The sequence below is a fragment of the Gopherus evgoodei genome, chromosome 1, assembly GCF_007399415.2.
Source record: "Gopherus evgoodei ecotype Sinaloan lineage chromosome 1, rGopEvg1_v1.p, whole genome shotgun sequence".
Lineage (NCBI taxonomy): Eukaryota > Metazoa > Chordata > Testudines > Testudinidae > Gopherus > Gopherus evgoodei.
The window spans coordinates 217716263-217776490 of NC_044322.1; the positions used below are offsets into that span (position 1 = coordinate 217716263).

A 60228-nucleotide genomic window follows, 5' to 3' on the forward strand; every position below is an offset into this window, starting at 1 on the left:
ACCCGAGTTCGTGCGGAGTTGGTATAGGGCACGCAATTCTGTCAGAGACCAGACACCAATACGTTGATCAACGGGCTCACACTATCCCAAAAGCTTTAGAATAAGTGTGGCCCCTTTATTAGGGGTGAGCATCAATATTTATACACAGAAGTAAACAAAGTGATTAACAAAAGATAATGGTCATGCATAATCAATCAAGATTTTACAGGAAAAGCAAGTTTAACAAGTAAATGCATAGAGATAAAGGCTAATGGCTACTTGAGAAAGGGGGTGTCATGAGTAGTTTGCAGGTCAGTGCTTTGTTCGATAAAGGGTTCAGAAAGGATTATGCAGAGACGGCCAGTCTGGGTGTGTTTTGGCTCCCCAAAGTTCACCAAAAGTTTAGACCCAACACCAGGACCCCTCAATCAAGTCCTGGGGTTCAGGAAGCTTAGTTCCCAGCTTGGGATTCCCTGAATTCCAACTACCAAGCCCAAAAACAGACACTGAACTCACTCCCTCCAGCCAGCTTCTTCCTTTTTCCAGCTTCCCAGGCAAAGGTGCTGACACCCCTCCCCACTGCCTAGCTCAGGTTACAAGCTTAGGTCCTGTCCCTCACCTAAAGTCACCTCCTGCTCTCCCATCCCCCACACAGACAGTCCCTACTCCATCACAGTCAGACTAAATGATCACAATAGTCCCTTCTGGCCTGAAAAATCTAAGAATGTGAATCTATGTTCTGAGATATTAGAACAAAAGCCAGGCACCCAAAATAACATGGGGTGCAACATGCACACATGCACATATACATACACACACGCACATACAGACTAAGATATTCACACAATTGTCCTAGTATCACTAATGAAAGTGAAAACAAACAGCAGAACTTCTAATGACACTAACATAGCCCTACTGAGCTTTGTTTACGTGGTCATGTCCATTCTGAGTGTAACAGAAGGAGGCTGTATGGAAGCAGAAACATACTGAGACAAGTAACATCCCTGGCTGAGTTTTACAATATCTGTCAATATCTGTCAACTGAATGGTCTGTCTTTCTAGGTATTCTTATGGTCTCCGCCATTGTAGTATCTGAGCATCTCCCAGACATTTATCAATTTACCATCACATCATCTCTGTGAGTCAGGTGTCATTAATTCCAGTGTAAGGGAAGAGCTAAGGCACAGAGTGCTTAGTACCTTAGCTATATAACTGCAAGCATATTCCCATAGGGACATCTGGGGCACTGGCACAGAATCTGTTGGGAGTGCAGAGGGCACAAAGAGAAAACATAGCTGAGGTTCTTTTGTGGACAAACTCCTCCTAATCTCTTCCTAGTTGGACAGAGCAAGGGGCTGGAATGAGCAGTGGTGGTGCGATCCCATGATTCCCCCACAGAAGAATAAGGACACCAAGAACTAATTGAAACTAAACTTTCTTTGCACCCACACTGGACTTTTGTCTGCAGAAGCCCAGCACAAGTGACAGGGGCCTGTATCTTGCCTAGGATGTAACTGGCATTAGTCACACACCTTACTGTACTGCCCCACTGAGACCTACATCATTGCTGAGGCATTTCAAAAAGGCAGCTATGGAGGTCATGTGCTGCAGGAGAATGGCTGACATGCCTCTTACTGACCAGCTTTTACTTTGATTCTGCTGCAGAGCCAGACAGGGCCCCTGTCACAGGAACTATGGAAAAGGTCCGAGAGACAGGCCAAGGTCAGAAGCAGTCCAGGGAGGCAGCAAGAAGTCTGAGGAAACAGACCCCAGCTGTTTGCTACAGAGTCCCTTGACTGGAACCGAGAGTAGAGGAAGGGCCAGATATCCCTAGTGGCCACCGAGGAAGGTGGCATGAAACCTGTGATACAAGGGATAAGGACTAGTGCAGACAAAGAGTGTAAGGAACACTGGGCCCAGAGTCAGGGGCCAAAGACCTGGCATGAAATCAATGGACCATTGTTTGTGGGACTCACTGCTACTGAATGTGACTTGGTCAGAGTTATGAGAAAAAGCAGACCACAGGCCAGGGGAAGGGGAAGCCAAAGAAGGAGAGCCTGCTACCCCATGCTCTGCCATGTGAGGCACACCAGCCAGCGAGTCACCCTTCTACAGTCCCCAAGTCTACTCCTAAAACCTCAGGTAGCATCTGTGACAAGAAATGCCTTTATCCATTTAAGTTAGCTACATCACTGGAATGATTAGTCTGTGAAGTGGACTCAGCACAGTTCTCCACGGCTCTGTAATCTTCCAGTTGCATTACCTTCTTGTGCTGTACATGGGCACACTGCAGCCCCATGTTTATCTTCTCTCTCACTCGAGTTGTAGGTCATGGGATCATAGCACACCAGTTCTCTGATGTCTGAATTGGCTTCTCATTCATTGCATGAGTTAGTCTATAATCTCCCCTGTAGTTTGGACCCAACTCTCTCCCTTCATGACATCTGAGATCTTCCCACTCACTTTTCCTGGATTTGGATGTCTGGGGGCTCATTCCTCACATTGGTTGGGATTAAATCCTGATTTGCTGACCTACAGGACAGAATCAGGCCCCTTGTTTACTCACACGTTTACCTAAGATGCTGCTAGCGGGGCCTGTGAAGGTCTGTCTGCTGTGACAAGAGTGTCAGTGCATTATTATTTGTTTATAAAAAAAAATGATTTTCCTGATTCCTGTGTCTGCCCCCTAAGACCAGGCAACAGATGCATTTTATCAACCTTAAACAAAGTAAGTAAATGAAAGTTAGTTCTTGCCCCTGGCAATCCTGTAGCAGTGCATGGGATTCTTCTATCCTAAGTGCAGGACTCTGCATTTGTCCTTGTTGAACCTCATCAGATTTCTTTTGGCCCAATCCTCTAATTTGTCTTAGGTCCCTCTATATCCTATCCCTACCCTCCAGCGTATCTACCACTCCTCCCAGTTTAGTGTCATCTGCAAACTTGCTGAGATGCAAATCATGCCATCTTCGAGATCATTAATGAAGATATTGAACAAAACTGGCCCCAGGACCGACCCTTGGGGAACTTCGCCAACAGGGAGACTACAGTGATAGAACAACACAGAAATGAGGATTTTACACCCCAGCTATTGATAAGTGAATTCTTTCTAGACAGGATGCTATCAAACTAAGTTTTCTTTACATTTTTTAGGCTCTTCCCTTTCTCTGGAGGTGATAGATCGGCTCACCTTCCTAACAGCCGCAAATTACCTTATTTCAGTGTGACTAGTTTGGCATATGAGGATGTGACCGTTCACTTCCCAGTTTATGGCTGCCTCTGCTGCTTAGCCAAAGACCTCAGCCTAAGAACACGGCCTTAAACTATCATAGTGAGAGAAGGCCTATAAACAGGCAGATAGTGATTTCGATTCTTTCTTTTATACCTCTACAACTAGCCAAATGATAAACATATACCTAAATTCTTAAAGTATAGAACTTTGCAGTCAGGCCTAAATAACTATATCTTAACACATGCTATTAAACAACAGAAGCAGAAATGTTGATAGAAAATAGTTTTACATATAAGGACTGAGATATCATGCTGAAAGGAGCCTTTGGATTCTCCATATCTTGGAGTATTCAAATCAAGACTGGGTGTCTTTTTGGAAGATGTGCTTCAGTCAGACACAAATTATTGGAGTAAATGCAGGAGCAACTGGATGAAATTATCTGGTTGGTGTTATGCAGGAAGTCAGACTAGTTAATCTAATGGTCCCTTCTGGCCTTGGAATTTACAAAATATTAAAACAGATTAGTATAGATTAGAGAGAGACAGAGAGAAGTTAGACAGGTAGAACAGGTTTCAGAGTAGCAGCCATGTTAGTCTGCATCCACAAAAAGAACAGGAGTACTTGTGGCACCTTAGAGACTAACAAATTTATTTGAGCACAAGCTTTCGTAGGCTACAGCCCACTACAATGGATGCATAGACTGGAACATACAGCAAGAAGCTATTTATACATACAGAGAACATGAAAAGGTGGAAGTAGCCATACCAACTGAGATGAGCTATCATCAGCAGGAGAAAAAAAAACTTTTGAAGTGATAATCAAGATGACCCATAGAAGATGTGAGGCTATTTAACATGAGGAAATAGATTCAATTAGTGTAATGGCCCAACCGTTCCCAGTCTCTGTTCAAGCCTAAGTTAATTGTATCTAATTTATTAATTCAAGTCCAGCAGTCTCTCTTTGGAATCTGTTTTTTAAGTTTTTCTGTTGTAAAACTGCCACCTTCAAGTCTGTCACTGAGTGGTTAGAGAGATTGAAGTGTTCTCCCACTGCTTTTTGATGTTATAATTCCTGATGTTATGATTCCTGATGTCAGATTTGTGTCCATTTATTCTTTTGAGTAGAGACTGTCCGATTTGTCCAATATACATGGCAGAGGGGCATTGCAGGCACATGATGGCATATAACACATTGGTAGATGTGCAGGTGAACGAGCCCCTGATGGAATGGCTGATGTAATTAGGTCCTATGATGGTGTCACTTGAATAGATATTTAGACAGAGCTGGCATTGGGCTTTGTTGCAAGGATAGGTTCCTGGGTTAGTGTTTATGTTGTATGGTGTGCGGTTGCTGGTGAGTATTTGCTTCAGGTTGGGCGGCTGTCTGTAAGCGAGGACTGGTCTGTCTCCCAAGATCTGTGAGAGTGAGGGATCATCTTTCAGGAAAGATTGTAGATCTTTGATAATGCACTGAAGAGGTAAAACAGTTGTGTTTATACAACATTTTATGTGACCAAAGTCATATAAGAAATATTACTCTCTAAAGACAGGGGCTGGCTTATGGTCTGTCTCTTTGCTGGGAGATTGCTTGATGCCTCAGAGGTTACCCAAGGCTTCCTGTTTCAGACTGGGGTTACTGGGCATCAGGGTGATGGCCTGTGCAAGCAGGAGTATGGGAAATGAGGCAATGCAAATTAAGAATCAGGTGTGGTCATATGAAAAAAATATCCCAAAGGATTAAACTCTTAGGCATGTAATAGAAAATATAGAGAGTGAGGAGAGAAGTCAAGGTTTGGATGGCATGACTGTGGGCATTCAGGTTAGATTTGCCAAAGACCATGGTCTACTCCAGATACCTGTTGTGCTGGCAGATGGTCTTCATGAGCTTTATTAAAAAAGTGATGCTATTCTAAATGGTCAAGGACAGGCCAGGAGAAAGAGGATGAGACAGAAGGAAATGTAGCTGTTAAAAAGAAGTGATGGCTTGTTCTAACTGATGCTGAAATTGGTCATCATGCCTGAAGAGGTTTCTTTACAGACAACCCAGACTGCAGTAAGACTGAATCTGAAGGTCTTTCACCATTTCATACAGGAGTATCCAGGATGTCTGCCTGGAGTTTCTCATCTTCATCCTGAGGAAAATGCAATGGATGCCATTAAATGTCTTCACATAATAGGAGATATTTCAGCAACTGGTAAACCAAAAGCTGCTGACATTGCCAAAAATCAGGAAAAAGTAGAAAACATGAGTCTTGAATCACAAGGAGAATAGTTCTACTTAGAAGAAAAAGCAGAAGTCAGCTGCTGTGGCTGGGCACTGCATACAAATATTAAACAGTCCCAGAGAGAGACCAAGATTTGATCATTTGAGGGCAGGTTGATGCCTTTATCTCAGTGACATTCACAGTCACTATAAATGATAATGCCCACAGGTGAGACATGCCTATATGCTGCCTATATGAGAATGCCTATGTGTTAAGAAAAATGATAACAGGGATGGCATATTTGCCCTTCCCTAGTTCTCCTCCACATAGCTCTCTGGAGTACTCTGATTATGTTGCCCATGTAAACTGACAGATGCTGTACTGAAGAAGGGGAGATCAGGGCAGTCTGTATCTTACAAATGAAGGCTAGAAATGTTTGGAGATGGATCTTTATTTTTGCCAGAATTTTTTTTCCTTCTGGAATGATGCAAGCACCCTAATTATTAATTTACCATTTCCATAACTCACTCATGCAATGAATTCTTAACATCTGGCTAAGAAATCACAGCCCAGCCACTCCACACACTACAGTACTTGACAGCTTTAATGGCAAACAAAACCATCACAATTTGCTAAATAGCTAATGCATAATAAAAACTCTACTAAGGTGCGTCAACTTGGGCACCCAAAAATTAAGCCTACCAAAATCGCTAGTCACTTTTAAAAACCTAGCGTATGCTTTTAATATTTAACAGTTTCCTGAATGTGCCTATAGGGGGAGCTTTTCAAAGGCACTTGAGTGCCCTAGCAATCCACCCCATGCCCACCTCCCCCTCACACACTCTAGACTCATCTTCATGATTACTATTATTCTCCTGTTTCCTTTGGCTGTGGCAAAGCCAATCAGCTGATACAAATCTCTATTCCACAGGAGAAATTACCCTGAGAAGGGAGGGAAATCATTTCCCAGACTGTGGCCTACCTTAAAAGATGAAGAAGAGGCAGTGTGCAGGTGAGGGATGGTTCTTCCCAGAGGATATGGGCCATGTCATAAACAGATAGTTAAGGGTTAATGTCTCTTTTACCTGTAAAGGGTTAACAAGCTCAGTGAACCTGGCTGACACCTGACCAAAGGACCAATCGGGGGACAAGATACTTTCAAATCTTGGTGGGGAAGTCTTTGTTTTGTGCTGTTTGTTTTGTTCTTTGTTCTCTCTTGTGACTAAGAGGGACCAGACGTGCAACCAGATCTGTTTCCATTCTTTCAAACAGTCTCTCATGTTCAGAATGGTGAGTACTGGCTAGAAAAGGTGAATTAGTTTTATGTTTGTTTTCTTAATTTGCAAACATGTATTTTGCTGGAAGGATATTTTACCTCTGTTTGCTGTAACTTGTACTTAGAACCCCATCATCTGAGGCTGCTAAATAAAATATGGGGCCTGAGCCTTGGGTCTGATGAAGCACCACTGGATGCAGTACCCATGGAACGCAGAATTGGGCAAAGGTAGCCTTACATCAACATCATAATCCTTCTATTCCCATACTTGCCAGTAGCTACAGTGCAAAGAAGCTGAAAGGAGGGTCAGGATCTGGCCCACTAAGAGCAGCAGTGAATGCAGCCAGGAAGTGAAACTTGATGAGCCAGAGAATGATGGAGAGAAATCCGCTTTCCATACACTTTGGAAATCAGACTTCCACAGCTGTAAGGAGTAATTTGATAGACTATTAGGGTTGGAAGAGATGTCAGGTCATCTAGTCCATTCCTCTGCTCAAAGCAGGACTAGCACCAAGTAAATCATCGCAGCCAGGGCTTTGTCAAGCCAGGCATCAAAACTCTCTAAGGACGGAGATCCTACCACTTCCCTAAGTAACCCATTCCAGTGCTTCACCACCCTACTAGTGAAATAGTATTTCCTAATATCCAACCTAGACCTCTCACACTGCAACTTGAGATCATTGCTCCTTGTTCTGTCATTTACCACCACTGAGAAAAACCTAGCTCCATCCTCTTTGAAACTCCCTTTAGGTAGTTGAAAGCTGCTATCAAATCCCCCCTCATTCTTCTCTTCTGCAGACTAAATAACCCCAGGTCCATCAGCTTCTCCTTATAAGTCATGTACCCCAGTCCACTAATCATTTTCACTGCCTTCTGCTGGACTCACCAATTTGTCCACATCCCTTCTGTAGTGGGATGATCAAAACTGGACACAATACTCCAGGTGTGGCCTCACCAGTGCTGAATAGAGGGGAATAATCACTCCCCTCGATCTGCTGGCAATGCTCCTACTAATGCAGCTCAATATGCCATTTGCCTTTTTGGCAACAAGGGTGCATGGCTTACTCATATACAGTTTCTTGTCCACTGTAATCTCCAGGTCCTTTTCTGCAGAACTGCTGCTAAGTCAGTAAGTCCCCAGCCTGTAGCAGTGCATGGGATTCTTCCTTCCTAAGTGTAGGACTCTGCAGGCATCTCAGCCAGTCTCCTTACTGCAAGCTAGAGCCTAGAGGAGAGCCCCTATTGAGTGGGGGGTTGGAAGGAATGCAGAACTGTCTGAAGCCTGACTGGAGGAGGAGGGAGGAGATGAGAAACCAATGTGACAGTGAGTTTTCCCCTTCCACCTGCTTTTATTAGCTCTGGATTTAAGCTATGCCACCAAATGCTTGTATTTGTTGTGTATATTAGTACTGGAGAGATCCCCTCACCCTGGGGGCAGAAAAGGACTGCCCCTGCTATGGTCAAACACACTCTCCCCTCGACTCCCTCCCCCCAGTTACTGTGAGTGAAATTAACAAGGATGCCAGAAACTGCTCCTAACCCTGGGGGCTGAACCGCTCAGGGAACAGCTGAGTTTAAACTATTCTTATGCAGGGGGCAGGCTTCTCCCTCCCTCAGCGAGTCTCCTTTTCTTACCAGTCCTCCATACTGGCCCGTACCTGCTTACTTTCACCTCAGTATCTACCTCTCCCCCCACCCCATCTTAGTGTCATCTGCAAACTTGCTGGCGGTGCAATTCATCCCATCATCCAGATCATTAATGAAGATGTTGAACACAACCAGCCCCAGGACCGACCCCCGGCGCACTTGATACTGGCTTGATACTGGCTTGATACTGGCTGCCAACTAGATATCAAGCTGTTGATCACTATCCACTGAGCCCGACGATCAAGCAAGCTTTCTATCCACCTTATAGTCCATTCATCCAATCCATACTTCTTTAACTTGCTGGCAAGTATACTGTTGGAGACTGTATCAAAAACTTTGCTAAAATCAAGACATATCACATCCACTACTTTCCCCATATCCACAAAGCCAGTTATCTCATCATAGAAGGCAATCAGGTTGATCAGGCATGACTTGCCCTTGGTGAATCCATGTTGACTGTTCCTGATCAGCTTCCTCTCCTCCAAGTGCTTCAAAATGGAATCCTCGAGGACCTGCTCCATGATTTTGCTGGGAAGTGAAGTGAAGTTGTAGTTCCCCAGGTTCTCTTTCTTCCCTTTTTTAAATATGAGCACTATATATGCCTTTTACCAATTGTCTGGGACCTCCTCCGATCACAACGAATTTTCAGACATAATGGCCAATGGCTCAATCACATCAGCCAAGTCTGTCAGCACCCTTGGATGCATTAGATCTTGCACTCGTCCAGCTTTTCTAAACAGTCCTTAACTTGTTCTTTCACCATTCAGGGCTGCTCACCTCTTTCCCAGCAGCAGTCTGGGAGCTGGCCTTGTCTGTGAAGACAGAGGCAAAAAAAGCATTGAGTACTTCAACTTTTTCCACATCATCTGTCATTAGGTTGCCTTGCCCATTTAGTAAGGGTTCCACACTTTTCCTGGCCTTCTTGTTGCTAACATATCTGTAGAAACCCTTCTCGTTACCCTTCACATACATTGCTAGCTGCAACTCCAGTCGTCCCTTGGCCTTCCTGATTACACCTCTGCATGCTCTAGCAATATTTTTATACTCCTCCCTAGTTGTCTGTCCAAATTTCCACTTCTTGTAAGCTTCCTTTTTGAGCTTAAGTTCGCCAAAGATTTCACTGTTAAGCCAAGCTGGTCACCTGCCATATTTGCTATTCTTTCTGCACTTTGGGATGGTTTGTTCCTGTGCTGTCAACAAGGTTTCTTTAAAATACAGCCATTTCTCCTAGACTCCTTTCCCCCTCATATTAGCCTCCCAGGAGATCCTGCCCATCAGTTCCCTGAGGGAATCTAAGTCTGCTTCTCTGAAAATAGGATCCATATTTTGCTATACTCCTTTCTTCTTTTTGTCAGGATTCTGAACTTGACTATCTCATGGTCACTGCTGCCTAGGTTGCCACCCACTTCTACTTCCCCTACCAATTCTTCCCTCTTTGTAAGCAGCAGGTCAAGAGGAGCAGGGCCCCTAGTTGGTTCTTCCAGAACTTGTACCAGAAGTTGTCTCCAACACACTCCAAAAACTTCCTGGATTGTCTGAGGATTTCTGTATTGCTCTCCCAGCAGATGTCAGAGTGATTGAATTCCCCCATTAGAACCAGGGCCTGGAAACTTCAGTTAGTTGTCCGAAGAAAGCCTTGTCTACCTCCTCCTTCTGATCCGGTGGTCTATAGCACACACCCACTACGACATCACTCTTGTTGCTCTCACCTCTAAACTTAACCCAAAGAATCTCAACAGGCTTTTCTCCAGTGACATACTGGGCCTCTGAGCAACCATACTGCTCTCTTATATACAATGCCACTCCTCCACCTTTCCTCCCCGAACAGTTGATACCCATCCATGACAGTGCTCCAGTCATGTGAACTGCTCCACCAAGCTTCTGTTATTCAAATCACATTATAGTTCCCTGATTGTGCCAGGATTGCCAATTTTTTCTGCTTGTTTCCCAGGCTTCGTGCATTCATCTTGTCAAGGTTTTTCCCCCCACTTTGAATTTTAGAGTACAAATGTGGGGACCTGCATGAACACTTCTAAGCTTAATTACTAGCTTAGATCTGGTAACACTGCCATCAGCCAGAAATTCCGTGTCTGGCGCACTCCCTGTCCACCCACCCAAACTTTCCCCTCTCTGGGTTGCCTTTAGAGGCTTCACCAGTTCCCTGGTGAACACAGATCCAAACTCCTTGGATTTTAAAACAAGGAGGAATTAACCATCCCCCCTCCTTTCCCCCCACCAATCCCTGGTGAGTCCAGACCCAATCCCCTTGGATCTTAAAACAAGGAAAAATCAATCAGGTTCTTAAAAAAAACCTTTTAATTAAAGAAAGAAAAGGTAAAAATCATCTCTGTAAAATCAGGATGGAAAATACTTTACAGGGTACTCAAATTCATATAGCCCAGAGGAAACCCCCGCTAGCCTTAGATTCAAAGTTACAGCAAACAGAGGTAAAAATCCTTCCAGCAAAAAGAAACATTTACAAGTTGAGAAAACAAACATAAGACTAACACGCCTTGCCTAGCTGATTACTTACAAGTTTGAAACATGAGAGACTGATTTAGAAAGATTTGGAGAGCCTGGATTGATGTCCCATCCCTCTCAGTCCCGAGAGCGAACAACAACAACACAAAAAGCAAAAACAAAGACTTCCCTCCACCAAGATTTGAAAGTATCTTGTCCCCCTATTGGTCCTTTGGTCAGATGTCAGTCAGGTTTACTGAGCTTCTTAACCCTTTACAGGTAAAAGAGACATTAACCCTTAACTATCTGTTTATGATACATGTACATGCACCTAAGATAACTAGCCAATTGCCTTACTTTGTCAGTATGAATCAGGAGGCTTCTCATTTTGTATCCTTCTCTTTATGTTTCCTCCCGGTATCCCACTGACCAACTGCTAACATTACTGATCAACTGCTACTGGTATCATTTTCTACAGATGTAACCTCCCCTTTCCTACCCAGGTTACTCGGAAGCAGATTGCACTCACCTTTGTGGCCCGGCACCTGATATTGTCAATGAAAAAGCAGATCCCAAGTATCCCAGTAGTGACATTGGATAGGTGTGGATCCTCCATCCACTCCACTGCTGCAGTCCTTTTATTTACGTAAGCAGAGTCAGAATGAGCTCTATCCTGACATCTGGTGGTGAATTATGGGGAGTGTGGGAAGGAATTTCACCCCACCTAGCATAGCCCATGGCAGCCTGGGATGGTTATTTTTACAGCTCTGGGATCCCCAATTTCTTTGTTATTGGGGCAGGAGGAATAAAGTGTTGTCACCCTGATTATGTGAATGAGGAACTATGAGACTGCATTATGACAGAGATGTCTCAACATCAGTTAAGTAGCACTTGCTAGACAAGGGACATGGGTGCCAAAACCCAGTGATTTGAGAGAGGTTGGGGACTGGTGTGTGTATGGGCTGGGCTGGGCTGGGCTGGGCTGGGCTGGGCTGGGCTGGGCTGGGCTGGGCTGGGCTGGGCTGGGCTGGGCTGCTTTTGAGGGCCTGGAACACCAATTGCACATCTTCCTCTCTCCACTGTTGAAGAGTAGAGCTAATTTTGACTCCATTAGGAGTCCATCTACAGGCTGTTGAGCTGAATTCATGTTGGGCCAATGGTGCACCAGCAGTGGGGCTCCCCTACTACAAGCTGAAATCACTAAAAGAGCTGAGCTTACTGAGCTGAGATCATTGAGTGCTGTGTTAACTAGTGGGGAGCCTGAAGATCTATTGCTAAGTAGATGGCAGAGCAGTCTGCAGCATGCCAAAGTTGGAGCAGCCCACGGAACAGTGTGCAGAGCGGTTTGCAGGGATGGCTGGAGTGGCTCATGGGTTGGCTGGAGGAGTGGCACAGCTGGTGGAGTGGAGCTGGTCATGGTGAAGGCTGCAGCAGAACTCCACAGAGAGGCAGAGCAGTTGGCCCCTGGCCCACGTAAGATGCCCCTTAATACCCTGTGTGTGCCCTGCCCCATTTCCACTCAGGCTGGTGGAGGGTAAAATGCTGCAGATAAACTTTTGAACTTGGGGGTGGCATTGACCAGAGACTTTCAGGTTGTTGGACTTGGGGGGAAAGGACATTGCCAAACGTACTTGGAGGTGAGGCTTTTTTGCTTATGATTTGTGTTATAATCCAGTTTGTGGTGTTTCTCCAACGTGATGCCACATTGTTTCCCTCCTTTATTAAAAGGATTTTGCTACACTCAGACTCCGTGCTTGTGAGTGGGGAAGTATTGTCTGCTAGAGGCACCCGGGAGTGGTGGTATATAATTGTCCCAGGTCAATGGGTGGGGGCTCGAGCTGGTTTTGCATTGCGTTATTGAAACGGAACCCCTGGAAACTGAACCCAGCCCTTGTTGCTGACAACTCAGAGGGGCAGAAGGTTTACATTTATAAGGAAATTACTCTTGGTGATGCCTTGACTTGGCTCTGTACACACATCTTGGGAGCCTCCAGCAATAAACCTGAGCTAATCTGTGCAATGACTCTGACTCAAACCTCCCAATTATAAACCCCATGCAAACAATATGCTCTTAGAATTAACACACATTTATTTAACAATTTTAAAAAATGATATAAGAGATTGAGATTAATTAAAATGCAGGAAAAGTATTCAAGTTCCTGAAGTAACCCATTGACAGTCACTGGGTAACAATCCATTTTAACAAGGTAGTTTTGGGACAGACATAAAGTAAAATATGTGGAGTTCTAGTATATCCAATGATTCATTTGTCAGAAAATATTAATGTATTTTGATTATATCTGGTCAGAAGATGATTTTTTTTCCTCATCCAAATTTTTTTGGGGGAGAGTGTTGTGAAAATTCAAATAAAATATATTTTGGCTGAAAATCAGCAATTTTTGGCAGCAAAATGAGCAGGGGCGGCTCTAGGTATTTTGCTGCCCCAAGCACGCTGCCTTTGGCAGTCTGCCTGCAGGAGGTCCCTGGTCTCATGGATTCAGATGCATGCCTGAGGAAGGTCTGCCGAAGCCGCAGGACCAGTGGACCCTCCGCTGGCATGCCACCGAAAGCAATCTGCCTGCCGCCCTCACGGCAACGGCAGACCACCCCCCGTTGCTTGCCGCCCCAGGAATGAGCTTGGCATGCTGGTGCCTGGAGCTGCCCCTGAAAATAATATATTTTGTTTTTTTGGCCAAAATATCTGATTCAGAAATATTGCCATGGTGCCTTACAGGAGCAATATTTTGGTTGCCTCATGCTTCCGTTCTCCTCTAGGCTAGGGTAAATTGATGTAGCTTCACTGACTTCCAGCTGGCCTCAAATCTACCTTTAATGGAGATAAACCATAATCTGTATCTCTTTTTTCCAGAGTTCCTTTGTTTAACAAAACAGTGATTTGCTTTTAGTCACTTACTGAACAGACCAGATGGAGAAATGCAAAGAAGTGTTTCCTATATGTAATGGAAAATGAGCAAGAGGATCCACCCTGAATTTGCATCTCGATAGAATGCAGCTGGATAGTTAATGAAAAACAAATGGAAAAATTAGTAAATGTTTGTATGGTACTTTGAATGTGTAAAAAAACACTGTGGAAATACTAAGCTTTGTAGTTAGTATTAAAAATATCACCATTTTTTTTCTTTAGTGTAAGGACATATATTGTATGTTTGGACTAACTCACAGGAAGCATTAATGCTTTAAACCAGGGATCCCACAAACTTTCTTATACTATAGACAACATCAAAATAGAGAGCTTGTTTCAGGTACACCTCCACTCCCATTTGTTGCCATGTGGGCCATCTATCCTCCTATTGACAATCAAATAGCATCCCCTTGGCAACTACAGTAACTAATTCAATTAACTAAAATCTAAGAAGGACATTGTGTTGCTTGTCCCCGTCATGGCTTGTTATTCCTGGTCCTACTCTTGGTCTAGTGTTCTTGGACGATCTCCTCTGGGAACAAAGATGACAATTCCTCACAGGGAGAGGTGCTGTGTTCTAGGGTTAAGTGGAAGCAGCCTGGCATAATTAAGAGATTAATGGTCCAGAAAGGTTCTGCAGGGCATAGCTACTGCCACACTGGCAGAGGGCAGATAGGAACTCAGAACTGAATGCAAAAAAAGGAGTTATCAAGATGCCCAGATTAGTCTTGTCTCTGAAATCATTCCAAGGATTCTGATATCAGCTGTAGCAGAAAGAGAGAGCTTGAGACATGAGGCCTGGTATAAGGGGCCTGGTATAAGGTCAGGCCCTGCTGATATAAAGCAGAGTTAGCAAGAGTCAAGCTATGAGCAGAAATCAGGCCCTGTAACAAAACATGCCAACTTGCAAGTTCACAGCACCTGGCAAGAACAGGGCTGGTATTGTGAAAACAAAAACATTCCTAAGCTAGGCACAGCGCACTCACATATACAGATCCCAGAAGAGTAGTAGTAGAACACCATGATACAAGGTTATGGTGTAAACACACTCCCCAAAGATAATATAGGACACACTGACCCCTCCTAAAAATAAGGTCAGGATGACAGGGTGATGAATTGAAATGTTTTGATCAAACCAACAGGTTTTAAAAAAGAAATAAGGAGATATACCTGTCTTATGGAACTGGAAGGAACCTTGAAAGGTCATTGAGTCCAGTCCCCTGCCTTCACAAACAGGACCACATACTGTCCCTGACAGGTTGTTTTTGTTGACTTCCCTGCCCCCAATCCCTAAATAGCCCCCTCAAGGGTTGAGCTTATAACCCTGGGTTTAGGAGGCCAATGCTCAAACCACTGAGCTATCCCTCCCCCCCAAGTTGCAAGTTAAAGGGTGGTAACTAATCAAGTCGGAGGGGCAATACGTAATGTTTGTATCAGTATATAAAAAGAAGTCTCAGATGCCCGGCTGAGGGGAGAATGGAAAGTCCTGCCATTCACTGAGCCGAGTCCATTGCAACGAGCAGATGTGTTAATGTGACTGTAACCATGAGTCAGGACATTAGGACTGTGCTTTGTTGACAATAAACCTGACCAAGTGCCTTTGCTATGAACTGAGTCTGTGGTATTATTGGGCAGTTTGACTGGAGCCTGCTGTACAAACCAGTTGGCTACAGCCAATGCAGCATACAGCATGAACACACATGCAGCCAACAACTGACTACACTGGTGACCTTGACCACTAATCTGATAACTAGGTGAGCTGTCCTCTGTAGGAATTGTGATCTGATATGGCAGAAAGCTATGGGCTAGGGAAACAAACTCCTCCCTGCAAATTCCCACAGAGTTTGATAATGTATGGGTTGCCAGCGAAGGGGAAGAAACATGGAATGGAATCTGTAAGGCCAGAGCACCAACTGTAGCTTTGGAAAATAATAAGAGTTAGAAATGTACACAACAGAGCACAAAACTGGCAGGGCAATTAACAGAAACAAAGGGTTAAAAGAATTAAGAGAAGCAACAGAGCACTGGAATGCTCCTGCTCTCCTAGCAGGGTGGCAAGCAGTCCAGAGATATTATACGTTACAGAAAGCACAAGGACAGAATAAAACATTGGAAACAACTGTAAAGGATCCACAGAAAAGAGAAGTGCTGTCTGGTTATAAATATTGATGGTCAGCAACAAGCTTTGGGTACCTATACAGTACCTGAAAAATGGGGACAGAAATGGAAAAAGGTGACCTGAGCAAAATTAAAAGCTGTAACATGGAATGATGGGAAAGGGTGCTGCAATGAGGACATTGGTAATGACCCAAACCAGCCATGTAACAACCCATGAGCAGAGGCCACTGCATTGCATCCACCATCATAAAGTAAAAACCTGATTCCGGTAAAACCTAAACCGAGACCTAGACTGGTGCCTGTCAGAACGGGAGAAGTAAGTGCACGGGAGGGAGAAGCAGCAAACAGTACTTTCTCTGGACTGGTAAATCAGATGAAGGAAAAAATGCAGTGGTTCACAGATCACATTAGGAGACAAGAGCTGTCACTTGGTCACAGGCGAGTGGATAAAAAAAGAATTTCAAAGTGAAAAGCTGATAGTGAGGGGTTTAATACCTAAAATTGATGCATTAACACATGGAGTTCACCCAAAAAAGTTAACTGTAGCAGGCACTCCTGCAGTCTATTTGTCATGCAGACAAAAGACATTGGAGGGACAAATTCGGGTTTTACAAGAGTACGTAATGACCCCCACTCTCCTTCCAGAGCCAGGATAAAAACCGGGGCTGCAGGTTCCCAAAAGCTTTAACTCATAGAGCCCCATTTCTCACTCAGAGGTAAAATCAAATCATAGGATTGGAAGGGACCTCGAGAGGTCATTTAGTTCAGTCTCCTGCACTCTTGGCAGGATTCAGTATTATATAGACCATTCCTGACAGGTGTTTGTCTAACCTGCTCTTAAAAATCTCCAGTGATGGAGATTCCACAACCATCAGAGGCAATTTGTTCCAGTGCTTAACCACCCTGCCAGTCAGGAAGTTTTTCCTGATGTCCAACCTAAATTTCCCTTGCTGCAACTTAAGCCCATTGCTTCTTGTCCTATCCTCAGAAGTTAAGAAAAACAATTCATCTTCCTCCCCCTTGTAACAACCTTTTATGTACTTGAAAAAAATCATCATGTCCCCTTTCAGTCTTCTCTTTTTCAAACTCAATTTTTTCAATCTTCTCTCATAGGTCATGTTTTCAAGACCTTTAGTCATTTTTGTTGCTCTTCTCTGGACTTTCTCCAATTTGTGCACATCTTTCGTGGAATGTGGCACCTGGAACTGGACACAATACTCCAGCTGAGGCCTAACCAGTGTGCAGTAGAGTGGAAAAAATACTTCTTGTGTCTTGCTTACAACACTCCTGCTAATATATCCCAGAACGATGTTTGCTTTTTTTTGCAACAATGTTACACTGTTGACACATATTTAGCTTGTGGTCAACTATGACATCCAGATCCTTTTCCACAGTACTCTATCCTAGGCAGTCATTTCCCATTTTGTATGTGTGCTACTGATTGTTCCTCTCTAAGTACAGTAGGCTGCATTTGTCCTTATTGAATTTCATCCTTTTTATTTCAGACCATTTTTCCAGTTTGTCCAGATCATTTTGAATTTTAATCCTATCCTCCAAAGCACTTGCAACTCCTCCCAATTTGGTATCATCCACAAACTTTATAAGTGTACTGTCCATGCTATTATCTAAATCATTGAAGAAGATATTGAATTGAACTAGATTGAGAACTGATCCCTGTGGGACCTCACTTGTTATGCCCTTCCAGCATGACTGCGAACCACTGATGACTACTCTCTGGGAATGGTTTTCCAACCAGTTTTGCACTCTTATAGTAGCTCCATATAGGTTGTATTTCCCTGGTTTGTTTACTAAAATCAAGATATATCACATCTACCGCTTTCCCCCTAGCCACAAGGCTTGTTTCCCTGTCAAAGAAAGCTATCAGGTTGGTTTGACATGATTTGTTCTTGACAAATCCATGCTGACAGTTACTTATCACCATATTATCTTCCAGATGTTTATAAAATGATTGCTTAATTATTTGCTCCATTATCTTTCCGGATACAGAAGTTAAGCTGACTGGTTTGTAATTCCCCAGGTTGTCCTTATTTCCCTTTTTATAGATAGGCACTATATTTGCCCTTTTCTAGTCTTCTGGAATCTCTCCCATCTTCCACGACTTTCCAACGATAATCGCTAATGGCACAGATGTCTCCTCAGTCAGCTCCTTGAGTATTCTAGGATGCATTTCATCAGGCCCTGGTAACTTAAAGACATCTAATTTGTCTGAGTAATTTTTAACTTGTTGTCTTCCTATTCTAGCCTCTGATCCTACCTCATTTTCACTGGCATTCACTATGTTAGACATCCAATCACCACCAACCTTCTTGGTGAAAACCGAAACAAATAAGTCCTTAAGCACCTTTGCCATTTCCACATTTTCTATTATTGTTTTTCCCCCCTCATTGAGTAATGGGCCTACCTTGTCCTTAGTCTTACTCTTGCTTTGAATGTATTTGTAGAATGTTTTCTGGTTACCCTTTATGTCTCTAGCTAGTTTGATCTCATTTTGTGCCTTGGCCTTTCTAATTTTGTCCTTACATATTTCTGTTATTTGTTTTTATTCATCCTTTGTAATTTGACCTAATTTCCACTTTTTGTAGGATTCTTTTTTGATATTTAGGTCAATGATTTTTAGGTAATTTAGGTTAAGTCAGGGTGGTCTCTTGCCATATTTCCAATCTTTCCTACGCAGTGGGGTGGTTTGCTCTTGTGCACTTAATAATGTCTCTTTGAAAAACTGCAAACTGTCTTCAATTGTTTTTCACCTTAGGCTTGCTTCCCTTGGGATCTTACCTACCAACTCCTCCAGTTTACTAAGACTGCCTTAGAATCATAGAATCATAGAATATCAGGGTTGGAAGGACCTCAGGAGGTCATCTAGTCCAACTCCCTGTTTAACGCAGTACCAATCCCCAACTGCCTTCTTGAAATCCATTGTCTTTATTTTGCTGTTCTCCCTCCTACCATTCCTTAGAATCATGAACTCTACCATTGCATGATCACTTTCACCCAAGATGCCTTCCATTTTCAAATTCTCAACCAGTTCCTCCCTACTTGTCAAAATCAAATCTAAAACAGCCTCTCCCCTAGTAGCTTTCTCCACTTTCTGAAATAAAAACTTGTTTCTGATACATTCTAAGAATTTGTTGGATAAGCTGTGCCCTGCTCTGTTATTTTCCCAACAGATGTCCAAGTAGCTGAAGTCCCCTATCACCACCAAGTTCTGTGCTTTAGATGATTTTGTTAGTTGTTTAAAAAAAGCTGCATCCACTGCTTCTTCCTGGTTAGGTGGCCTGTAGTAGACCCCTACCATGACACCACCCTTGTTTTTTACCCCTTTAATCCTTACCCAGAGACTTTCAACCAGTCTGCCTCCTATTTCCATCTCAACCTCAGTCCACATGTATACATTTTTAATATATAGGGCAACACCTCCTACCTTTTTCCTCTGCCTGTCCTTGTTGAGCAAGCTGTACCCTTCTATACCAATATTCCAGTCATGCATAGTATCCCACCGAGTCTCTGTGATGCCAACTATGTCATAGTTGTGTTTATTTGCTACCATTTTGAGTTCTTTCTGCTTATTCCCCATACTTCTCGCATTAGTATATAGACATCTAAGATATTGATTTGATTCCCCTCTGCAGTTCCATCTTGTTCCTCCTTTATCCCCGCTGTAACAGCCCATGCTCCCTGCAAAACTGACCTTTCTCCCAGGTCTCCATGTTTTTTACTTACCTGTGGGCTTTGGTCACCTGCCCTCTTCAAACTTAGTTTAAAGCCCTCCTCACTAGGTTAGCCAGTCTGTATCCAAATATGCTCTTCCTTGATAGGTGGACCCCATCTCTGCTTAGCAGTCCTTCTTCCAGGAACAGCATCCCATGGTCAAGGAAGCTGAAGTCCTTCTGGCGACACCATCTTCACAGGCATTCATTTCCTTTTCTCAAATATTTTTATGTCCCTATTACATTATCCTTTATATCCTCTCTCAATTTGCTAAAATTGCTGCTGCTGCCTGCATTTTAAGATACACCTCTACCTCGATATAACACTGTCCTTGGGAGCCAAAAATCTTACTATGTTATAGGTGAAACTGCATTATATCAAACTTGATTTGATCTGCGAGAGTGTGCAGCCCCACCACCCCGGAGCACTGCTTTACCGCGTTATGTCGGGTGTCGTTATAATGGGGTAGAGGTGTACCTTGTGTGACAGACCCAAACCAGTGGGGTACAGGAGTCTGGTAGAGGGCAAATATACTGGTCACTGGGTGAGTAGTTTTCTGTTCCCTGAGTGACGAGAGCAGGGGCTGCACTAGAGTAATCAAGAACTTGCTAGAACCAATTAAGGCAGACAGGCTGATTAGATCACCTTCAGCCAATCAAGGCAGGCTAATCAGGGCACCTGGGTTTAGAAAGGAACTCACCTCAGTCAGGTGGGGAGGAGCTAGAGGAGAGGAAGTTTGTGTGAGGTGCTGGGAGCAAGAGGCACAAGAGCTGAGAGTGAGAGGCTGTACTGCTGGAGGACTATGACATACAAGTGTTATCAGACACCAGGAGGAAGGTCCTGTGGTGAGGCTAAAGAAGGTGTTTTGAAGAGGCCATGGGGAAGTGGCCAAGGAGTTGTAGCTGTGATGCAGCTGTTACAAGAGGCACTACAGACAGCTGCAATCCACAGGGTCCTGGGCTGGAACCCGGAGTAGAGGGCAGGCCCAGCTTCCCCCCAAACCTCCCAACTCCTGCTCAGACACAGGAGGAGCTGATCCAGACTGTGGGGAAGATCACTGAGATGAGCAAATCTGCCAAATAAGTGCAGGACCCACCAAAGTAGAGAAGGAACTTTGTAACTTTGTCACAACTGGTGTCAAAAGTGGGATCTGGTGTGCAAAAGAAGGAGGGTGATTTAAAAAAAAGGGTAGAGGGTTTTTTTTTACCACAATGGATGACTTAGTACAGGCATTGATACAAGCTACAGCAGCCCAGCAGAAGGCTACCCGTGTCCAGGCAGCTGCCCAACAGGAGGCAGTGTGGCTGCAGCAAGAGACTAATCGCCTGCTGATGGACCAGGCTTCTCAAGACCGAGCTATGTTGTGAGAACTGGTGAACCAGGTAAAGACCCTTACAGAGCTGAACAGCAGCCATGATAGGACGCAGATCATATGGGCCAGCCACTGGCTGCGGAAAATGACACGAGAGGATGATGTAGAGGCATACCTTCTGGCCTTTGAGAGGACAGCCCTACGGGAGGCCTGGCCTCGAGATCAGTGGTCTAGCATCCTTGCCTCATTCCTGTGTGGGGAGGCCCAGAAGGCTTACTATGATCTGCCTGAAGAGGCTGCAGCAGACTACCCCCAGCTGAAAGCAGAGATCCTGGCTAGATCTCGGGTAACAACTTCAGTGCGGGCCCAGCAGTATCACGAGTGGAGGTACCAGGAAAATAAAACCCTGCTGTCCCAATTGTATGACCTCATCCATCTTGCACGAAAGTGGTTGCGTATGGAGTCCCGGAGTCCAGAAGAGATATTAGAGGTTTTGGTCATTGACGGATACATGAGGGGACTACCGCCAGACCTTCATGCCTGGGTAAGCCAGAACTAACTCTCCACCTATGCTGAGGTTGTTGCACCGGTAGAAAGGCGAAGGACAGCGAGGGAGCTGACCCGACCAGTTAAGGAAGAGGCTCCCCGGGTTAAACTAGCAGCACTAAGCCCTAAAGCTCGGGTGACAGGGTCACTAGGAGAGACCAGGTGGAAAAAGAGGGGGGCTGAAGGCTCACCAGAAGCCACAAAGAGCCAGAGCACTGAAAGAGAAGAGGATTATGATGTTAGATTGCCTAAATCAAGAGACCGGGGAATGCCTAGGGCTCCATACAGATGTTATGCCTATGGGGAGTGGGGACATATAGCTGCACAGTGTCCCAATGCTGAGGAGCCGATGCAGTGTAACCTGGGGAACTGAGCAGACCCATGCTCCCTAATCCACCTTGTGGGGCTCTCACTAACCCCACATATGTACATCAGACCAGTGAAACTAAATGGGGTAGAGACCACGGCACTGGTTGATTCGGGGACCGCTATCACGCTTGTCTCGGGCAAGCTTGTGAAGTGTAGTCAGCTGCTGCGAGCTAAGCATATAGGGATAACATGCGTCCACGGGACAGTTGGTTATTACCCTACCATCCCAGTAAAACTCGAAATTCAGGGGAACACTACTGAGGTAGCAGCAGGTGTAGTCCCTAAACTCCCATACCCGGTACTCATAGGGAGGGACTTCCCAGGGTTTGGAAACTTACTCCCAGTAGGAGAATTGTAGGAAAAGGGGAACCCTGAAGTTAGTGGGGCCTCCATAGTAGACTGTCAACCCCCCAGTTTTCTCTGAAATATCTCCAGATTTATTTTTCATTCCCAGACAGGGTAGAAAGTCAAAAAGGGAAAGGAGGGCAGCTAAGGCCTTGGAAACCTGAATACTGACTCAAAGTCGGAGGGTCACTCTCGTAGGTAGGCGAACCCGAACAGCTGAAAAGGAGACCACCCAAGAGGAGAAGAACCCGAGTCTGACCCCCACTCTAATGCTTCTGAACCAGTAGAGGCAACAAAGACTAGATGTCGGTCAGATTAGCCCAGGGAGAGGAAATTCTGGGCGGGACCAGGCCGAAGACCCAAGGCACAACAACATTAAGAAGGAGGTGACTGAAATAGATGGGGTCTCCATGGAAGGGAAAACCCAGGGATCAAGACCCTACTTCATAATGAAGAAGAATCTCTTATACCAGGTTGCACCAGTACAGAGGCAGAAGATACAGCAGATCCTAGTACCTCAAAAACACCAGAACACTGTATTAAGTCTTGCTCATAGTCATCTTTTTGGGGGGCATTTGGGGGTAGAGAAGACCCTGGCACGAGTCCTATGACGGTTCTTCTGGTCTGGAGTTCATGAAGAAGTGTAGAGGTGCTGTGCGTCATGCCCAGAGTGTCAGCAGCACAGTCCCCGTCCCCACCTGAGGGTACCTTTAGTACCCCTTCCCATCATAGAGGTCCCCTTTGAGTGAATAGCCATGGACCTAGTGGGACTCCTGGAGAAGATGGCTCAGGGCCACCAATATATACTTGTTGTTTTGGACTATGCCACTCGCTACCCAGAAGCTGTCCCCCTGCGGAGCACAGCCTCTAAAACGATAGCCAAAGAGTGGTGGGGATCTTTGCCCGAGTGGGGCTACCAAAGGAGATATTAACAGACCAAGTAATCCCATTTATGTCAAAACTAATGAAGGACCTCTGTACGCTGCTCCATATACATACCCTGAGAATTTCAGTCTGCCATCTGCAGACTGATGGACTGGTAGAAAGATTTCACCGAACCCTCAAGGCTATGACACGGAAGGTGATAAGTCGGGACGGGAAGGATTCGGACACCCTACTACCCTACCTTATGTTTGCTATCAAAAAGGTACCTCAGGCCTCAACTGGGTTTTCCCCCTTCGAGTTATTATACGGACATCACCCCCGTGGCATACTAGACATCGCCAAAGACATCTGGGAAGAGGAACCCAATGAGGGGAGAAATATAACAGAACATGTAATACAGATGCGAGACCGGATAGCCCATGTCACCCCTATTGTACGGGAACATTTGGAATAGGCCCAGGAGGCCCAGAGAACCAATTACAATCACCAGACAAAAGTCCAACAGTTCCAACTAGGGGACTGGGTGATGGTGTTGGTACCCACGGCAAAAAGCAAGCTTCTGGTCCAATGGCAGGGGCCCTATGAGGTGGCTGAACCCATGGGAGGAGTAACCTACAAGGAGCGGCAGCCAGGACACCAAAAACAAGAACAGATTTATCACATAAACCTTCTGAAACCCTGGCATGCACAAGAGGCATGCGCAACTCTCCAAAAAGACCTAACCCAGGAAAAAAAGCCTTCCAAACAGATGAGAGTGTCTCCCGATTTAACACCAGACCGGAAGAATGGGGTATCTGAGATGATCTTCCGGGACCAAGATGTGTTCTCGACAAAACCGGGTTGAACAACCAAGACGTATCACCACATCATGTTGAACCCTGGGGCCAGAATAACAATGAGGCCCTATCGGCTGCCAGCGGCCAAAAGGTAGGAAATAAAAGCAGAAGTAAAAAGAATGCTGGAGTTGGGGATCATGGAAGAATCCTGCAGTCAGTGGTCCAGCTCAATCGTACTGGTGCCCAAACCTGATGGCACCACAAGGTTTAGCAATGACTTCCGGCGACTAAAAGAAGTATCCCAGTTTGATGCGTACCCCATACCTCACATAGATGGGCTAGTGGACTGGCTGGGTAATGCCCGGTACTTGACTACTCTAGACTTGACAAAGGGGTACTGGCAATTTCCCCTTGCGGAAGACGCAAAGGAAAAGACTGTGTTCTCTACACCAGAGGGCCTTTTTCAATACACTATTCTCCCTTTTGGACTACATGGGGCCCCAGCTACCTTCCAGTGCCTCATGGACAAGCTATTACGCCCGCATAACAGTTATGCTGCTGCTTACTTGGACGATGTGGCCATTCATACCCCAGACTGGGAAACTCACCTAGAGAAGGTGGAGGCAGTCCTTGATACCTTCAGGTGAGCTGGCCTTACAGCAAACCCTGCCAAGTGTGCTGTAGGGTTTACAGAGGCCAAATATCTTGGCTAAATTGTGGGAAAAGGTCTGGTAAAACCCCAAGTGAACAAGTTGGAGTCCATCTAAAATTGGCCCTGACCAGATCGCAAGAAACAAGTAAAGGCATTCCTAGTCTAGTGGGGTATTACAGATGATTTATCCCCCACTTTGCTACAAGGGCAAGCCCCCTGACTGACCTAGTAAAAGCCCATGGACCTGATCTGGTAAGGTGGTCTGACGCAGCAGAGGAAGCATTCACAGACCTAAGGACTGCCCTCTGCAGTAAACCTGTCCTAATAGCCCCTGATTTCACCAAGGAAATTTATCCTGCAGACAGATGCATCGGAAGTAGGGTTGGGGGCCGTTTCTATCACAGATGGTCGAGGAAGAGAAACACCCAATTCTCTACCTCAGTAGGAAACTCCTTCCGAGGGAACAAAAATATGCAGTGGCGGAGAAAGAGTTCCTTGCCGTAAATTGGGCAATGGAAGCATTGCGCTACTACTTGCTCGGGCACAGATTTGTCCTCGTGACCCACCATGCCCCTCTTCAATGGATGCAGAGGAATAGGGAAAAGAACACACGGGTGACCAGGTGGTTCTTATCCCTCCAACCTTTACAGTTTCATGTGCAACACAGAGCGGGGAGACATCATGGAAATGCCGATGGCTTCTCACGTGTGCACTGTCTGGCATCCTAAGCTGAGGGGGGAGGGATATTTGACAGATCAAACCAGTGGGTAAGGAGTCTGGTAGAGGGCAAATATACTGGTCCTGGGTGAGTAGTTTTCTGTTCCCTGAGTGACCAGAGTAGGGGTTGCACTAGAGTATATCAAGAACTTGCTAGAACCAATTAAGGCCAGACAGAGTGATTAGATAACCTGCAGCCAATCAAAGCAGGCTAATCAGGGCACCTGGGTTTAAAAGGAGCTCACTCCAGTCAGGTGGGGAGGAGCTAGAGGAGAGGAAGTGCATGTGAGGACTGGGAGCAAGAGGCACAAGGATCTGAGAGTGAAAGGCTGTGCTGTGGAGGACTACGACATACAAGTGTTATCAGACACCAGGAGGAAAGTCCTGTGGTGAGGCTAAAGATGGTGTTTGGAGGACGCCATGGGGAAGTAGCCCAAGGAGTGTAGTCTGTGATGCAGTTATTACAAGAGGCACTATAGACAGCTGCAATCTACAGGGCCCTGGGCTGGAACCAGAGTAGAGGGTGGGCCCAGGTTCCCCCCCAACCTCCCACCTCCTGATCAGACACAGGAGGAGTTGATCCAGACGTGGGGAAGATCACTGAGGTGAGCAAATCTGCCAATAAGCGCAGGACCCACCAAGGTAGAGGAGAAACTTTGTCACACTTGATAGAGTTAATTAATCTCTCTCGTTGGACTCATGTATCCCTCCGTTCGTAGGTTGCTCTCCTTCTGCTCCCCTTACCACTACCACCACCATCTCTCCATACTTCTGCTCTCTTTGTTTTAAAAGTTTAAAAGTTATAGTTTTTATAGAAACCACTATTACTGGAAAGAAGAAGCAACTGAAAGCAAAACAGAGAAAACAAGATTAATAAATTTACTTTAAATAGTCCAGAAAATTACTATTTTAACCTCTTCAGAAATGCAAGAACTGGAATTCCTCCTAACTTTCTTGAGGAGGTGATTGCTAGCAATAGAAATGAAGACTCTGCTTCTAATCTAATCGCGGACCTAATATTTGAAATCTGAGGCTGTCCTTATTCCATATAGCAGAGTTTAAATAAAGTAATAATAAAGTAATGGAAAATGCCTTAAGCTACTAAATGATACAACAAGTTAATATGAATTTTTTATTAATTCTTATTAAAAGTTTTAAATAAAAAGGTAATACGTGTTTATTTAATGTTTAAACTCTTTTATTTACCTACTTTGTAAAATGTATTACCTTAATAATTTGAGCATTTAAAGCCTTATCTTAATAGTTATGATATAATTCTGGCACCATTTGTCTTTAATTGTAAGCTTGCCCTATGTGTCATGTATGTTGTATGTTGTGTCTCATGTGACTTTTTTTATTTTGTTGCAAAAACAGTTAATTTTGTGCTCTTTAAAATATAAGTGGTCCCACATTATTTTAATGTTACGGTTATAATATTATTAATGAACAATTGCTTTTTTTAAAAAAAATTGCAAATCTTCAAAAAGGTCTCAGTTATAAATGTATGTACATATATGTTTGCATAAACAATGCAATTGCACACCAAAATAAATAAATAAATAAATAAATTAAATAAAATCTCTTTTATTAATCACAGTTTTGTTTTGTTTGTTTTGTTTTGCTTTTTTTATTAAAGAAAGAAAAAAATAAGGGGAAACCTCAACAGTAGTGCAAAAGTAATATTAGCAAAATGTCAGTTTCACGTTTGGGTTTTTATATACTTATTTGCACTTTATTAAGTTTAAAATATAAGAACATAAGAATGGCTCTACTGGGTCAGACCAAAGGTCCATGTAACCCAGTATCCTGTCTTCCAACTGTGGCCAGTGCCAGGTGCCCCAGAGGGAATGAACAGAACAGGTAATCATCAAGTGATCCATCACCTGTCACTCATTCCCAGCTTCTGGCAAACAGGGGCTAGGGACACCATCCCTGCCTATCCTGCCTAATAGCCATTGATGGAATTATTCTCCATGAATTTATCTAGCTCTTTTTTGAACCCTGCTATGGTCTTGGCCTTCACAACATCCTCTGGCGAGGATTTCCACAGATTATGTGAAGAAATACTTCCTTTTATTTGTTTTAAACCTGATGCCTATCAATTTCACTTGGTGACCCCTAGTTCCTCTGTTGTGAGAACTAGGAAACAACACTTCCTTATCTACTTTCTCGATACCAGCCATGATTTTATAGACCTCAATCATATCTCTCCTTAGCCATCTCTTCTCCAAGCTGAAAAGCCCCAGTCTTATCAATCTCTCCTCATATGGAAGCTGTTTCATACCCCTAATAATTTTTGTTGCCCTTTTCTGAACCTTTTCCAATTCCAATATATCTCTTTTGAGATGGGGCAACACATCTTCACACCGTATTCAAGATGTGGGAGTACTATGGATTTATATAGAGGCAACATGATGTTTTCTGTCCTATTATCTATCCCTTTCTTAATTATTCCCAACATTCTGTTAGCTTTTTTGACTGCCACCGCACATTGAGTAGATGTTTTCAGAGAACTGTCCACAATGACTCCAAGATCTCGTTCTTGAGTGGTAACAGCTAATTTGGATTCCATCATTGTATATGTATAGTTGGGATTATGTTTTCCAATGTGCATTACTTTGCATTTATCAACACTGAATTTCATCTGCCATTTTGTTGCCCACTCACCCAGTTTTGAGAGACCATTTTGCAGCTCTTCACTGTCGGCCTGAATCGTAACTATCTTTTGTAATTTTGTATCATCTGCGAATTTTGCCACCTCATTGTTTACCCCCTTTTCCAGATCATTTATGAATAGGTTAAATAGGACTGAGCCCAGTACAGATCCCTGGGGAACACCACTATTTACCTCTCTGCATTCTGAAACTGACCATTTATTCCTACCCTACAACTTACTTTGTATAAGAGTCTTTGGTGATGGATCTTGTCAAAGGCATTCTGAAAATCTAAGTACACTATATCCACTGGATCCCCTTGGTCCACATGCTTGTTGACCCCCTTAAATAATTCTAGTAGATTGATGAGGCATGATTTTCCTTTATGAAAACCGTGTTGACTCTTCAACAAATTATGTTCATCTACACGTCTGACAATATTGTACTTTACTATAGTTTCAACCAGTTTGCCCAGTACTGAAGTCAGGTACGCCGGCTTGTAACTGCCAGGATCACCTCTGGAGCCCTTTTTAAAAATTGGCGTCACCTTAGCTATCCACCAGTTACTTGGTACAGAAACTGATTTAAATGATAGATTCCAGATTACAGTTAGTAGTTCTGCAATTTCACATTTGAGTTCCTTCAGAACTCTTGGGTGAATACCATTTGGTCCTGCTGACTTATTGCTGTTTAATTTATCAATTTGTTCCAAAACCTCCTCTAATGATACCTCAATCTGGGACAGTTCCTCAGATTTGTCATCTAAAAAGAATGGCTCGGGTTTGGGAATCTCGCTCACATCCTCAGCCGTGAAGACTGATGCAAAGAATTCATTTAGTTTCTCTGCAATGGCCTTACAGTCCTTGAGTTCGTCTTTAGCACCTCAACCAGTGGCTCCCCCGTTGTTTACAGGCTCCTGCTTCTGATGTACTTAAAAAAAATGGCTATTACTTTTGAATCTTTGGCAAGCTGTTCTCCAAAAAAAAAAAAAAAAATTGGCCTTCCTAATTGTATTTTTACACTTCATTTGCCAGTGTTTATGCTCCTTACTATTTTCCTCAATAGTATTTAACTTCCACTTTTTAAAGGATGCTTTTTTGCCTCTCACTGCTTTTCTTACTTTGTTGTTTAGACACGGTGGTTCTTTTTTGATTCTCTTACTATGTTTTTTAATTTGGAGTTTACATTTAAGTTGAGCCTCTACAATGGTGTCTTTAAAAAGTTTCCACGCAGTCTGCAGAGATTTCACTTTTGGCATTGTACTCTTTAATTTCTGTTTCACTAACCTCCTCAGTTTCGTGTAGTTCCCCTTTCTGAAATTAAATGCTACAGTGTTGGGCCACCATGATGTTTTCCCTTCCTCGGGGCTATTAAATTTAATTATATTATGGTCACTACTACCAAGTGGTCCAGCTATATTCAACTCATGGACCAGATCATGTGCTTCACTTAGGACTTGCCCTTCGTGAATCTATGCTGACTGTTCCTGATCACTTTCCTGATGACTATCCTGGTCAGGTGGTCGGTAATAGATCTCTACCGCTATATTCTTATTATTAGAGCATGGAATTTCTATCCATAAAGATTCTATGGTACAGTTTGATTCATTAACAATTTTTACTTCATTTGATTCTATGCTTTCTTTCACATATAGTGCCACTCCCCCACCAGCTCGACCTGTTCTGTCCTTCCGATATATTTTGTATCCTGGTATTACTGTATTCCATTGATTATCCTCATTCCACCAAGTTTCTGTGATGCCTATTATATCAATATCCTCATTTAAAATAAAGCATTCTACTTCACTCATCTTATTAGCTAGACTTCTAGCATTGGTATATAAGCACTTTAAAAACTTGTCTCCTTTTAGCTGTCTGCCATTACACGATACAATTGAATGGGACTCTCTTTTATTTGACTGTTTCTGATCAGACCCTGCCTTTATTTGATCATTTTCCATCCTCTCGTCCTCCCTTGGACATAGAGATTTTCTATTAATAGATCCTCCTCTAAGGGATGTCAAACCATGTGCTTCCTCTGGCACCTGTTGGCTTTCCTCTAGCCTTTAGTTTAAAAATTGCTCTACTACCTTTTTAATGTTAAGTGCCAGCAATCTGGTTCCATTTTGGTTTAGGTGGAGCCCATTCTTCCTGTATAGGCTGCCCCTTTCCCAAAAGTTTCCCCATTCCTAATAAATCTAAACCCTCCTTCCTACACCATCGTCTCATCCATGCCTTAAGACTCTGCAATTCTGCCCAGTTGCAAGTGTTTAATGATTTCCCCCCAACATAAATTTTAAAATTTAGATGGGGTGTTCAAGCCTGAATACGAGATACTGTTCTATGAGCCACTAATTTACATTTTTTCCTCACAAACAAAACACGCACTTTCAGTCTATATGATGTTTACTTGAGATTAAAGAAAAGAGCAAAGGAAAGAAACCCACAAAGAGCACATAAAGAGCCTATTCTGACACAGGGACGGTCTAGTGGTGTAAGGATTGGTGAGGGAGTCAGGGGATCAGGATTTGGTTCTTTTCTCTTTCAAAGACTTGCTCTGTGACCTGGTGTAAGGTACTGAGTCTCTCAGGCCTCAGTTTCCCCATTATTAAAATAATACTCTTCCATTTCAGAGGAGTGGATGTGAGGAAAAATTCACTTATATTTGTGAGGAGCTTGGATGCTATGGGGATGAGTGCTGTAGGAAAGACTACAAGTAAATAGTTACTGCTGATTTTAACTAGTGTAAGTTAATGGAAACACATGGGTGTGAGAGGCAAAGTCAGGCTCAAAATCTCCATGTTAGGCCTGGTCTACACTACTAGTTTATATAGAATTTAGCAGCGTCAAATCACATTAACCCTGCACCCGTCCACACAACAAAGCCCTTTATATCGATATAAAGAGCTCTTAATACAGATATCTATACTCCTCCCTGACGAAGGGAGTAGCACTGAAATCAATATTGCCATTTTGGATTAGGGTTAGCGTGGCAGCAATTCAACGGTATTGTCCTCCAGGCACTATCCCACAGTGCACCATTGTGTCTGCTCTGGACAGCAATCTGAATGCGGATGCACTGGCCAGGTAGACAGGAAAAGCCCCGTGAACTTTTGAATTTCATTTCCTGTTTGCCCAGCGTGGAGAGCTGATCAGCACAGGTGACCACGCAGAGCTCATCAGGACAGGTAAGCATGCAGTCTGAGAATCGAAAAAGAGCTCCAGCATGGACCACACGGGAGGTACTGGATCTGACCACTATACAGGGAGAGGATTCCATGCTAGCAGAACTCCGTTCCAAAAGATGAAATGAAAAACATTTGAAAAAATCTCCAAGGCCATGATGGAGAGATGCCACACCAGGGACTCAGTACAGTGCTGTGTGAAAGTTAAGGAGCTCAGACAAGCCTACCAGAAAACCAAAGAAGCAAACGGAAGGTCCCGGGCAAGGCCGCAGACATGCTACTTCTACGCTGAGCTACCCCTGACCGTGGATTCCAAGGAGGGGGTAATCTCAGATATGCCTGAGGATTCTGAGGATGAGGAAGATAAGGAGGAAGAGGAGGATGAGCTTGTGGAGATCACACAGCACTCCATTCTCCCCAACAGCCAGGATCTTCTTCTCAGCCTGGCGGAAATACCCTCCCAGCCCTCCCAAGGGGGTATCCCAGACAATGAAGCCATGGAAGGGACGTCTGGTGAGTGTACCTTTGTAAATATAAAACATAGTTTAAAAGCAAGCATTTTTTAACAATTAATTTGCCCTGAGGACTTGGGATGCATTTGTGGCCAGTACAGCTACTGGAAAAGTCTGTTAACGTGTCTGGGGTTGGAGCGGAAATCCTCCAGGGACATCTCCATGAAGCTCTCCTGCAGGTACCCCAAAAGCCTTTGCAGAAGGTTTCTTGGCAGCGCAGCCTTATTCCGTCCTCCATGGTAGGACACTTGACCACGCCATGCTAGTAGCAAGCAATCTGGTATCATTGCATGACAAAACCTGGGAGCGTATGGGCTCAGTGTTTGCTGGCATTCAAGCAACATCTGTTCTTTATCTCGCTGTGTTAGCCTCAGGAGAGTGATATCGTTCATGGTAACCGGGTTGAAATATGGGAATTTAATTAAGGGGACAGAGGTGGCCATTCCTACTGGGCTGTTTGCCTGTGGCTGAAAAGAAATCATTCCCTGCAGTTAGCCAAGTGGGGGGAAGAGAGGGGTGATTGGTGCCGAGCTTTTTCATGTTTGGCTAGCAGGAATCTTCCCTGATATCAGCCACGGGTTTGGGGGGAGGGTAGTAAATGCGCTCATCCTAGAGAATAGGATGGGGGGAGTTTTGGTTTTCTGCTGCTGCACGTTAACAGGAAAGCCATAGCACTCAATGGGCTTTGCTTGGTATGTGGGAAAGGAGGGTGCTGGATATATGAAGGCTGCAGAAGCGAAAGACAATGGCTTACCATGGCCGCATGTAAGCCAAATTCTGTTGCCCGGACCTGCATCTGTGATCTCTAGCACCAAAGCCGCAGGCACTCAATATTAATATGCAAAATGTGACCTTGTACTGAAATCACATGTGCTATGTAATGTGAATAGTAGTGTTCACCGTGAAAGAGTATAAGCATTGTTCTGTAAAATGTATTTTTTAAAATATTTCTCTCCCTTTTTTTTCCTTCCCTCCCTCCCACAGCTGCAAATTTTTCGAGCCTCCCTCCTCCGTCCCAAAGGCTATCTCAGATAAGGTGGTGAAAAAAAAGGATGTGAGACGAAATGTTCACTGAAATCATGGAATCGACCCGCAATGAAAGAGCTCATCTGATTGAGGGGAAGGATGCAGTTTCAAAGTACAGGAAAGATACCAGTGAATGTGAGGACAGGAGGGACCAATGTGAGGACAGAAGGGATGCACGTGAAGAGAGGAGGGATGCTCGAGATGAGAGATGGCTGCAGGAAGATCAGAGGTGTTGGCAGGAAGATCAGCGGTGGCAGGATGCAACGCTGGGGCTGCTGTGGGATCAAACTGACATGCTCCGCGCTTGGTGGAGCTTCAGGAACAGCAGGAGGATCACAGAGTGCCACTACAGGCCCTGTATAACCCCCCGCCCCCCTCACCATGTTCCATAGCCTCCTCACCTAGACGTGTAAGAACGTGTGGGAGGAGGCTCCGTACACCTCCACTTCCACCCACCAGTGGACAGCCCAAGCAAAGGTTGTCTATTATTTGAATTTTTAATTTAGGTGCCTTTTCCTTCCCTCTATCTCCTCCCAAACCCCAACCTGGGCTACCTGTGTCAGTTATCTCCCTCTTTTTATAATCAGTTAATAAAGATACATGATTTTTTAAACCATAGTGACTTTATTTCTTAGAAGCAAGCTGTGATCGAAGGGGGAGGGTGGGCGGCTTACCAGGAATGAGTCAATCAAAGGGGCGGTTTCATCAAGGAGAAACAACACAACAGTTCAAAGTCACATCGTACCTTGGCCAGTCATGAAACTGGTTTTCAAAGCTTCTTGATGTGCACTGCTTCCCGGTCTGTTTCTCTTAATCACCTAGTGTCTGGCTGCGCCTAATCAGTGGCCAGATGATTTGCCTCAGCCTCCCAATCCGCCATAAAGTTCTCCCCCTTACTCTCACAGAGATTGGGGAGCACACAGCAAGCAGAAATAACAATGGGGATATTGGTTTGGCTGAGGTCTAAGCGAGTCAGTATTATGTGCCAGTGTCCTTTTAAAGGTCCAAATGCACATTCTACCACCATCTGCACTTGCTCAGCCTATAGCTGAACAACTCCTGACTACTATCCAGGCTGCCTGTGTATGGCTTCATGAGCCATGGTATCAAGGGATAAGATGAGTCCCCCAGGATAACTAAAGGCATTTCAACATCCCCAACTGTTATTTTCTGGTCTGGGAAGTAATTCCCTTGCTGCATTCATTTAAACAGATTAGTGTTTCTGAAGGCACGAGAGTCATGAACCCTTCCTGGCCATCCCATGTTGCTGTTGGTGAAATGTCCCTTGTGATCCACCAGTGCTTGCAGCACCATTGAAAAGTACCCCTTGCAGTTTATGTACTGGGTGTTCTGGTGCCCCGGTTCCAAGATAGGAATATGGGTTCCATCTATCGCCCCACCACAGTTAGGGAATCCCATTTCAGCAAAGCCATCCAATATGACCTGCACATTTCCCAGAGTCACTACTGTGCTTGTTTCCTGGCCCAAAATTGGCGTTCAATGGCTAGAACCTGCCCCATTAGCAGCATGATCTCCAAAGCGCTGGGGCCCGCGGTTTGAGAGAATTCTGTGTCCATGTCCGCATCACTCTCATTGCCACGCTGCTGTAGCCGCCTCCTCCTCACCTGGTTTTTCAGGTCCTGGTTCAACATAACTGCACAAGAATATGTGAGATGTTTACAACGTCCATGACTGCTGTCTTGAGCTGAGCAGGCTCCATGCTTTCTGTGGTATGACATTTGCACAGTTCACCCAGGAAAAAGGCGTCGAAACGGTGTCTGCTATTGCTTCACAGTGGGAGAGGTGAGGCGTACCCAGAACCACCGAAACAATGTTTTTGCCCCATCAGGCACTGGGATCTCAACCCAGAATTCCAATGGCCGGGGGGAGACTGTAGGAACTATGGGATAGCTACCCACAGTGCAACGCTCCGGAAATCAACGCTGGACTCGGTACATGGACGCACACCGCCAAATTAATGTGCTTAGTGTGGCTGTATGCACTTGACTTTATACAATCTGTTTCCAAATATCGGTTTCTGCAAAATCAGAATAATCCCGTAGTGTAGACATACCCATAGAGAAAGCAAAGTGCCTCTCTCATATTCTATGAATTCTCATCTGATTTGCCCTCACAGCCATGCCCCAGGGACCATGTAGACTTGGGCTTGTCTGTCCACAAAATTTGTACTGCTTTAACTGTACTTGCCAAGATAAAGTGGTACAACACCACTATGTTGTTTCAGTTATAGTGATATAAAAGTGCTTTATAACAGTATCGGTATTCCACATGGCACCTGGTATAACTGTGTTACAGCGAGGGGTTTCATCAGTAGTAATATTGCAGTAAAGAATAATGTCTTCTAACTCAAAATAGTATACTGATACAAAAACTGTGTGTTGACTAGGCTTACATTTAAGGCACACAACAGAGAATCATCTCTATATTATATCTCTCTCAGTACTGCTACAAATTACTATTTAGTCACAGATTGATTATAAGGGAGCAGAATTGTCTGTTATGTTCTCAGGGCTGTGGTTCTGCCTATTCAGTAGGGAAGAATATACTTCTCACTGTGGACCTTGGTCCAAAGCCCACTGAAATCAGTGAAAAGGCTCACATAGCTCCTCCTTGAAATAGCCTCTCAATATCTGCTATTCAAAGAAGCTCATAAACTGTAACCTCTCTTCCACTACTAATACAAAATAATATAAGTAAAGATAAAAAGGTATAAGGTATTATATATAATTCTTCATTTCCTTCTAGACATGTGCATTACCCTTCCACATCCTCTCTTTTTGTACTCCTCAAGTGATGTTATCTTTTACTCTATTGCCTACAAGAACTTATCACCAGGCATCAGGCTTGTTACTTCACTGCTTTGTGGTAATAGCAACATTTTCACACCTACTTTGTACAGCTGTAAATGAGTATATATGGGTGAAGGAAGTGGAGCATCAGCCCTAGAGTGTTTGCCACCATGAGTAGATTAATAGATTTGAAGTCTTGAATGCATCAAAGGAGATATTAACAAACCAAAGAATCCCATTTATGTCAAAGCTAATGAAGGACCTCTGTACGCTTCTCCATATACATACCCTGAGAACTTCAGTCTACCATCTGCAGAGTGATGGGTTGGCAGAAAGGTTTAACCAAACCCTCAAGGCTATGATACGGAAGGTGGTAAGTAGGGAAAGGGAAGGATTAGGACACCCTAGTACCATATCTTATGTTCGCTCTCAGAGAGGTATCTCAGGCCTCAACTGGGTTTTCCCCCTTCGAGTTATTATACAGGCATCACTCCTGTGGCATACTAGATATGGCCAAAGAGATCTGAGAAGAAGAACCCAATGAGGGGAGAAATATAACAGAACATATAATACAGATGTCACCCCTATTGTACGGGAACATTTGGAAAAGGCCCAGGAGGCCCAGAGAATCTATCGCAATTGCCAGGCAAAAGTCCGACAGTTCCAACCAGGGGATTAGGTGATGGTGTTGGAACCCATGGCAGAAAGCAAGTTTCTGTCCCAATGGCAGGGACACTATGAGGTGGTTGAACCCATGGGGGAAGTAACCTACAAAGTGCGGCAGCCAGGACTCCGAAAACAAGAACAGATTTATCACATAAACCTTCTGAAACCCTAGCATGCACAAGAAGCATGTGCAACTCTCCAAAAAGACCTAACCCAGGAAAACAAGCCTTCCAAACAGGTGAGAGTGTCTCCCGATTTAACACCAGACCGGAAGAATGAGGTGTCTAAGATGATCTTCCGGAACCAAGATGTGTTCTCGACAAAACCGGGTCGAACAACCAAGACGTATCACCACATCGTCTTGAACCCTGGGCCAGAATAACAATGAGGCCCTGTCGGGTGCCAGCGGCCAAAAGGTAGGAAATAAAAGCAAAAGTAAAGAAAATGCTGGAGTTGGGGATCATCGAAGAATCCTGCAGTCAGTGGTCCAGCCCAATCGTGCTGGTGCCCAAACCTGATGGCACCAAAAGGTTTTGCAACAACTTCTGGGGACTAAATGAAGAATCCCAGTTTTACACATACCCCATACCTCGCATAGATGAGCTAGGGGACCGTCTGGGTAATGCCCGGTATTTGATAAAGGGATAATGGCAGATTCCTCTTGCGGAAGCCGCAAAGAAAAAACCGTGTTCTCTACATCAGAGGGTCTTTTTCAATATACTGTCCTCCCTTTTGGACTACATGGGGCCCCAGTTACTTTCCAGCACCTCATGGACAAGCATTACTCCCGCATAACAGTTATGCTGCTGCCTTCTTGGACTATGTGGTCATTCATACCCCAGACTGGGAAACTCACCTAAAGAAGTTGAAGGCAGTCCTTGATACCTTCAGGTGAGCTGGCCTTACAGCAAACCCTGCCAAGTGCACTGTAGGGTTTACAGAGGCCAAATATCTTGGCTACATTGTAGGAAAAGGTCTGGTAAAACCCCAAGTGAACAAGTTGGAGTCCATCCAAAATTGGCCTTGACCACGTCGCAAGAAACAAGTCCGGGCATTCCTAGATGTAGTGGGATATTACCGAGGATTTATCCCCCACTTTGCCACAAGGGCAAGCCCCCTGACTGACCTAGTGAAAGCCCATGGACCTGATCTGGTGAGATGGTCTGATGCAGCAGAGGAAGCATTCACAGACCTACGGGCTGACCTCTGCAGTAACCCCGTACTGATAGCCCCTGATTTCACCAAGGAATTTATCCTGCAGACAGATGCATCGGAAGTAGGGTTTAGGGCCGTTCTATCACACATGGTCGGGGAGGAGGGACATCCAATTCTCTATCTCAATAGGAAACTCCCGTGGTAGAGAGAGAGTGCCTCATTGTAAAATGGGCCATGGAAGCATTGCATTACTACCAGGACCGGTGCTAGTATTTTTAGCGCCCTAGGTGCACGGCCTTTTCACTGCCCCGCGTGCTGGTCTCGCGGCTCCAGTGGACCTGCCGCAGTCAGGCCTGCAGAGTGTCCCCTGGTCTGCGGCTCCGGTGGAACTGCTGCAGTCGTGCCTGCGGGAGGTCCACCGGAGCCGCGGGAGCAGTGGACAGTCCGCAGAAATGCCTGCGGCAGCTCCACTGGAGCCCCGGGACCTGGGGACCCTCCGCAGGCATGACTGCTGCAGGTCAATCGGAGCTGCCTGCTGCCTCCCCCGGCAAAATGGCACCCCCCAATAATCCTGGTGACCTAGGCAATTGCCTAGGCCTCCTCAATGGAAGCGCCGGCCCTGGTTACTACTTGCTCAGGCGCAGATTTGTCCTCATGACCGACCATGCCCCTTTTCAATGGATGCAGCGGAACAAGGAGAAGAACACAAGGGTGACCAGCTGGTTCTTATCTCTCCAACCTTTCCAGTTCCGTGTGCAACACAGAGCAGGGAGCCGTCACAGCAATGCCCATGACTTGTCACGTGTACACTGTCTGGCTTCCCAAGCTGTCCAACCCCTTGGTGGAGCAGGGGAGAGGGATATGTGACAGACCCAGACCAGTAGGTACAAGAGTCTGGTAGAAGGCAAATATACTGGTCACTAGATGAGTAGTTTTCTGTTCCCTGAGTGACCAGAGCAGGGGCTGTACTAGAGTAATCAGAAACCTGCTAGAACCAATTAAGACAGACAGGCTGATTAGATCACCTGCAGCCAAACAAGGCAAGTTAATCAGGGCACCTGGGTTTAAAAAGGAACTCACTCCAGTCAGGTGAGGAGGAGCCAGAGGACAGGAAGTGCATGTGAGGAGCTGGGAGTAAGAGGCGCAAGAAGCTGAGAGTGAGAGGGTGTGCTGCTGGAGGACTAAGGAGTACAAGAGTTATCAGACACCAGGAGGAAGGTCCTGTGGTGAGGATAAAGAAGGTGTTTGGAGGAGGCCATGGGGAAGTAGCCCAAGGACTTGTAGCTGTGATGCAGCTATTACAAGAGGCACTATAGACAGTTGCAATCCATAGGGCCCTGGGCTGGAACTCGGAGTAGAGGGCAGGCCTGGGTTCCTCCACACCTCCCAATTCCTGATCAGACACAGGAGAAGTTGATCCAGACTGTGGGGAAGATCACTGAGGTGAGCAAATCTGCCAAATAAGCACAGGACCCACCACAGTTAGGGAATCCCATTGCAGCAATGCCATCCAGTATGACCTGCACATTTCCCAGAGTCACTACCCTTGATAGCAGCAGCTCAGCGATTGCATTGGCTACTTGGATGAAAGCAGCCCCCACAATAGATTTGCTCACTCCAAATTGATTCCCGACTGATCGGTAACTGTCTGGCATTGCAAGCTTCCAGAGGGCTATCACCACTCGCTTCTCAACTGTGAGGGCTGCTCTCATCTTGGTATTCTTGTGCTTCAGGGCAGGGGCAAGCAAGTCACAAAGTTCCATGAAAGTTTCTTTACGCATGCGAAAGTTTCGCAGCAACTGGGAATCATCCCAGACCTGCAACACTCTGCTGTCCCACCAGCCTGTGCTTGTTTCCCAGGCCCAAAATCGGCGTTCAATGGCATGAACCTGCCCCATTACCACCATGATTTCCAAATTGCCAGGGCCCATGCTTTGAGAGAAGTTTGTGTCCATGTCCTCATCACTATTGTGATCACACTGTAATAGCCTCCTAGCCTGCTTTTGCAGGTTCTGGTTCTGCACATACTGCAGGATAATGTGTGAGGTGTTTACAATACTCACAACAGCAGCAGTGAGCTGAGTGGGCTCCATGCTTGCTGTGGTATGGCTTCTGTGGGAAAGCAGAACAGCAGAGTTGCAGTGGAAGCGGGGGATGATGATGGATGCCACGAAAATAGATATTTATATCGAATGACAAGAGGACCTGCACAGTGGATTCAGGGCACCAGCAGAGCAGGGGAGGAGAGTTGCAGTGGAAGTGGTGGAGGACAATGGATGCCACGAGAATAGATATTTATACTGAATGATGAGAGGACCTGCAAGGTGGATTCATGGGAGCAGGAGAGCAGAGTTGCAGCAGAAGTGGTGGAGGTTGATGGTTAGCACTGTGCACATTTGCCGATGAAGAACACACGTTCCCGGGAGACCATGACAGACAACATGAAGAAATTCGCTATCGAGACACAAGGAGGAGGGCAGAGTTGCAGTGGAAGCGGTGGATGACAACGGGATGCCACGAGAATAGATATTTATAAAGAACATTAAGAGGACCTGAGAGGTGGATTCATGGTACCAGGAGAGCAGGAGAGCAGAGTTGCAGCTGAAGCGGTGGTTGGAAGACAATTGTTGGCAGTCCTACTGCACCGTCTGCTGAAAGAAGTATGGTGTCTGCACGGAAAAAAGCCACAAAACGATTGTCTGCTGTTGCTTTCACGGTGGAAGGGGTGACTGACAACATTTATCCAAAGCCACTAGTGACAATGTTTTTGCCTCATCAGGCATTGGGAGCTCAACCCAGAATTCCAATTCCAGTGGAAACTGCAGGAACTGTGGGATAGCTATCCACAGTGCAACGATCCAAAAGTCGATGCTAGCCCCGGAACTGTGGATGCATTCCGCCAACTTAATGCACTTAGTAGGGACACACACAATCGACTGTATAAAATCGCTTCCTAAACATCAACTCCTATAAATTTGATCTAATTTAGTAGTGTAGACATACCCTTTGAGTACTGCATGAAGTTCTGGTTGTCCCATCTCAAAAAATATATATTAGAATTGGAAAAAGTACAGAGAAAGGAAACAAAAATGATTAAGGGTATGGAACAGCTTCCATATGAGATGATAAGAAGACTGGGACCTTTCAGCTTGGAAAAGAGATGACTAATGGGGGATATAATAGAGATATATAAAATCATGAATGATGTGGGGAAAGTGAATAAGGAAGTGTTATTTACCCCTTCACATAACAGAAGAATCATCACTCAATGAAAGTAATAGGCAGTGAGTAAGTAAGTAAGAAAAACATAAGGAAGTACTTCTTCACACAATGCACAGTCAATCTGTGGAACTAATTGTCAGGGGATGTTGTGAAGCCAAAAAGTATGACAGAGTTAAAAAAAATGAGATAAGTTCATGGAGGACATGTCCATCTATGGCTTTTAGTCAAAATTGTCAGGGATTCAACCCCATGCTCTGGGTGTTTGTAAACTGCTGACTGCCAGAACCTGGGATTGGATGACAGGGGATTTATCACTTGATAAACTGCCCTTTTCTGTTCACTCTCTCCCACTAGCCACAGTTAGAAGACAAGATACAATGCTAGATGGACCATTGATACGTCCCAGCCTGGCCATTTTTATGTTCTTATTTTCCTAAGGGGAGCGAGATCTCAGATCTCTCTTCCAGTCAGAGGGCAGAACTGAAAGGAGGAGCAATAAGTAGCTCTATCAGAATTTGATCAATATACTAGGCTGGAAGCTGAGGTGTATTGAATAGTCCACCAGCAGCAAATCCCCAGTCAGTTGCTTTGATTCCAAACCAGGTCAAATCATGCAGTTTTGATTGTGTTTTCCTTTGACTTTTGTGTTTTCAAACCCCCGAGTTCAAGGTTGCAAACACACACAAAGCAAAACAAAACCAAAGCACACCAAGGGCTGGCACAAAAACCATTCAAAGTGAAATAAAAGAGATCCAAAACATCTAGCTGTGTGTTTGTGTGTAGAAAAGGAAAGGATTGAAAGTTCTGGATAAAAAAAAATAAAATACTCTCTCAGGTTGATAGGACCTGTCCCTCAACTCCTCCAAAATAAAAGGTTCTAATCAGTGAAAGAAGAGAGGGTTCAGGGTCCAGTGCTGGGATAAAAAAAGGTACACACATTGTAGGGATATGAATCCAGGGAGAACTTTGTGAACTTATAAAAAGTAAGATTTTCAAACTGCTTTTCAAGCCCTTCTGTCTGAGAAGTAAATAGGAAGTAATTCAAGCATTCCCCAATTTGCATGGCCAGAGAACGTAGCTGGACTTTTGATCATCAAATAATGCAAGAAATAAACAAAATAAATGAGAAATGATCTATTGTAGTGTTCTTCTTCTGAGATAAATAGGCAGGAATTTTGGGGACAGCAGCCAGCTGACACCAGAATCTATATGCAGGCATATTCCTACATGTCCAGAGCTTTTAGGAGCCCACAAGGATGTCAGGTGAAGACTGTGCTTCCCGGAGGGCAGACAAGCCAACTCAAATTTCTCTCTTCTATCTGATTATTTTAGCCATTGAATCGATCATAGGAATTGGGGGAAATGGAGTCATTTTGTGGCTATCAATCTCAGCAACTGGGTCATGATCAGGAAACTGTCCTACTGTGATATGATCTTGATCTTCCTGAGCTTATCCAGACTCTGCCTGCAGACCTGGTTCATGCTGATGGTGGTTTGCAGCATGTTCTATCCAGCCTTTTATAATGAGGATAAGGTATACAACATTTTCAATACTCTCATCATGTTTCTGAACTACTCCAGCCTCTGGTTTGCTGCTTGGCTCAGTGTCTTCTACTGTGCCAAGATTGCCAGCTTCACCCAGACCCTGTTCATTTGACTGAAGTGAAAAATGCCCTTTCTGGTTCCATGGATGCGGTAGAATCATCTCTTTTCTCCTTACTGAGCAGTTTTCCTTTCTTGTGGAACATCTACAATGTGCACTGCAACAACTCCATGGCAAACAGCGCAAAGGAGACAGTTGCGAAGGAGATCAATTTGTTTCCCCAGATTCTTCTCGACAACATTGGGATATGTCTGCCTGTACTAGTGTTTGTTGCTTCCACTGTCCTGTTAATCACCTTTCTGTGGAGACACACCAGGAAAATGGAAAACAAGGCAACTGGCTTCACAGAACCCAACACGGAGACCCACATGGGTGCCATTAAATCCATCTTCTCCTTCCTTATTCTATATCTTTTCAATTTTGTTGCTTTGATTCTCACATTAACTAACATCTTCTCAACTAACAGCAGCTGGGATGTCATCTGTACAGTTGTGATGGCTGCCTATTCCATGGGACACTATGATCTTGATCTTGGGCAATCCCAAACTGAAACAGGTATCAGCCAGGATTCTGCACAGTGCCAAGTGTCACTTGAGAAGCAGGTCCATGTAAAAGAGCATAGGCCAAATTGTGCTTTCTGGAGTAAATCTAGAGTAATTCCACTGAAGTTAAAGGAGTTATTATGAATTTACATACATGTAAATGACTGCAGAATCTGGCTCTGTATCTGGAATCATATAGATAAGCTTGGAAAATAGAGCTTTGTTTTGTTTAAACAAGATCTCTTTCCTGGAAAATTCCAGGGGTCCTCTCCTATTTTTAAAGATAAATATCCCACAGTCCTTTTCTACAAGTGCCAGCTCAGAAGAATGCACAGCCTTTCTTAAGAGGTGTGGAAAATATACCTACTGCACACTGAAGTATCTCTGAAAACTCAGAATTGTTTCCTTGTGTGAGTTGATAGGAAGTCACGCCCAGCACTCAAACAGCAGCATAACCAGTTATCTAAAAGCTACAGGGGTTAGCTTTTTGGCTACCAACATAGGCCACATCAGACATGCCTCAGTATAGGCATGCTCAAATGCTTAGTGTAGGTGCTGGTCTGGGGGTTGTGGCTCCTAGCTGCAGGATCAGTGTTTAGGCAAATTTGCTACTTCTGAAAGTATTTGCATCAGTCCTACCAGAGAGTTTCTCTGCCCGGGCAAGTCACCAAACATTGAGCATTTAAAACTACTTGCCACCTAATTCACTCAATTATATTTTGTCAATATTTTTGTTGTTATTGAGTTATGTAACACTTCAGTCACTCCACAGATCAGAAGGAAAAGATCATAGCTGTCCCTTGGCTGGTTCTCTCTCTCAGCAATGACTGAGAGTCTGTTTGAGTCTCAGGCTGCTGAATGCTATCAGTCAGCTCCTGTCTCCATGTCTGAGAAAAGGTAGAGAGGCTCAGTGAATCACCTCAAAAGATGTAATAAAATCTAAGGCATGATCTAATACCCACTGTAATCAAGAGCCATCTTTCCTTTGATTTTAGTGAGAATGGGATCAGGCCCCTACTCTGGCTGTCAGATAAGTAATTAAAATTTTTATTTCTTTTTTGATGTTATCACTCTTAATCTTGTGGAAGCAGTTTTTTTACTCTAGCTTAATAAATATATATTTAACTGGCATCTGAGTGTGGGCATGTGAACTTCTTGGATCTTAAAAATGTCACAGATGGAGGACTGAAAAGCTTTGGTTTCACCCTTTCTTGTCCTGAAGATTTGATAGATTACTCAGTTAAAATGTCCATACATTCATCTCTGTCACAATGACTGCCACAGTATGGGTACGTCTTCACTACCAGCCGTATTGGCGGGTAGCAATCGATTTCTCGGGGATCGATATATCGCGTCTCATCTAGATGCGATATATCGATCCCTGAACATGCTCCTGTCGACTCTGGAACTCCACTAATGCGAATGGTGGTAGCGGAGTCGACATGGGGTGCCGCGGAAGTCGATCCCATGCCGTGAGGATGGTAGGTAACTCGATCTATGATACTTTGACTTCAGCTACACTATTCACGTAGCTGAAGTTGAGTATCTTAGATCGATCCCCCAGTAGTGTAGACCAGCCCTTAGACTCTGCAAATCATGTGACTGACACACTCTCTCTCCCCTGAGGTTTATTTGTGAGCGGATATGAGCTATTTCCCACTCACGTTTGTCTGTTCCCTTTAGAAGTTTGCTAGGTCAGGAGCATCAGAGACTCATCCTTCCTTTCAGAGCCTTTCCAAAAGGTCCAACCACTCCCACCCCAAATTTTCCTGCTCAACGGGATGTAGTACTCTCAATTTTGTATTTGAAGTACAGTATGTGGGGTGAAGTAAAATACCGAGCCTTGGGACACATATTTAGTTCTAACACTAGAGGGCAGTACTAAAGGGAAAGGCAGTATTAGAGTGTGCTGTTGTAAACCATGTTCTGTGCCTGTGTGTGAGGGGAACCCAGGAAAGGTAAGGATTCTCAGGGAACTCTTTGAAAACATTCAGAGAAAAAATTCCAGGGTCTGGGCTAACACTTACCTTTTTGAAAGAAACAGGCTCAGATTTTCTGAAAATTATTTGAGATTGGAATTCTCTCGTTTGCCTGCACAGTTACAGCACCGCTGGTTTCTGACTCACTGTTTCAAAAAGTGAAGGAGAAGAGTTGCTATGTAAACACAAAGGTGTTAATGTATCTTAATACGGTATATGAAAAGCTCTAGGGAATATCCCAGGATCCATTTGTAAAGGACACACAGGAAATCACCTCTGTTGTGTAGCCTGTGACTGTGGAAAGTTGATGTATTATGCGTCCAAGAAAGGCCAGGACACAAAGTAGCTGAGCTAAGGAGCCACGTTTTAGCAGCTGGAATTAGATATCTTATCTTTTAATAATAATACCAATATACTTCACTTGTTTAGACATTTACATCTGTCTATCTTAAAGTGCTTTATAATGATGGGAAGGAAGCATTGTCATCACCAGAGTAACTAAGGCACAGAAAGAATTAACAGACTTTTGGGGAATGACATAGGAATTAAACCCATGCGTCTTGACTCCTAACCATAAGAGTAATTCAGCTGACCACAGCTGTCCCTTATTTCGGGGCAGGGGCCATATGCTATTACCTATGATTCCTCTTGATTTTCTCTGTCTTGGAATCATATTTCAATGTGTTTTCTGTCTAGTGAAATAGTGATTTGTTTACAGGCAAGAGCTCTCAGGTAAGGGATGCAAAGCTGTGTCTGTGTAATTGATAGCTTGTAACAGAATCCTTTCCTGATATCCGTCCTCATAAACACAGATGGATTTTTCAGGACTGAGATGTGGAAGGACAACCCAAGGACTCCTGTTTCAGAGCTCATGGGATTGTAAATTAGCCATGGAAGAAAACGACTATGCTTCACTTGCATTGGGGACACATCCTCGCCTCCACTGAGTGTGTAAACAACTTTATGTGCACACATTCCTGCTTCCACACTTTCTCAGCTCTAAAACCTGTGCACAGAGTTGATATCTTCTAACACCTGTATATTCAAGTGGTACTGCTGGAGAAGGGCACTGCATGCGGGTGGGTGCATGTGCAGGCCTGGGTTTCAAATCAGACCCATTAGATCAGTTAAACTAAGATTCTGAAAAAATAGGATTTTTAAGGTAGACTCCTAAATCTATAGATGTGCCTGCGTTTCAGAAAGCCCCAAACTCCCACTGATCGCCAATGAAAAAGGGCTTAATTTTATTTATCATATACATTTTCTTGCTTTGTATAGTCACTTAGGTATATCAGCGATGGAGCTTACCTCACTCAACTTCAGCTACACTTCACAGCAGGGCAGTGAGCAGTCAAGTGGGGAAGGGCACCTTCCAAACCAAATGTTTATAGGAAACTGGCTTCAAGTAACTATTCATTCTCCAGCCAGGAAAAGACAATGATGGACCATTAGAGTTAGTGGAAAGACATTGAGACATCTCAAAACTGAAAAGAACATCTGGGCTGTCGAGTCAAGAAGGAGTTTACCTACTCTGACTAACCATGAGTCACCATGAACTTAGAGAGGCAACCTTTTAAAAGCAGACTTGGAATTGAGGTGTTATTTTTAATCTAGTACTTGGGGGGACAGTCTCGAGGCAGTAAGCCATTCATGAATGCTGGTTCCCTGCTACATCTAGGAGATATGCAATGAAACATTTTAAGGCAATAGGTAACTCTTATTAGAAAAGGAATTTGATCTAATATGAAAGTGCAAAGTCTTAGGTTGCATCTGTAAGCAGAGTCAGGATGAGCTCTACCCTGACATCTGGTGGTGAATTATGGGGAGTGTGGAAAGGAATTTCAGGTATTTGCATTGTCACACCCACTCCACCTAGCATAGCCCACGGCAGCCTGGGATGGTTATTTTGACAGCTCTGGGATCCCCAATTTCTTTGTTATTGGGGCAGGAGAAATAAAGTGTTGTCATCCTGATTATGTGAATGAGGAACTATGAGACTGCCTCATGACAGAGATGTCTCAACATCAGTTAAGTAGAACTTGCTAGACAAGGGACATGGGTGCCAAAGCCCATTGAAATAAGAGAAGTTGGGGATTGGTGTGTGTATCTGATGGTATGCTCTGAGTGCCCTTGCAGGCCTAGCATACCAATTACACATCTTCCTCTCTCCACTGTTGAAGAGTAGAGCTAATTTTGATTCCATTAGGAGTCCATCTAGAGGCTGCTGAGCTGAATTCATGTTGGGCCAGTGGTGCACCAGCACTGGGGCTCCCCTACTACAAGCTGAAATCACTAAGAGCCAAAATCACTAAAAAACCTGAGCTTACTGAGCTGAGGTCACTGAGTGCTGTGTTAACTAGTGGGGGAGCCTGAAGCGCTGTTGCTAAGCAGCTAGCAGAGCGGAGCAGTTTGCAGCATATTGAAGCGGCCCATGGAACAGTGAGTGAAGTGGAGCGGTTTGCGGGCATGGCTGGAGTGGCTCATGGGTCGGCTGGAGGAGTGGCACAGCTGGTTTAATGGAGCTGGTCGTGGTGAAGGCTGCAGCAGAACTCCATGGAGAGGCGGAGCGGTTGGCCCTGGCCCATGTAAGGTGCCCTTTAACACCCTGTGTGTTCTCCCCCCCATTTCCACCCAGGCTGGGGAGATAAAACTCAGCAGATAAACTTTTGAACTCTGGGGTGCACTGACCAGAGGCATTTGGGTTATTGGATTTTGGGGTGATTGGACTTGAGACCCTAAGTGGGAAAGGACATTGCCAAACGTACTTGGAGGTGGGTTTTTTGCTTATGGTTTATGTTATAATCCTGTTTGTGGTGTTTCTCCAACGTGATGCCACATTGTTTCCCTCCTTTATTGAAAGGATTTTGCTACACTCAGACTCAGTGCTTGCAAGTGGGGTAGTATTGCCTCCTAGAGGCGCCCAGGGGGGTGGTATGTAATTTTCCCAGGTCACTGGGTGGGGGCTCGAGCTGGTTTTGCTGTGTTATTAAAACGGAACCCCTGGATACTGAACCTGGCCCTTGTTGCTGCCAACTCAGAGGGGCAGAAGGGTTACACATCTTTAGGTTTATTTTCTGTATAACTTGTATATATTTGCTTTCAATATGGGGGTTATCAATTAAAGTTTCTGTTTATTTTCATCTAAAGTAGATCTCTGGTGTACAAACTGCATGGAGTGTGTATGCCAAATAAACTGGTTTCTGGGGGAGTGGTTTCACATCTTTGGGGGTGGGTGATGAACCTGAGGGGAATGCTTCAAGTGTCTGGTAGTGAATAATAAAATCATAGTGTGACGTTATTGACATGAACTGTGACTGTATAGATCATTGTTGCAACCAGGGTCCTATGGATGCATCAGGTCTTGTACAGAGGAGGTCAAGTGTGGCATCTATGGAAAGGTTGTAGTTTGCTGGTTATGATTATGCTGTTCATATGTGTGTATCATTTTTGTATTTGAATATTGGCTATGTACTTGTATCTCAATCTGTTTGATTCTAAGTAGCCTCAGAGCCTGTCTACTCTACAAAATTAGGTCAATTTTATAGAAGTTGATCTTTAGCAAACAATTTGATACGGTCAGTTGTGCATGTCCCCGCTAAGCAAGTTAGATCAGCAGAGTGTGTCCTCAATACTGTGGCTAGAATCGACTCACGGAGTGGTGCACTGTTTGTATTTGTATTTGTAGAGGCTGGCAGGGGCAGTGTGCTGGGAGAGAAGCTGAGCCCTGATTAGGGAGCGGGGCTTCTCTGCTTAGGGGTCCTATAAAGGTAGCCAGCCAGTCAGGCAGCGGCATAGACAGCTGCAGCGGCACAAGAGCCAGCAAACAGAGCTGTAAACAGGGGAGTTTGAGGGAAAGACTAAGGGAGCCAGGCAGAGGAACAGACAGGCTAATGAAGGGAGTGTGTGGTGGTCTGGCAGTGTTCTGGTGCCTGTTGGGGGTTTGTGTTGCTGTGTGTTGTGGTGTTTTAGTTTGGTTTGTGTTTCCTGGACTAACAGGACTTAGGTGAGAAGACTATGACAGATACAGAGGCAGCAGTGACCCAAGCTGTGGAAGACACAATGAAGATGACTGGATGTGGAAGCTGCAGTATGTACATGATCCTGGAGGAGGTACCTGAAAAGAGTTTCGTCTGCATGAAGTGCCGCCTGATAGAGCTGATGGAAGAAAAGATCCAAGGATTGGAGATTCAGGTGGAGACTCTGGTTGAGTTTAGAAGGGGGTTGGAGTGGATGATGGAGCAAAGACATGAGGAGTCTGAAGGGAAAAGCTCAGACTTGCAGATGGAAGCAGGACCAAAGAACTCTGAGAGAAGACTGTAGGTAAGGAAAGTGGACAGTGGAAGCATGTGAGTAAGAGAACCAGGTAGAGGAAAAGACGGGCTAGTGAAGGAGAAATAGAGCTCAGGGACAGGTTTGCAGAGTTGGAAAATGAAGAAGGGGCACACAGGTGGTCGCTGAAGGTGAGAGGGCAAGGAAGAAGAGAAGAGCAGCTAGTCCTATAGGAAGAGGGGAAGAGTCAATGGAGATAACACCAAATATGAGCCCCAGGAGGATACAGGTGGGTTGTGGAGGATTGCAAGGGACAATAGAAATCAAGAGGACTTGGAGTCAGAGGGAACAGGGGATAGACCGGAGAATCGTGCCGTCACCAGCAAAAGGCGGGTCTACGTGACGGGGGATTCCTTCCTGAGAAGAATAGACAGGCCTGTAACTAGATCTGATCCAGAGAACAGAAAGGTGTGCTGTCTGCTGGGTGCTAAGATACGGGATGTGGACCTGAGGCTGAAAAGGATCCTAACAGAAGCGGGAAAGAATCCACTGATTGTCCTTTATGTGGAAACAAATGATACAGCTAGATTCTCGCTGGAAAGTGTCAAGGGATACTATGCCAGGCTGGGGAGGAGGCTTAAGGAAATCAAGGCTCAGGTGATCTTCAGTGGGATTCTGCCTGTTCCAAGAGACGGGCAACAAAGGTGTAACAAGATTATGATGATCAACAGATGGCTCAGGCAGTGGTGCTATAAGGAGGGCTTTGGTATGTATGGCCACTGGGAAGCATTCATGGACAGAGGACTGTTCTCTCGGGATGGACTTCACCTGAGTAGGAAGAGAAATAGACTTCTAGGATGGAGGCTGACACAACTGATTAAGAGAGCTTTAAACTAGGAATTTGGGGGGAGATGGTTGGGAGATGTCCAGGTAATCTCCACACCGGAATTTAACATTGAGAGGGAAGAAAATGAAGTAAGAAAGGATAGAGCTGTGGGTATGAGAATGGACATAAGGAGGAAGGGTAGTATAGATACCAGTCTAATAGGTGATACTGGCAGTAGAATGTCCGTGCCTAATCAGGTAAAGAATGTGAGAGAAGCCAAACAGTAAAAATTAAGATGTTTGTACACTAACGCGAGAAGCCTAGGTAACAAAATGGAGGAACTAGAGCTATCGGTGCAGAAAGTGAAACCAGATATTATCTGGATAACAGAAACATGGTGGAATAGTAGTCATGACTGGAGTACAGGTATTGAAGGGTATGTGCTGTTTAGGAAAGACAGAAATAAAGGCAAAGACGCTGGAGTAGCATTGTATATCAATGATGAGGTAGACTGAAAGAAATAAGAAGGGATGGAATGGATAAGACAGAGTCTGTCTGGGCAAAAATCACAGTGGGGAAGAAAGCTACTGTAGTCTCCCCTGGGATAGTGCTTGGGCTGTGCTATAGACTGCTGGGATCTGATTTGGATATGGATAGAGACCTCTTTAATGTTTTTAATGAAGTAAATACTAATAGGAATTGTGTTATCATGGGAGACTTTAACTTCCCAGATATAGACTGGAAGACAAGTGCTAATAGTAATAATAGGGCTCAGATTTTCCTGGATGCAATAGCTGATGGATTCCTTCACCAAGTAGTTGCTGAACCAACAAGAGGGGATGCTATTTTAGATTTGGTTTTGGTGAGTAGTGAGGACCTCATAGAAGAAATGGCTGTAGGGGACAACCATTGGTAAGAGTGATCATGAGCTAATTCAGTTCAAACTAGATGGAAGGATAAACAAAAATAGATCTGTGACTAGGGTTTTTGATTTTAAAAAGGCTAACTTAAAAAAATTAAGGAAATTAGTTAGGGAAGTGGATTGGATTGAAGAACTTGGGGATCTAAAGGTGGAGGAGGGTTGGACTTACTTCAGGTCAAGGTTGCAAAAAATATCAGAAGCCTGCATCCCAAGAAAGGGGAAAAAACTCATAGCCAGGAGTTGTAGACCAATTTAGATGAGCAAGCATCTCAGAGAGGTGACTAAGAAAAAGCAGAAAGCCTATAAGGAGTGGAAGATGGGAGGAATCAGCAAGGAAAGCTACCTTATTGATGTCAGAACATGTAGGGATAAAGTGAGAAAGGCCAAAAGTCATGTAGAGTTGGACCTTGCAAAGGGAATTAAAACCAATAGTAAAAGGTTCTATAGCCATATAAATAAGAAGAAAACAAAGAAATAAGAAATGGGACCGCTAAACACTGAGGATGGAGTGGAGGTTAAGGATAATTTATTCATGACCCAGTATCTAAACAAATTCTTTGCCTCAGTCTTTAATGAGGCTAATGAGATGCTTAGAGATAATGGTAGGATGACAAATGGGAATGAGGATATGGAGGTAGATATTACTACATCCGAGGTAGAAGCCAAACTCGAACAGCTTAATGGGACTAAATCAGGGGGGGAAGAGGAGGGCAGATAATCTTTACAGAAGAATATTAAAGGAACTGGCACCTGAAATTGCAATCTCATTAGCAAGAATTTTTAATGAATCTGTAAACTCAGGGGTTGTACCATATGACTGGAGAATTGGTAACACAGTTCCTATTTTTAAGAAAGGAAAAAAAAGTGATCCAGGTAACTACAGGCCTGTTAGTTTGACATCTGTAGTATGCAAGGTCTTGGAAAAAAATTTGAAGGGGGAAGTAGTTAAGGACATTGAGGTCAATGGTAATTGGGACAAAATACAACATGGTTTTACAAAAGGTAGATCATGCCAAACCAACCCAATCTCCTTCTTTGAGAAGGTAACAGATTTTTTAGACAAAGGAAACACAGTGGATCTAATTTACCTCGATTTCAGTAAGGCATTTGATATAGTTTCACATAGGGAATTATTAGCTAAATTGGAAAAGATGGAGATCAATATGAAAATTGAAAGGTGGATAAGGAACTGGTTACAGGCGAGACTACAACGGGTCATACTGCAAGGTGAACTGTCAGGCTGGAAGGAGGTTACTAGTGGAGTTCCTCAGGGATCAGCTTTGGGACCAATCTTATTTAATCTTTTTTATTACTGACCTTGGCACAAAAGTGAGAGTTTGCTAATAAAGTTTGTGGATCACATGAAGCTGGGCGGTATTGCCAATACAGAGAGAGACTGGGATATCCTACAGGAAGATCTGGATGACCTTGTAAACTGTAGTAATAGTAATAGGATGAAATTTAGTAGTGAAAAAAGCAGCCTGAGCATCAGTAAGGAGCAATTCAACTGTAGGCTGAGCAAGTACAGAATGGTGGTAGAATGTGCCTTTAGATGTTTAAAGGGGTGCTGGCACAGTTTGCTGAGTAGGTTAGACCTCAGCTAAGCCAATATTCCTATCGTTATTGCTGCTTGCTGTGTGCTCCATAATATCTGTGAGAGTAAGAGGGAGATGTTTATGGAGGTTGAGGCAGATCACCTGGCAGCCAATTTTGAACAGCCAGACACCAGGGCAATTAGAAGAGCACACCGAGGCATGCTGTGCATCAGAGAGGCTTTGAAAAACAGTTTCATGACTGACCAGGCTACGGTGTGACAGGTGTGTGTGTTTGTCCTTGGTGTAAAGTCACCACCTTTGGTGAATGTACTTCCTTGTAAGCCAATACCTCTCCCGCCTTTGACCACAGTTGGCACAGAAAATAAAGTCCCTATTGTTCTGAATGCATTCATTCTTTATTTATTAAAAAAAACCCTTGAGATCATTGACAATGCTGACTAGTAAAAGGAAGCCCGGGTGCACAAAGGATTTGATAATGGGGCGGGTTGGGAGAGGAGGGAAGGACGAGGCCACATTGCTTATTGGCCACACTACAGATCAAAGCTGTTTGAATGACAGCCTTATGTTATTTGGGCCTGGAGCCTCCCTCACTGTGGGTGTCTGGGTGAGGAGGATATGGAACTTTGCGAGGAGGGCAGGCGATTACACAATGGCTGCAGCAGCAGTCTGTAATCTAATTGGCTTTCCTTCAGCTCCACCAGATGTCTCATCATGTCCGTTTGCTCCCTCATTAGCCTCAGCATCTCCTCCTGCCAGTGACATAGGCAGGTGGAGGGAACAGGGGGAGCAATAAAAAAAAAAAGTGCCACCCGCTGCTGTGCTTTTACTCACCCAGCGGCACTCCAGGTCTTCGGTGGCGGGTCCTTCACTCACTCCAGGTGTCTTCAGCAGCACTGAAGTTCCCGCCACCAAAATGCCGCCGAAGACCCAGAGAAAGTGATGGTCCCACTGCTGAATTGCCGCTGTTAGGCCTGAATAAAGATATAGCAGACAAAACCAGGTATGCCAACCTGACCAAAGTCAGGCTAACAGAGGTTTGTGGGTAATCCCTGAGTGGAAAACACTGAGAAGCAGCAGCATGTCTCACAAGCGCTGGGAAAAAGTGAGTTAAAAGAGAAGCTGCAGTCCTGGCATAGTACCAGATGTGCTGTGTTCGGGCAGCTCCTTCGAAGAATTGATAAAAGCCCTAGTTTCCCAGCCTCCTTGTTTTCACTCCCTGGTTTTGTTCTTTGTTTGTTTTTAACTCCCCTACATTTCTAACTTTAGGCATGCATGTATACTAAAGGTGTCTAGTTTCTAGTTGTTAGAAGAAGGGGGTGGGTTGCTCCAGTGAATAATTTATAACGCGATGGAACTGTCTATATAGGCTTATACTAAGATGTAAAGAGGGGGCTGGTTCTCTCTGGAGACGAGCTGCTCTCTATTAATGCGTGCACTTGTCAATAAAGAGCTTTTGATCGGACCTTGCTGGTGTTGCCTGTCTCTCTTGCGGTCAGACAACGAACTTTGCCGTCGGGGTTAGAGTCCCTGACACCGCCAAAGACCCGGAGTGAGTGAAGGTCCCACTGCCGAAGACCAGGAGCACCTCAGGCTGAGTAAAATAAAAGTGCCACAGCCGGTGGTGCCTTTTTTTTATCGGTCCCCCGGATAAGTAAAAAGGCACCAAGAAATTGACAAGGTGCCACTTGTGCTCAGTGGGGGAGCGGCCGCTCCCCCACTCTCCCCCTATCTATGCTACTGCCTCATGTGTGTTCTGATCATGCTCACTGTGTGCTTTCTTGGCCCAGCCTCTGCCACCAAATGCCTCCATGCATTCAGTTGTGGTCTATCACTGCATGAGCTCTGAAAACATGTAATTGTAAGTGCATTTTTTTCACCTTCTAATCTGTGATAACCTTAGGGATGGAGTTGATGCGGGGAGCATAGAAGCATTTGCAGCTGCATGGCGGGGAAAAGAGAGAGTCGACTTTAAAGAAGATATATTTCTGAAAAAAAAGGGAGACTTTCACAGTGAATCAAGCAATTCACAGCAGACAGCACATGTGTTTTAGGTACAAGGTCTCATATTGCCTTTTATATTGAGTGCCTGCTGGTATGGTGACACATCACACATGGCTGGGCAACAGAATTCAATTTGTAGGCAGCCATGGTTAACCAACAGGTACATGGGGTTGGCTTGTTCCACGTTCATAACATGTGGGAATGGTTTCAAACTGCAGCGCCATCCTTTCCCATAGCAACCAATGCCAGTTGTATTTGCCATTTAAAAGAGGGACTGTGGTTTTGGGATGGATGTGCAGCATCCCCCCCCACACACACACACGTGGCTTTTCTCTGGGATGATCCCTTTTAGCCAAGCACAAACAGCCCAGCATGCCCAGGGTCTAATGTGTCAGGAATCAGCAAACAGAGGGGATTATTGTTCCCTTACAAAACTTCCCCTATTTCAATCAGGTAATGATATCATTTTCCTGAAGCTGACACAGAAAGATAAAGACTGAATGTTGCATGCATACCACCAAAACCCAGGACCATTCGCTGCCATGCTTTGTGCTGCAATGATTCCAGACTACTTGTCACTGACTTGGCGTGGTAAAGTGTCTTACCGAGGAGGACGAAATAAGGCAGGGGAATTTGGGGTCAATGAAGGATTGGTGGATAGCTGACACTTGTGCCCCCGTGTCTCTCCACGCAGTAACCTTCTTTCCGCCCACTCTCAAATTTTCCCTTCGCTCCAAGGGTATTTGAGAGGCATCCGGGCCTGGGGATCTTTGGTGTGATGGTGGTGTAATGAATTGCACTTGCATGGTGTTCTTTGGACAGTTGGCCTTGATATGTCCCAGTTCATTACACTTAAAGCATCTTCCATCTGATGGGTCACTGGGCCGAGGTGAGTTACTGGAGACTGGTGAGGTGGAAGAATAGGGCGTCTGTGGCTTGACTTGGGTTGTATGTGGGGTCTTTGGCTGTCCTCAGTTGTAAGGTTTATGGTCGGTGTGCCCCCTGGGGTATTCGTTCCCCTTGACCGTAGCTTTCTTGCTTTCTGCTACTTCCATCCATCTGGCTCCAATCTCCCCCGCCTCAGCGAGATTTTTGGGTTTTCCATCTTGTATGTACCATGTGATGTCCTCAGGAACACCATCCAAGAACTGCTCCATTTGTATGAGGAGGTGCAGTTCTTCCAAGGTTTTAACATTGTGTCCTGATATCCAGGCCTCATAATTTTTCCCAACGTAGTAGGCGTGTTTGGGAAATGACACATCTGGTTTCCACTTTTGGGTTCTGAAATGCCGACGGGCATGATCCGGGGTTATCCCCATTCTGTATCTGGCCTTGGTCTGAAAAAGTTTATAGTCATTCATGTTCTCCTTAGGCATTTCAGCTGCCACCTCTGCTAAAGGTCCACTGAGCTGTGGCCTCAATTCTACCATGTACTGGTCTTCGGGGATGCTGTACCCAAGACAGGCTCTTTCAAAATTTTCCAAGAAGGCCTCGGTGTCATCACCTGCCTTGTAGGTGGGAAATTTCCTGTGCTGTGGAGCAATAATTGGCGCCGGGTTGTTAGGGTTGGCTGGCACATGCAGCCCAGCTTTTGCCAAGTCCAGTTCATGTTTTCTCTGTTTTTCCTTCTCTTCATTTCCTTTTTGTTGTTTTTCCATTTCTTTTTGTTGTTTTTCCATGTCTCGGCGGTGGGCCGCCTCTTCTTCTTCGTGCTTCCTTCTGTAGGCCAACTCTTCTTCTGCTTGTTTCCTTCGGTGGGCCACCTCTTCTTCTTCTAGTTTTCTTTTGTGTGCTGCCTCTTTGGCTGCCTGTTCTCTTTGGTAGGCTGCCAGTTTGATGCTTTCTTTCTTTTCTTTCAGCTCCATCTCTTTTTGTTTTATTTCTAGTTCCTGTTTGTGTTTTTCCATCTCTTGCCTGGGTTCAGCTTCTGTGATTTGTTCTTCAGCCTCAATTTTTGCCTTAGAAGTCATGGTTCCTGTTTTCTTGTGTTGGGGTGCCCTCCGGTGTTTATCTTCTGAACTGCAGGCTCTGTTGCATCCTAGAGTCTGCCTAGCAACAGTACCTTTAGCTAATCTTCAATGTTAAGTAAACCTGAAAAACCACTTTATTTGCATGTATATAGTGCTGGTAATGACTCTCAATGGGAGAGCTATTGTCACAAAAGATTCTTTGTCACAGCTTAATGGTCTCTTGCTTATTATGCAAGCCACAAACTGCCAGAGAGAGCAGAAAAAAAAATTCTCTTTTAAACCCAAACTGTTTCTCTCTGCTAAAAAGCCCTTAGCAGAGAGGAGAAAAAATAATATTCCTACTGGCTTCTGGATTTTGTCTATCCCGTAACTGCTGCCACTCATGTCATAACTTTAGTCCCAGATTTGGACCTTAGCGTCCAAAATATGGGGGTTAGCATGAAAACCTCCAAGCTTAGTTACCAGCTTGGACCTGGTACTTGCTGCCACCACCCAAAAAATTAGAGTGTTTTGGGGCACTCTGGTCCCCCTGAAAAACCTTCCCTGGGGACCCCAAGACCCAAATCCTTTGAGTCTCACAACAAAGGGAAATAATCCTTTTTCCTTCCCCCCTCCAGGTGCTCCTGGAGAGATACACAGACACAAGCTCTGTGAATCCAAACAGAGTGACTCCCCCTCTCCGTTCCCAGCCCTGGAAACAAAAGCACTTTCCTCTTCACCCAGAGGGAATGCAAAATCAGGCTAGCAAATCCAACACACACAGATCTCCCCCGATTTCTTCCTCCCACCAATTCCCTGGTGAGTACAGACTCAATTTCCCTGAAATTTCCCAGAAAAGAAAACTCCAACAGGTCTCAAAAAAAAAGCTTTATATAAAAAAGAAAGAAAAATACATACAAATGGTCTCTCTGTATTAAGGTGACAAAATACAGGGTTAATTGCTTAAAAGAAATATGAATAAACAGCCTTATTCAAAAAGAATACAAATCAAAGCACTCCAGCACTTATATTCATGCAAATACCAAAGAAAAGAAACCATATAACTTACTATCTGATCTCTTTGTCCTTACACTTAGAAACAGAAGATTAGAAAGCAGAGACTACTTCTCCAAAGCTCAGAGAAAGTAGGCAGACCGAAAACAAAGACCTCAGACACAAAATTCCCTCCACCCAAAGTTGAAAAAATCCGGTTTCCTGATTGGTCCTTTGGTCAGGTGCTTCAGGTGAAAGAGACATTAACCCTTAGCTATCTGTTTATCACACCTCCCCAGAAACCTTCTTTAAAAGGCTTTCAGAGTACCTCCAGGAGAGCTTCATGGAGATGTCCCTGGAGGATTCCTGCTCCATCCCCAGACACGTTAACGGACTTTTGCATTAGCTGTACTGGCCGCAAATGCACCCCAATAATTCTGAGCAAATCAAACATTAAACACAATTGCTTTGAACCACAGTAGTGTTGTTACAAATATGCACTTACCAGAGGTGCCTTCTCCACCTTCAGGGTCCAGGAACAATAGTCCCTGAGAGGGTATTGGCTCCAGGGTGAGGAAAAGGTTTTGGCTGCTGGGAACAACAGATTCTCCATTTGCCTGCTGCACATTCTTCTCCTCCTCCTCCTCTTCCTCATCCACAAAATCCTCATCCATGTTGTGTGAGGCTGCCACCATGCAGGTGTCCACAGAGCATGTTGGGGCACAGGTAGGGTCCCCACCTAGAATGGCAAGCAGCTGATCATAGAAGCAGCATGTCTGGGACTCTAACCCGGAGTGACCGTTAGCCTCCTTTGTCTTTTGGTAGGCTTTCTTGAGCTCCTTAATTTTCACATGACACTGTCATACATCCTGGTGTAGCCTCTCTCCACTATGCCCTGTGTGATTTTGGCATATACATCAGCATTTCTTCCGCTGGATTGGAGTTCTGCCTGCACAGATTCTTTTCCCAATACAGCAATCGGATCCAGTGTCTCCTGTTCACTCCATGCTGGAGCTTGTTTGCAATTCTGGGACAGCATGGTCGCCTGTTCTGCTGTGCTTGCAATGCTGACCAAACAGGAAATGAAATTCAAAAGTTCCCGGTGCTTTTCCTGTATACCTGGCTAGTGCATCAGAGTTGAAAGTATTGTCCAAAACAGTCACATGGAGTATTCTGGGATAGCTCCCAGAGGCCAATACCATCAAATTTCATAAAGCTGTTTCTACACTACCTGAAATTTTACCCAGGAAAGTCGATTTTAGCGCTACTTCCCTTGTCAGGGAAGAGTATGGCAGTCGATTTTAAGAGCTCTTTAGGTTGGCGGAATGGTGTTGGTTGTGTAGATGCATTCATTATACAATCAACCTAACGCAGCTAAATTCGACCTAACCTCATAGTGTAGACCAGGCCTCAGTGAAGCATTTAGTCAGTTTCTTGAGAAAGGCTATTCCCAGTAAGTGCCCAATCAAGAAACACTTAACTGGCAATGAACTTTGGGAGAAGCCACTCCACATCTGAGTTTTCCTGGAAACATTCAAACTAACATGTAAATACCATTGGCCTGCAAAAAGCTGAATCATTCATTGACAAGTGACTTGCCCAGGTGGTTACAAACTCCATCTTGTTTCTGTGACTTTGCACAGAAGAACAAAGGAGTTTCTACCCACAAGAGAGAGATTATAAAAGGCCCTGGAAGCCTCTCCATTTTGTCTTCAGCTGGCTCCAGAGATGGCCTCTCCACCTCCAAGAGGTGCCTGAAAGAAACTGGAACAAAGGACAGTAACTACAGGGGTATGAGTGATTGCTGGACCCAGACTAGGAAGGAGTCCAATCTGTGAAAGAAGCTTTTTGGGACATTTCTGAGGGTGAGATTGACCGGTATTCAGTTTCCTACTGTATTAGGCTTAGACTTGCATGTTTTTGTTTTATTTTGCTTGGTAACTTACTTTGTTCTGTCTGTTATTACTTGGAACCACTTAAATCCTATTTTTTATATTTAATAAAATCACTTTTGCCTATTATTGAACCCAGAGTAAATAACTGATACCTGGGGGAGCAAATAGCTGTGCATATCTCTCTATCAGTGTTATAGAGGGTGGATAATTTATGAGTTTACCCTGTATAAGCTTTATACAGAGCAAAATGGATTTATTTGGGTATTGGATCCCATTGGGAACTGGGTATTTGGGTGCTAGAGCCAGGAACACTTTCTAAGCTGTTTTCAGTTAATTTTGTAACTTTGAGATGCATGGTTTAGACCCTGGTCTATGTTGGAGCAGACTGGCATGCCTGGTTTGACAAAACAAGGTTCTGAAGTCCCAAGCTGGCAGGGAAAAGGGGCTTAGAGGTAGTCTCAGCACATCAGGTGACAATCCCAAGAGCATCTCTGTGATCGAACCCATCACACAAGAATCATAGAACTGGAAGGGACTTCAAGAGGACATCTAGTCCAGTCCACTGCACTCATGGCAGGAGTATTATCTAGACCATTCCTGAGAGGTGTTTGTCCAACCTGCTGTTAAAAATCTTTAATGATGGAGATTCCACAACCTCTCTAGGCAATTTATTGCAGTGCTTAACCACCCTGACAGTTAGGAAGTTTTTTCTAATGTCCAAACTAAACCTCCCATACTGCAATTGAAGCCCATTGCTTCTTGTCCTATCCTCAGAGATTAAGAACAACAATTTTTCTCCCTTATCCTTGTAACAACCTTTTATGTATTTGAAAACTGTTATCATGTCCCCTCTCAGTCTTTGCTTTTCCAGACTAACAAACCCAATTTTTGAATCTTCTTTCATAGCTCATGTTTTCTAGACCTTTAATCATTTAATCATTTTTGTTGTCTACATTTGTCTACATCTTTCCTGAAATGTGATGTCCAGAATTGGACACAAAACTCCAGTTGAGGAGTAGAGCGGAAGAATTACAAGCGAGTCTCATCTTACGCGGGGGTTCCGTTCCATGGTTAGCACGTAAAGTGAAAACCGCGTATCATCAAAATTACATTGAGTTGAATGGCGGGCTGAATAGCCCGCACTACAGTTACAGTATTAAAATTGTTATTTTTCTCTTTTTTTTGTTTTTGTTTTTTTTGCCGACTGCGTAGAGCTGAAATTGCACATGTTAAATGCGCGTCAGATGCGACAGACTTGTACTTCTTGCGTGTTACTTACAACACTCCTCCTAATATAT

The 60228-nt window shown here is 44.5% G+C and overlaps 1 long non-coding RNA gene and 1 pseudogene across 1 annotated transcript; both read left to right on the top strand.

Moving 5' to 3' along the window:
* The first annotated feature begins 4576 nt into the window (after positions 1-4576).
* LOC115636486 lies at positions 4577-21607 on the top strand. The gene is made up of 3 exons (XR_003996964.1): positions 4577-4696; positions 9951-9956; positions 21597-21607. It is a non-coding gene; the product is annotated as an uncharacterized LOC115636486 (long non-coding RNA).
* Positions 21608-41651: 20044 nt separating this feature from the next.
* Positions 41652-42610, top strand: LOC115644412 (annotated as a pseudogene).
* Positions 42611-60228: the final 17618 nt, after the last annotated feature.